Raw genomic sequence first — 72089 nt, forward strand, 5'->3', positions numbered from 1 at the left:
GGTTGAGTCTTGGACTCGAACGGTTTTGTTGTCATTTAAATGGATTGTGACTCAGATTGTTTGAGTCACTCGAGGCTATCCGAGTACACAGACAATGTCCGAGTGTAGCATTAGGGGTTCTGAACGGTGAAAAATTGATTAAATACTCCAAGCACCTACTCTAATATTGCAAGCAAGGTCCTAACTATGATCAACAAGCATCAAATGACACTCAAAACATACTTGTAGGGCTCGAGGATGTGGGAATATGAATCAGTAAGCAAATTTGTGTTACTGCCCTATAGCTCTCTCTCTTAAAAACTGAATACACACAAATGAGCTTTCTCCCCTCTTCTTGGCCTCTTAAATACCCTTGTTTCTTGCCTTTTTACTTCCCTCTTTTCTCTCTTTGCTCCGCTAATGCATTTAAGCCCTTTTTCTCCCTATTTTACCTTGTTTTAGCAATAGTAACCCTATTGTTTCTTCCCTTCTTTTTCTTGTTTCTTCCTACCTTAATGCATCCAAAACACAAAGTAAACATCTAGCTACTTCAACCTACTTACCTAAATCTTTAAAAAAAAAAACTTACTTGCAAAGGAGATCAAATGCCCTTTGACTTCCTCACTTCCTACTTATCTCAAGCACCAGTTCGGGGCAAACCCTACTTCAATGCTCAATTCGGAGTGCGCAAGTATCAAAACTTGAATCTGTTGGTCCCACGGACTGCTTATTGTTTCAAGCATTTCAAGCCAAGTGCAATGTCTACCTCTCACATAGCTGTGTGCACTCTCACACCTACGAGTGTAGTGAGCTTACCTCCATGCTCGATTGAGTTGTCTCCTCCCATAAGCTCTTCGGTAGCTCCACAATCTAAGGTGCAAGCTTAAGCAAGCTCGATCCTTAAAACTCCAAGCTCCAAGCTCCATTGTTGTGTGCAAGACAAGAAAAGATAAGAAGAAGAGAAGAGAAGATGGAGAGCTTCTCCACCATAATCCCTCACCCTCACACATTCACTCCCTCTCTCAAGCACAAGCACAAGCAAGAAGAAGAAGAAGAGAGCAAGTTTTGGCCACACACAAAAATGAGCTTTTTCATTTACTTTTTGCCTTTTATACATGTCGTATCTCCTCCTTGGGCACCCATCCCTTTTTTACATGACTAGCCATTTTAGCTTAGGTCCTCTTTCCTTATTCCCTTCCTATTCACATTGTTTATTTACCCATGCTCGTTTACATTTACAAATTACACAGGATGGAGCTTGGTACTCTTTTACAAAAGTTTAGGGTACGCTTTTATATTTATAATGCACATTTTCTTTTTTGCACTTGCCTTGGACTTTTAAAGTTGCTACCATGCTTTTAGCTATTTTTCTCATATTTTTTTGTTGGGCCGCCTTTTTTCGCTTTGCTCTGTGTCTTTTGATTTTCTTTCACTTTCTTTGCATTAGGGTTAATACTCACCAAGCTACTAATAAAACAAAAGCCAAAGGGTTCCTACAATTTGGTGTACTAGTAACGAAATACATAGAAGATTCTAATGGGGGTTGATAGTAATACATCTCAAAACTAGCAACAATGACACAAAGCTATCCTAATAGTCTTAAATATAAAAATATGGTTGATCGAAGTGGCACATTTTTTCTTGTTTTTCTGTTTGCCCTCATTTGTCACTCTATCCTCTTCCCCCCCCCCCCCGGCCCTGCTTTTTCTTTTGTTGAGACTTACGTTGCTATTTCTATAGATGGTTATTGCTTAGGTATACCAATCTATACTATTAATTACGGAGAGGTGGGGGCGGGTGCCACGTGGCAGCCCCCCACCTCCCCCACAAAAAAGAAAGAGAACGCGGGGGCGGGTGCCACGCATCCAGCACCCGCCCCCCGCAAAAATCGCGCCCGCGATTCTAGGTGCGGAAAGCCTAGTATTGAATTGTTACAAAGGTGTTAGCATATTTTTGGGGACAAGAAGGGTCTCTTAAGAGGGATACACGTCGCGTTAAGGGAAAAAAGCCCACACACCCTTTTTGATTGATTGGCCTACTGGGCTGCTACTATACTTGATACGCTTGCAACAAAATGCAAAAATCATCCAGCGGGCGCGGACTCCGGAGTCCGGAGTGCTTAGATTTTAAAACATTTTCCTCGACCATCAATGTTTTGCCCTCGGAAAGTAGAGAATGATATTCAGCGTAGTCTTTTCTAAAGCATTTTCCTTGAAAAGAATAATATAATAAAATCTGCGATTGTGGCAGCAGATTGAAGAAAGCTGAAATGCGCAGACTCTGCAGGGATTTGCTGTTGCTGGGTCTCTCTGTTGTAAGAAGGAGCAGATTCATTGGTGGGTGACAAGGACATCCGGTGTACTGTGCTGCATACTCTGTTTCTATAAGAGAGAGAGAGAGAGAGAGAGAGGGGCGGGAGGCCGGGTGGAGGTATGGCTGTCCATTTCAAGTTCAGGAGTGCAGTTGAGTATGATTCCGTCAGCATCGAAGGCAACTGCATAAGTATTGCCCATCTCAAAGACAAAATTGTGGAGCAGAAAAACCTCGGCAAAGGCACCGACTTTGATCTTGTCATCACGGATGCTCAAACAGGAGAAGGTTGTTCTACTCTCTTTAACCCTCTGTTACATGAGCATGTGTCACATGTTTGATGTGAGCATATGTTCAGAGTGTTAAACTGGTGAATCTTAGAATAAGTTCGCATATACCACCGAGAGAGAAACAGGCACGTTGGAGCAGGAGACCGAGGACATACATGGATGCCTTGTATGCGCATACCTAGGGACAAATGACATTGGGTGCATCCATTTTTATTGAAGAGCACAATACTTACAACACACACACAGACACGCCATTTGGGTAGCAGTATTATGTCTTATGACATGCTGGGATGAGTTCCAGTCCAAACCTTGCATTGCAAGTTCACAGCACAAAGATGCTGTTGCACTCATTCAGTTTGAAGAGCCCTCTGGGCTTCAATAGTAAGAGCCAGTCAACTCACGTTATGCTAGATTGGTTTCACAACCTTGAGTATCACACACACTGTATACAGATTGACAACTTGAAAATGTCAACTAATCATTTTAATCCCCTTCATTTGCAGAATATGCTGAAGACACGTTTCTTGTCCCCAAAAATACAAGTGTTATTATTAAGAGGGTTCCAGCCAGACGGGCGAAGGCAACATTACTTGTGAACGACCAGTATTGTCTTGAAGACATTTATTTGTTGAGTGTTTTATAACTTGTCCAGTCAAAAATTTCAGTTGTTTGCAATTTGGAGTAAAGATGTTAGCACAGACTAAAATCTGCCGAAAAGTCTTTCTGAAGAAATAATACAGAAGAATCAAATGACGACCATGGTGGCAGACTAAATCAGGCTTTTTTAACATGTGTCTTGTTGTTCTCATTGTACTCAACTTGTACTCAACCTCTTTAGTCCTGAAGTTTAGAGCTTTCATACTATATATTATAGGTAGAATTCTTGTTTTTTGATTTGCATGCATGTATCTTTTAGCATGAACATAATTTATGGTTAGCATATAATATTGGTCTAATCTTGAGTGATAATGCAGAAATGCAGCTGATATGGAAGAGGCTTCATCAAAAAAAGATTGCAATGGTGTTTGTGCCACACTACCACCTCTGCCTGCTACTGTGAGTAGAACAAGAAGGTTCATGACTTTAGATGTATTGCCACAGAAAATTTAGCACAAATGATGAAAAAACTTTGGAATTTTGTGCGCCCATCATGAAGGTCAAATGGGCTATAATAGCCAACTAAGAATTACTAAGCAAACTTTAAAATGTAGCTTTAGAAGTGTTACTGAGGCAGGAATTTTGAATGGGGAGAGATCTCCAGGTCTTCAGTGCAGAACACTTAGCTCTTGCATATTTATAGCTCCTGAGTGAGATTTGCAGTACCAATGGCTGTACTAGAATAACTCAGCTGTAATGCAAGATGGTGGAGTGGGTGACTGGAGTCGTTTTAAATACACATGGTCTACCTTTCTGTACAGACTGCAGTTCAGTTTTGTCAACTATTCAAGTCATGTGCATATCATGATCACGCCAAAAGTACACTGCCACAATACATATGCTGACAAGGGTTGAGCATGGCATTGTGATTTCTAGATGCAACCATGTGTGAAGTTACTGAAGATTCAAGTAATTTTGATCCAGTGATCAATCATGAGTCAGCTATGTCTTGCTTGACATAGGGTTAGCAGGTTTTGTTACTTATCTCTTTTGCACTACATGTTGTTGAGTCTTATTACATGGAGGATCTTCAAAATTTCAATGACTCAGTTAGCAGTAGGATAGTCTCAGTTAGACCTTTGCCACGAAGAAGTTGTTACCACTTCAATGTGGCTGGAGGGTAGATTTTGACAAGTAGTTGCTGGGCATTGGAAACTATTGGCCACATAGTTCAATTCTCTCCGAGAATTATGCACTATTCGCATCATTGATGTATAGTTTATAGCCTCTGCATTGCTGAAATATTATGCCCCATATGCTGATAACTTTGTTTCCTGTTGGATCAGACCAGTATGCCATACAAAGAAGTTTGAACGAACACCAACCCAGTTGCCAAGTCTTTGGAGATATGATATGATGCTACACTTTGTTATTGTTTCAATAGCAGTTTGTCCATAAGTGCATGACACCACCTTTACGAGTCTTATTATAGTAGGTCATTTAATATGCGAAATAATGTTTGATAGCCCTTGTCAGTTGTGTTTAAAGCTTAAACCAAGGATGTTGAGTCTGAAGTCACCTTTTAACAAGCTCTGGATACCTGCCCATTTTTACAAGCTAATCTCTGCTTGTCTGCTCAGTGCTCACACAATTTTTTTTGAAACATGTATATTCCACCACTTTATGAGTTCTTATTTTTTGAGGATGTGTTGTACAGGTAGATGAGCTCTATGACATGGATGACTTCGGTGTTGATCTCTATGCTATTGACGAGTCTGCATTGACTCATGTCGAGGTAGATGAGAACAATGACACTTCAGCATTAGCAGCAAAGACTACGATGGATGGGAAGAGGTTAGCCTCTCTATCAAATTGGTAATTAGCACACCAGCTGAATTTTGGTATTTTTTGCAAGTTAATTTAGATCAAAATCATATTGAAATAGAAGGGGTATGAAAAGTATCCGTTAGTAGGTGGTGTCTCTAAACATGTTTATGAAAGGTAGAACCTGAGTGGAAGCACATAAGCGGAAGCAAGAGCTATGGTGGATGGAGCAAGAGAGCAAGAGAGAGAGACACCATATGTGGGAACTCCAATAGTTGTAATGTGTGACCGGCTTTCTCTTATTCAAATGTCACTAAAAGAATGATGAATAACGTGACAGTGATGGGCATCTGCCACTTGCAGTGTACATGTATGCGGGTACAGTTAGTGTAATGAATACACGAGCAGTTAGGCGTAGGCGCCTTTAACCCCAATAGTTTAGTCCTAGCAACAAGTTTTAAAACTCTGCTATTTAATAGTATCTACAATTCAAAACGGATCTTAAAGATGAAATGAAGACATGCAAAGCGGTGTGATGCATAGATGCAAGGTTGAAGTTGAAATAAGTGTAGTGACGGGGAGTGCGAGGATCAAGACCAGCAGTCCTTGCTAGCAAAAGAGATAGTGAGAGTGAGAGAGAGCAGAGTAGTGGGGAGAGTGAACACGATTTTTGGGTACAATGATGAGTGTACCACTTTAGGTTTTTAGATAGATATATATATAAAAGTACAAGTGCTAAGGGTGTGTTCACACCTGAGCACATTTAAAAGGCACAAGGGCCTTTATTCCTAGCAACCTCCCACCTGAAGGCAATATGCCTTAAGAGGAGAAAAGAATCAGCTAAGTCTAGGTATGTACAAAGCTGAAATACATATATTTATCCAACTCCCATTATCTGTCGGTAATGAGCAAACCGTTCTGCTGGAAGACCCTTCGTGAGAAGGTTTGCAGGATTATCATCTGTATGTACTTTGACAAGCTCAATACTCTTGCTGTCAAGTACATCTCTAATGAAGTAGTACTTCACTTGTATATGCTTCGTCTTTGTATGAAAGACGGGATTCCGTGCTAGCATGATAGCACTCTGACCATCACAATAATGGAAAACATGTAACTCTATAATGCCAAGCTCTCCCACCAGACGTGAAAGCCATAAAGCCTCCTTGCATGCCTTAGTGACAGCTACATACTCTACCTCTGCAGTAGACAATGCAACACACTTTTATAGCATGGAGATCCAAGAGACTGCTCCTCCTATTAAAGTAAACACATACCCAAAAGTGGACTTTTTGTAATCCGCATGACCAGCATAGCCTGCATCTGTAAAGCCAATGACAGATGCCTTGTGCTTCCCAAAGCAGATGCACAACTCCTTTGTGCCTTTGAGATATCTCATAATACCTTTCACTGCTTCCCAATGCTTTTTACCAGGGTTTGCCATGTATCTGCTAACCACTTCCACTGCAAAGGCAAAGTCATGACGTGTAGCAACCATAATAATATCAAACTGCCAACAGTTGAAGCATATGGTATCTTGGCCATTTCGGGCTTCTCATCATCAAATGTAGCGCTGTCCTCTACACTGAGTTTCACATATGGAGGCAATGGAATCCCAATTGTTTTCTCTCCTTCCATATTGAAACGCTGCAAAACCTTGGAGATATACCCTTGTTGAGATAGATAGAGCAATCCTTTTGACCTATCTTTGAGTATTCGTATGCCAAGAATGTGATTTGCATCACCAAGATTCTTCATGTCAAAGTTGCTATGAAGACTTTGCTTCAGTGAGTCCAGGGCATGAGGAACCTTGCCAACAATTAGCATGTTATCAACATACTGAACCAAGATAATCAGGCTGCCATCTGCTGCCTTCTTAGTGTACAAGCAGTGATCCACTTGACTTCTATGGAAACCTTGAGATTGCATAAATGTATCAAACTTATGATACCATTCTCTTGGTGCTTGTTTCAGCCCATACAAACTCCTTTTGAGTTTACATACCATCTTCTCTTTCCCTTATTCCACAAACCCTTCAGGCTGCTGCATATATATGTCTTCATGTAGATCACCATGTAAGAGTGCAGTCTTTACATCCATCTGTATGAGCTCCATATCTTCAGCTGCAACTAATCCCAAAATGGTTCTTAATGTAGTCATCTTGACTACAGGAGAGAAGATCTCATCAAAGTCAATTCCGTGTTCCTACTTGTACCCCTTCACAACCAATCTTGCTTTGTACTTTGGTGAGGAACGAGAAGTGACATTTATATTGTAAACCCATTTGTATGGAAGTGTTTTCTGCCCTTTCGGCAACTGCACTAAGTCCCAAGTGCCATTTTTCTAAAGAGATTCCATTTTTGACAACATGGCTTTATACAATTTCTTGCTGTCCTGTCTGTTCATTACTTCCTTGAAGTAAGACGGTTCACTACAATTTGTCAACATGACATAATCAGTCACATTGTTGGCACTAGGAATGAATCTATTAAGTTGTCTAGTAGCCCTAGATGATCTCCTAACCCAATGATCATTGTTTGTTGGTTGTTGAGCATTTTCAGCTTGTTGTCCTGGCATTTCAGCCTGCAAATCAGCATTAACAGCTTGCTGTCCTGGCTGTCCCTTCACATGCAGTGGCTCATTATCATGGGCAATTATTTTCTGCATTTGTTGTTCATTTACAGCAGGTATTTGTTGCTGTACAGTGGGTACATTTTACTGTCCAAATGGTATTTCTTCCCGGAATACAACCCTACGGACCTCCTCTGTCTTGGCTTTCTCGACCACACTTCTTGGGGAACACATTCCTTCCCAAAGACTTGTTTGGTGACCGATTAATCAAATGTACGGTTGTCATAATAGCCTCTGTCCAAAAACGATGGGGTAATGCAGCATGAGACAACATCGTATGGACCTTATCTTTTATGGTCCGATTCATACGCTCTGCAACTCTATTTTGGGGTGGATTATGGGGAGCAGTGAGCTCCCTCTTGATCCCTTTGTTGTTACAAAATGCCTGAAAGGCCTTAGATACATATTCCCCACCATTGTCAGAGCGAAGATACTTGAGTGTCTTATTAGTCTGATTTTTAACCAATGCCAAGAATTTTTTAAACTTGTCAAGCACTTCATCCTTGCTACGAATAGGGTAAACCCATACCTTTTGTGTAGCATCATCGACAAAGGTGACAAAATATTTCTTTCCCCCTAAAGATAATTTTAGCATCTAACATACATTGGAATGTACTACTCTAGAGAAGATTTCAGCGAAAGAGACTTTTTATGAGACGTTTGTGCATGTTTATCATAAACACAATTATCACAATGCTCAAAATCAGCATACAAGGCAAGTAACCCAAACGAGAAAACACTTTCATTCTAGTTTGACTCATGTGTCCCAATCGGTCATGCCACAAAGAAACACTTGGCTGCTTGGTCACGGTAACAACATGATCACTCGCACTAGATACATGGAGAGGATACAAGGTACCACTTCTACAACCTTTGCCAATTGCTCTAGATCCCTTACTGATATTCCATTTCCCATCACCAACGGTGATATGAAATCCATCGTCATCTAGCTGTCCAGTGCTAATCAAGCTCTTCTTGAGTTGAGGTAAATGCCGTACATGCTGAAGTGTGAAGATAGAACCATGCTAAAATTGCAACTGCACACTGCCAATACCTGCAATGTCACATGCATAGTTGTCCCCAAGATGGACAACACCATGTCGATCCCCTGTATAGGTAGAGAAACACTCACGATGAGGGGTGACATGAAAGGAAGCACCTGAATTGAGAATCCAGGTATGCATGTCATCTGTTGTATTTGCAAGTAAAGCATGTGTACCAAAGTGTGAAGAGACAAAGAGTACGTCATTCCCACTATCACTATCACGAGTGACTACATTCATCTCTTCAATTTTGACACTGCTCTTCTTAGGTTGACTCTCTTTCTTCTCTTCCTTGCTATCATCTCTCTTCTTGCCCTTTCATTTCTCTTTCTTCCATTTGTAGCAGTCACGTTTAAAGTGACCCTTCTTGCCACAATGATGGGATTCAACATCTTTGCCACACGATTTAGTGCGTTCTTTGTTATCAGATTTGTCTTTTCTTGTGCAAGGGAAGGAGGACCATGTTCATTGGTTGCAGAAGGCCCTTTATGGCTTGAAGCAAGCTCCTAGGGCTTGGCTTGGATAATGGCTTCCAGCAATGAGATCATGACCCCAACCTTTATTACAAGTTTGCAGAGGATAGGTGCATCTTGGTCATCTTGTATGTTGATGACCTCATTATTACAAGGAGTGATACACAGGAGGTTGATTGTACTCCGCGTATATTGGCCCAAGAGTTCGACATGATGGATCTTGGGATCCTACACTTCTTCCTTGGATTGGAGATTTATCAATTGGCATAGGGTATTTTTGTTTCCCAACACATGTATATCTCTAAGTTTCTATCGGAGTTTGGTATGGCCGAGTATCAGTCTATTTCTTGCTCCACAGACCTAGAGTCCAAGCTTCTAGTAGCAGGAGATCCCCTTACTGATGTCACCTATTACAGGTGCCTCATTGGCTCTTTGATCTAGCTGATCCACACATGGCCGGATATCTCTTTTGTGGTGGCTTTGTTGTCTTCTTTCAGGAGACTCCTACTCAGGCTCATTGGTGAGCTGCTTTGCATGTTCTGTGCTATCTACAAGGGACTTGATCCTAGGGGATCATGTATTGAGAGAGGGCCACTCTTTCAGGATGGAGTGGCTCCGATTGGGTAGGTGATGTGGACTTGTCGCAGTCCACTATTGGTTATGCCTTCTTTCTTGGATCAGAAGCTATCTCTTCGAGCAGTAAGAAATAGTCTAACGTGGCTCTTTCATCAACGGAGGTTGAGTATCATGCCCTTTGTTCTACAATTATGGAGGCAGTTTGACTTTGTCGTTTGTTGGTGGAGATTGGCCTTCCCCTACAGGACCTATGGAGTTGTGTGTGTATAACTAGAGTGCCCTCGCTCTGGCGAAGAACCCAGTGTTTCATGCTCGCATAAAGCACATTGAGGTTCAATACCACTATGTTCGAGAGAAGATTGCATATTTTGAGTTAGTGGTGGTCCATTGTGTCCAATTGAGAACAATGCAATGGATCTCTTCATATGAAGCCTTTGCCTAAGGCTTCTATGCTTCATCACATGTGGTTGTTGGGCCTACAAACTCTCCTAGGATTTGAGAGGGGCTGTTAATGTGTTAGTTTCAGTGTTGTTTGTGTTGGGATATAAAGGCCTGGTAACCTCCGTGTATAGTACATGCACATTGTAAATGTGAACACACCCTTTATGTGCCCTAAGTATAAATACATTTTATTCTTTGTGTACCAACACATTGTTGGTATACTCTTATTGTCTCGTACTTTCACTCTGGTCATACTCTCTTAAGCCGTCACACTCACTCGTTCACTCTTGCTCGAGTTGCGTCCCTATCGCTTTCAACAACTGGTATCGGAGCTTAAGACTTTGCGCGTTTTTGAGATTGAGGGGCAGTCGAGTGACTGCGGGACAAGGCCGATGTCCAGTGAGTAGGCTCACTGACGAGCTCATGTTTCGAGCAGGCGCACGCGGGGGGATCAAACAGCAGTCGCAAGCGAGTGACAGGTAGACACCCTTCAAATTAGCGAGCGACTTGCTGCAGTTGGCGACCGTGTGACGGCTTTCTTCAGGGAGACGATTGGGCAATAGGCGGGCAACTGGGCGACAGATAGGCAGCGACACGCGGCGTGGGGACCAGGTAGAAGTTGATGGCGGCAAAAGGCTGTGACGTGACCCGTGGCAGACGGGCCACGCGACAGCCACACGATCCGGCCGACGACCCAAGTCATTTTCTTGTAAAATCTAAATTTCCTCCTACATTTTTTTCTGGTCACCACTTACTCCTGGTGGCAATTTACACGCCAGAAGCACAGATCACAGGTCTGTGAGGATTCGAGCCTGAAATTTGGGGCTTTTCCCAGATTTGACATTGTTCATGCCTGTCAGTGACTTTCGAGTCAGAAATTGCAGACATTACGAGCGGTGACCCAAATTAATTTGGGGATTTTGCCAAATTAGTCAAATTTTTGCCCCTTTGAGCAAAATTTCTTGACATTGGATCCCAGAATTTTGGGGCTTTTCATGTATTGGCAAAGTTTTGCTTAGCTGGGTGTGATTGATTGACGTTTATGCAATTTTGGACTTGAAATTTTGGGGATTTGCGCAGATTTTAGTAAATATCTGCATCTTTTGTCCTTGTGGTGGTTGGTTCATGTACAAACAAAAGAGATCTATTTCTGGTTGAGAAAGGACAGTAGTGTATTTTGCTGGTTCAGCTTGTGCCTTTGCAGATTAGTGCATTTACTCTTGTGTTCGTGATAAAATGGCTGCAACTTCTTCCAGTTCAGACATCAAGAGTTTGATGGAGATCAAACAGTTTGATGGTCATGGCTTTGACCTTTGGAAAGACCGTATGCAGGGCATTTTGTTCCTGAAGGATTGTGAGGATGCTTTGCAGGAAGATAAACCCGCACTAATGTCTGATGCAGATTGGGGCAGAGTGAATTAAAAGGCTGTGGCTTACATAAAGATGGGTGTCACTGATGACATTCTGACAGACATTAAGGGTTTAGATACAGGTTATGCAATATGGGAGAAGCTGAAAACTACTTATGAGATCAACACACCTGTTAATCAGGTGCATTTAATGCGCAAGTTGGTGAATATGCGACTGGATGAGTCAAAGCCTGTAGCTGAGCACTTGAGTGCATTTACAAGGACTCTAAATCAGCTCAAAGATGCAAACTTGGACTTCGATGATAAGTTGAGGGCGATCTTTTTGATCATGACACTGTCAGACTCGTGGGAAACCTTGGTGGTTTCACTCAGCAATAACCCCAATCTCTCATATGATGGGGTGAGGGGTTCTATCTTGAATGAAGAAATTAGATGTATGTCTAGTGGAGAAGTCAACAACTCAGCTTATATGAAAGGAATAAAAAATTTTTGATTTTAAGGAAAATGATAGGGGGTGCGTTGACTCACCAGGGCCTTGTGTCACAGGACTAGTGACGCGTGTTTTGTCGCTTGTTGCGTTGCACCCGTGTTGCTTGTAGCCGTCGCGCCCCGTTGCCTGACTGCCATCGCCTGTTGCTGTCCATCTTTGTGCTACGCTTAGTTGCCTGCACTCCACACGCGTGTTGGTCGTCACGTTCTTGCAACGTCGCCTGGTGCTCGAGTACGCTTGTAGATCGTCTTTGCAGTGTCACCTATTCGTGACCCACCGTGAGTCTGTTGACTTATTTGCGACCTGTCGTGAGTCCTTGCTCGATCTGTTCGCAAGTTGAATGTCGCCTGTCAGTCTTGCAACTGGCACCTAATGCCTGTGGTCTCGGGAAGTGTACACAACCTGTGCTTTGATACAAGTTGTTGGAACTCAGCGGGAGGAGTGAGCTACAGTTTGAGAAGTGAGAGTGACTCAGAGAGAGAGTGAAAGTACGATTAGCTTTGGGTGTACCAACAATGTGTTGGTACACAAAGAATGAAATGTATTTATACTTAGGGCACATAAGGGTGCATTCACATGTACAACTAAATAATGTAGGTCTACTATACACGGAGGTGAAAAATGGTCTTTATCCTAACAGTTTTGGTGTCAGTTTTGACCCTAGGGCAAAATAAGTGTTAGTGGTGATACTAGGGACTAGCATTAATTAATTAATTAATGCCAATCTAAGGGTCAACAAAGGTTGGGGACCACTCCATGTTGCAAATGGCTTAGCCAATTTAATTATGGATAGGCACATTTGATCTTGGATAGGATCAGAAGGGCTGAAATTAATTTAAGAATTATTTAATTTTGAAATTGATTTAATGTCTGGGTAATGTTGGAAAATGGGTTTACAAGATTGTCACTCGGCACAATTATCCACGCAATAAAGAAAAAACATTTTTGGGCCTAGTTTGAGCCATTTAATGCATTCAGCTTGCAAGAGAGAGGAAGGAGATGCTATTGGACTGATTTGTAACCATTGGAGGACCTTTTGGAGCAGCCAAGAGCAAGGGAAGACCATTTAGGAGTAGACGACAAGAGTTCCAACCCTCTTAGGTGTGGACAACAGCAACCAAGGCCTAATGACGGCATTTATTGCCCTCTTGGTAGCAGGTGATTGCATTAAATGCAGTTTGGTACATGTAGCAATTAGATTTGAGCCCTTTCCCGTGTGGAAAATCAAGGAATCATCTCTCTCAGGCTTTCTCTCACCTTCTCTCAGAAGATCTTAGCATTTCCCAATCATTCTCAGTAGATCTTAGCCAAATTCGGTGGATTGCAGGGAGAATTCTATTGTAAATCCTAAGTTTCTATAGAAATTAGAGTTTAGCAGTCACTTTGGGACGTGCTAACATGAGAAGGCGTCACACATTGAAATCAGCACTTGAAATTTGTGAATTGTTAGGGATTTTAGATGCCTAACTGTCTATTGCAAATTTGGGGCAGAATTTGGCCAGTTAGGGTCTAATTTAGGGCAAGTCTTGTGTGAAATACAAGGGTCAAATCGCCCAATTTTTTTGCTAATTGTTGGATCAGCAAGAGGCTTTTCGATTAGCCAAGGAGATTGGAGAATCTTGATTTGTAATCAATCCATTGGCAATTGAAGTTAAAGAAATTTCGAAAGGGGCGTCAGTTTGGGGATCAACAGGGTGTCCAATGTCTATGATTATTAAGGTAAATTGTGCATTTCAATTTATATTTATTTGTTGATTGTTGTAATTAGTGCTTATTTAGGTTATTTACCATCCTATCTGAGGAGGAAGGCTGGTTTCATGTGGTATAAGAGTAGGACAAAAGTAATAAGGTGTGATGTGAAACTTTTATTAAATTGAAAGTTTGCATCTTAGATTTGAAACTTGTCCCATAAGTAGCTCACTTAGGGCACCTAAGTTATTAAGTAGGTCTTGAGCTAAAGTTTGGTCTAGTGAGCACCTCACTCATGTTTAATGACTAAGTCATTAATTAGCACTTAATAAAAAAAAGATTTAATTAAGAAGTAGTTGATTACTCATCTAGAAAGCTTATCTCAGCTATTTGGGGCTCCTTCTCTTTTACTTTGGGTAGCCCAAGTTTGGGGATTGCCATTCTTCTCTTTCTTTGTCGCAAAAATTACAGGTTTCAGCCATGGGATATGAGCAAACAACATGGATGGAGTGTGGACAGCAGTCAATCTTCTCCACTTGGCATGGGGACTCCATTGGGTTGTGGGCAGCCTTGTCACTCCATATGCAACAAGATATGCTGTTGTTTTTAACTACATATAAGAAAAACAGGTTATTGTAGCACTATCAGTTGAGATCCTCTCTTTTCCTTAGAGATCTCAAGCCCAATGCACTTTCTGGGCAACTTTCTTTGTGAAGAAAGTGACGTTTTCACAATTTCATTGTGAGAAATCCCTTTGTGAGAGAAACAATGTGGGATTACATATGAACTTTGTAAGATAGTTGTCTATGCAAATGTTTTGCGAAATTTGGTTCAAATGTTGGTCGTAATTTTTAGGCTTTTGCAGGTTAAAGTGTTCATTCGCATTTTTGAACACTCTTACGGTTGGTTGGAGGACAACATTGAAGGTGATAAGGTCATTGTGCACTTGTGTATCAGTTGGTGAAATACAACCATTTGTAATCAATTTCGAGCATACATCAGTAATCTCAAGAAATACCAAAATGGATGCCAAGCTTTGGGATCAATAGGTGTCATGTGTGGTGTAGGAGCACTCTAGCTCTACTTGTGTGCTGTTTTTTCTTGCTAAATTTATTGTTAAGCTGAATTAAGTGTTTGCTAAATGTGGTCTATTTCCCTTTGGGCTTTGGAAGGCTGGTCTCAATTGATGTGGTGTATTGCAAGACTAAGGACAATCTAGTAGATTTATTCACCAAGGCACTTTCTCAAGCCATTCTTCATCTTTGAGCATATGAGATCCCTTGGCCTTATGTTGTGTCTAGGATTTGAGAGGGGGTGTTGGATATTTGGCCACCTCCAAGAGGGGCATATGCACGTATTAGGGCAGTTTAGACAGTCGTACAATGTTTAGGAGCAGGTCTAGTAGCAGTTTTGAAGTTTCCAGCGGTTTGGGCAGGTTTCAAGGAAGTTGGGCAGGCTAGACAGGTCGAGTAGATGTGCCACATGGCAGGCTATATTTCTTGCAGCAGATTTATGCTTATTTTATGATTTTATTTGTTGGCGGCCAGCTATGCAGCAGTCAGCCAGCTTTCTACTACTTGACCTGGTCATTTTTTGTTATTTTATTTAGCCTATTGAGGTTGGCTTGCCTCCAATCACACATACTTCGGTTTTTCGTGCAGGTTGAGAGAGATCTCTAGCTGATTATACTCACAAAGCCCTCTGTACATATCTACCTTCAATATTGAGCATTCATTCTTTGCAGTCTTCAGCTTTCTATTTTCTCTTTTTCGTTCTTCCTCTTCTCCATGTTCACTTCTTATTTTAATCCGGTTACATGTTTCTGCATTTGCTGCACTTTGACACACACCACACCCCACACCCCACACCCCACACATCTACCCGACCCCACCATCCCCACACCACAACCACACACACCACTAGCACCACACCACACCACACCACACCGCTCCGCCACCCCCTCCCACCACCACCACCGCACCACTCACACAATCAACGTACCTTAATGATATGAATAGTTCTTTTGCATCGGATGTAGCATCTTATGTATATTTAGGGTTTTTTAGTTTGATTATACTGTGCGAACATTGGATAGTACTATTGGACACCATTGGATATTACAACCTTGGGATTTTGGAGGCAAAGTTTGATGCATTTACATGTTTTCAACATTTCATTGTCATGGTAATTTTACCTTGTTTTTTGCACAATAGAAGTGTTGGGATAGAGGCCCGTTTGACCTCCGTGTAAAGTACATGCACATTATTTAGTTGTATATGTGAATGCACCCTTACGTGTCCTAAGTATAAATACATTTTATTCTTTCTGTACCAATACATTGTTGGTGCACTCATATCACATCGTACTTTCACTCTACTCTCTCTGACTCACTCTCACCAGCCTCCACACTCTCATACTCACTCCTCATGGAACTTCTGCTGCATCCAGCTGAGTTCCAACAATTGGTATCAGAGCTTAAGGTTCTGTGCACGCTTTCCAACGCCTTCCCAGTTGACATACATAGCTGAGTGGTGATATGTAGTCAACAAGTAAAGAAGACCAGCAGCTTGAGCTGAAGACGAGCAGAAAACTACTTGTGGCAACTAGGCGAGACTAGTCCAACAGGCGACGGTAGCGTAGCAGGCGTGACGGACCTGTGTCCACCAGGGCGCGAACTGGCGACGGGAACTAGCGACAGGCGGTGTAAAGGCGGGCATCTTAACGTGACGGGTCCAGCGGGCAGGTGCAAGGGTCGTGTGACGGGCGACAGGTAGGCGACGCCGACGGGTGAGTGACATGACGTGATGGGGCAAGGTCAACGGAAACCACCCCCCCCCCCCCCCCCCCCCCCCTCCCCCAATTTGATAAATTTTTGCATTTTTGCCGGTGTGGCGGTTGGTTCATGTAAACAAAAGAGATTTATTACTGTTTGAGGAAGAACAATAGTGTGTTTGTTGGTTTAGCTTGTACTTTTGCATTTCAAGGGCATTTACTCTTGTATTCATGATAAAATGGCTGCAACTTCTTCAAGTTCAGACATCAAGAGTTTGATGGAAATCAAACGATTTGATGGTCATGGCTTTGACCTTTGGAAAGACTGTATGTAGGGCATTTTGTTCCTAAAGGATTGTGAGGATGCTTTGTAGGAAGATAAACCTGTACTAATGTCTGATGCAGATTGGGCCAGAGTAAACAAAAAGGCCGTGGCTTACATTAAGATGGGTGTCACTGATGACATCTTGACTGACATTAAGGGTTTAGATATAGGTTATGCAATACAGGAGAAGTTGAAAACTACTTATGAGATCACCACACCTGTTAATCAAGTGCATTTAATGTGCAAGTTGGTGAATATGCGATTGGATGAGTTAAAGCTTGCAGCTGAGCACTTGAGTGCATTTACACGCATTTTAACAAGGATGCAAATTTGGACTTTGATGATACGTTGAGGGCGATCTTTTTGATTATGACACTGCGTGACTCTTAGCAGACCTTGGTGGTTTCTCTGAGCAATAACCCCAATCTCTCATATGATGGCGTGAGGGGTTCAATCTTGAATGAAGAAATTAGATGTGTGTTTGGTGGAGAAGGCAGCAACTCAACTTATAATGTAAGAGGCAAGGCTGAAAAGAAAAATGCAAATGCAGGATAGAGAAATAGGAGCAAGAGCAAAGGAAAGGAAAAGAGTGACATTACTTGCTATCACTGTGGTCAGAAGGGCCACAAGAAACCTGATTTGCAGGTATTACAAGACGGAACAAGAGAGAAAGAAGAATTCATGAGATAAAAAGGAGGATAAGATAGATGCATTTGAGGCAGTCAAAGGCAAGGAAAAGGCCAATGTGGCCTCCAGTGTGGTTATAGAGGAGCTTTCAGATACAAAGGCTGATATATTATGTGTAGTTGATTATGATGCCCTTGTATGTCACATGCAAGATATGCAGATTACCAGGGTTGATGTGATTGATGCACTTTTGTCAGTTGATGTGGTGTCACTTAGACTTGGATTGTAGACTCTGGTGCCTCTTTTCATGTAACTCCTTACTTGGAGTGTTTTGCTATGTTCAATGAAGGCAGTTATGGAAAAGTGTATCTTCAAAATAACCATGCTTGCAACATTGATAATATTGGCACCGTACACTTGTCTTTAGATAATGGGCAAGAGCTTGTGTTGAAACATGTCAAATATGTGCGTGGCATCAAAAAGAGTTTACTATCTGTTGGTCAGCTTGACTTGCATCGTTACACTACACTGTTTGGTGGTGGTTTGTGGAAATTGAAAAAGGGTTCCATGCTGATTGCAAAAGGAACCAACAAGGGCACTTTGTATTGTTTGCACTGTAAAGCCTTGAATGGCAAGTTTCTTGTAGTCGCTGAAATTTGCAGCCACTTGGAGTTATGGCATAAGAGATTAGACCATATGAGCCAAAAAGTACTTGATGTCCTTATCCCTCTGAAGAGGGATGATGGAAAACTCTCTAAACTTGACTTTTGTAATGAGTGTCAGTTTGGAAAGCAAATAAAAAATTCCTTTTACTCTGGTGTCTCTCGTAAGTTCAATGTCTTGGACTTGGTGCATTTTGATGTATGTAGTATGCTCGTGAAATCGTTGGGTGGTGCTGCATATTTTATCTCCTTTATAGATGATTGTTTCAAAAAGATTTGGGTATACCTATTGAAAAAGAAAAGTGAAGTGTTTGCTGTTTTTAAAGCTTTTCATGCATTTGTGACCACTCAGACAGGTAGAAAGTTGAAATGCTTGAGAACTGATAATGGGAGTGAATTCACATCAATTGAATTCAAGTCCTTTTGTGACTTGCATGGAATTAAGAGGGAGCTTACATCCCCTCATAGCCCTTCTTCAAATGGGTTGGCTGAAAGATATAATAGGACTTTATGTGAAAGAGTGTGGTGCATGTTGTCCACTGCTAATCTCCCTCATGAATTTTGGAGAGAGAGACTCAAAATCGCGGTTCACATTTGCAACCGCTCTCCAAATAGGTCCTTAAATAATGGCATCCTCGAGGAGGTTTGTTCTGGCAAATCGGCCTCATATGACCATTTACGTATATTTGGTTGTGATGCTTTTGTGCATGTTAGAGATCAACTAAGGAACAAACTTGACCCAAAATCCACCAAAGACATTTTCATGGGCTATGGTGATGAGGGTGAATTTGGCTATTGAGTGTGGTTACCTTAGTCCAAGAAAATTATTCGCAACCGTAATGTTGTGTTTAATGAGGTAAAATTGCTGAAATGAAAAAGTTCAAATTTCAGAGTTTGCAGCCACCTATTATGGGAAACCCAAGTACAAGGCAAGATTGGTTGCCAAAGGGTATGCACAGAAGGAAGGAATTGACTTTCAAGAGGTTTTCTCACCTGTTGTGAAGATGACCACTCTATGTGTGCTTTTTGCTCTTACTGATGTATTGGACTTAGAGCTGTATCAAATGGATGTAAAAACAACTTTCTTGCATGGTGACATTGATGAGGAAATCTACATGAAACAGCCCGAGGTCTTTGTAGTTCCTGGAAAAGAGCAGATGGTGTGTAAACTAAAACGCAGCATGTATGGGCTGAAGTAAGCACCAAGGCAGTGGTACAAAAAGTTTGACAATTTTATGCTATCTCATGAGTTTATATGCAGCCATGCAAATCATTGCTTCTACATGAAAAAGGATACAGATGGCAACCCCATCATATACTTGTTTTGTATGTGGATGATATGTTGCTACTTGGGAAAAGAAAGACCAGCTTGGATGCTCTCAAAAATAAGCTAAAATTAGCTTTCTCCATGAAAGATTTGGGGAATGCAAAGCATATTTTGGGCATGAGGATTCGTAGAGATAGAATGTAGAAATTGCTGTTTTTATCTCAAGAGAAGTACATTGAAAAGGTACTAGACAGATTTAACATGGCTGAAGCTAAGTCTTTTAGGATACCCTTATCTCCTTGTCTCAAGCTTAAAAAAGCCAACAGCCCGAAAGATGACGTGGAAGTAGATGCTATGAAGGGAGTTCCTTACACATCAGCTTGTGGCTCTCTTATGTATGCTATGGTTGCTAGTCGTCCCGACATTGCTCATGCAGTGGGAGTTGTTAGCAGGTTTATGTCAAATCCTAGTAAAACACATTGGGAGGCTGTTAAGTGTATTTTTCGATATCTAAAGGGTACACATAGGAAGCGTATTTGCAATGGGTAGGGTGCACTTAATTTGCAGGGTTATTGTGATGTAGACATGGCAGGTGATTTGGACATTCGTAGGTCCACTAGCGGGTATGTCTTCACAGTTGCTGGTGGAGTTGTTTCGTGGTGTTGTAGGTTGCAGAACATCGTTGCACTCAGTACCACTGAAGCGGAATACATATAAGCTATTGAAGCTTCTAAGGAAGCTATATGGTTGAGCAGACTTGCAGAGGATCTCGGCATGTCTATGGGTACTGCAGTTTTGGGATGTGATAGCCAGAGTGCTGTGTATTTGGCTAAGAATGGCATGTATTATTCACGTGCAAAGCATATAGATGTGCGATAACACTTTATCAGACAGATTCTGGAAGATGGTCAAATCATATTGACCAAGATCAAAACATAAGACAACCCTGCAGATGTTCTCACTAAAAATCTAAGCAAAGCTCAGCATGAGCATTGCATACGACTAGTGGGTGTTGGTTAGAGGTTCACTTTAGACCTTTAAGTGGGAGGTTGTTGGGATAAAGGCCCATTTGACCTTCGTGTAAAGTACATGCACATTATTTAGCTGTACATGTGAATGCACCCTTACGTGCCTTAAGTATAAATACATTTTATTCTTTGTGTCCCAACACATTGTTGGTACACTCATATCACATCGTACTTTCACTCTGCTCTCTCTGACTCACTCTCACCAGCCGTCACACTCTCACGCTCACTCCTCGAACTTCTGCTGCATCCAGTTGAGCTCCAACAAGAAGGAATTAGCTGCAGGTCTCTCATTTTGGAGGTTTGTACGTCAATGCATCACAGCTTACACCACAACAAAATGGTGTTGCTAAGTGCGAGAGTTGATCACTAATGGAGCTGGCAAAGAGGGTCTTTTCTTGATAGATGTCAGTTAGATTCCATTATGACAACATATTATGTGCTGAATTGCTCATCCACATGGGCATTGAAGACTATGATGCCCCATGAGACATGGGCTGTCTGTCACTTGCAAATGCCTTGGTCATACATATACTATTATATCAGCGACATAAGATTCAAGAAAAGGCAAGCAAATATGCAGTAGTTTTACATGGATCATTAAAAAGCAAAGTGTATCACTTGTATCAACCTGTCTCAAGCAACGTCATTGTGAGAAGGGATGCTGTCTTTTCTGAAAGAGAGGAGATGCCCTTGATGGAACACGAGAAGCAACTGATTGTTGGTTGCAAAGCTGTATTTGACATATTGATGCATTTGTTATGTTCGGCCTCCAAGATTGTTAGCATGTTCAGACTTAGTCTCCTGCTGTAAATCAGTCGATTCTGTAGGATGTCAATACTGGTCTGCAACCTGATTTGTCAATAGTTGATCAGGCCAAACATCATGATGTAGAGAGCAAAGGTAGGGCTGATATCATTGAAATGAGAACAGTGTCTGGATAGCCATTTGATATTTTCCTAGATAGCAGACAACGTTCTCACAGAGCAGCAACTGAATATCTGCTTTGGAAATGGATCCCTGAAAGTAGATTAATTAAGTCCCCAAGATTAAGATCCGGATCTGGAACCCCCCTCTAAATCCCCACAAAATAGCAAAGCATGCACATCCTGTGGTCTTTACTGAATCTTTTGAAGCAGAGTTCAATTTTATATGCGATGATATGTTCTTCAAGAGTCCAATTAAGTTCATGGACTCATGCCCACTATTGCCAATTGTATTTGTTGGGGAATCAAATGACTGGTGATTGACCTAAGACATTTTGCAGACTTCCTCAAGAGATCAATGGAAGCTCCTGGGCATATGGAAGGAGTGCATTTGGGAGAGGCTTTACAAAAGGTAAGAAGGATGTTAGCAGCAAACTTGAGGAAGTCCTGGATTGAGCGAACCCTTTAATTGTTTTGTACAGGATCCAATAATGCTGTTCCACCACCTGGTTATGTTTGTCATCGATGTGGTCAGCCTGGTAAGAACTCCCATGAGGTTATTTTCCTTGTTGAAGGTATTTCCATTGACCTTCCAGGTTTTTTTGTCCACATGAAAAGTGATCTTTGTGTTTTCCGGAGGAAAATCAGGTCATTTCATTCAGCATTGTCCAACAAATGGTGATCCTGCCTTTGATATTAAAAGGGGAATAAGAGGAAGAGAGCAAGAAGTCTCCAGTAATTTGGCAGATGGATCTATGGCTGCTATACATTCTGAGAAGTAAGAGCTACTGTGTTTTATATAGGGGATTAATACTTTGCATTAATTTGACAAACATTTGGTCTTGTTCAGAATTGCATTTGTCAAAGATGCTGAACCAATTCCTCCCGAACTCCGTTGCTCCTTATGCCAGAAGATTTTCAAGGAGGCTGTCATGGTTCCCTGTTGTCATTATAGTTTTTGTGATGCATGTACATGTCTACCTCCAACTTTGCTACAGACAGTTGCATGTGAATGAAGTAGGTCATGGCTTAAAATTAATGCATTCTTGCCAGGTATACGGCAGGCTCTTGTTGACAAAGGAAAATGTCCCCAGTGTGAATCAACAAAGCTCGGCAATGGTGATCTACTTCCCAACATAGCTTTACGGCAAGCCATTGATCGCTTTACAGATTCACAGCTACATGTACCTATGATGGATGAAGGTGCTTCTAAGCGAGCTCTTGGTAAGCCTGGATTGCTTTGAATCCCAACTCTACTGAAGCATAGCATAGATTCTAACTTAGCTATAACAAACAGCAGACGGGGAATCTGCTACAAAAGCAAAAGCTTCTCTGCCTGGAAATGTTGAGTTATGTAAGTCATCAGTGGCCAGAAAAGATGTATCCACCGCTGCAATGGAGAATGAGTCCAACATGCCAATTGTTGCTGATTCTGTTTGTGAGTCTGCTGTGGGATTGAAAGAAAGAAGTGTCGTTGAGGGCAATAGAGTCATTACGCAGGCTGCAGATCCATCAGTTGCAAGTGAGTGCCACTGATTTCCTCAATCCAATTGAGTGTTGCAACTAGCTATATCAGAGTTTTACTCAAAATTCTTATGCTGGTCTTTGAGTTCATAAGTATTTTTACTGCCATGCCATCAAAGTGGCAGAGTTGTAGCTTCAGAGGCTTACCAGAAAGATTGCTCAGATTATACCAGTTTGAAGTCCTCTCCTGTAATCTTTTCACTGTAGAAGTTTAGGTTAAACCTTCTTGTTACCAGCAGGGGTAGGTTACCTGTCTAGGAGAGTGAACTGTAGCTGTATTTTGCTTAATAACACATTCATTTGTTGATGTTTGCTAATTCTATCGTCCATGAGCCTCAGGCAAGAAAAAGAAGAAGCATACTCGTCCAACACCTATAGGTATTTTTTGTCATTTGTGTAGTTTGAATTGAAGCAAAAGGGAAAAGTGAAGGTGGAGCATACTAACTAATTTTGATGTTTTTGTCATTTTGAAATCAGATGTCTTGAGTGAAAATGTCATAGGAAAACCTAGAAAGGTATGATTTGGAGTTGATAAGCAAGTGAAGCATTGTGCACCTGCGTGCTGGAAATTTTTGGAAAATGACTTTTTTCCTTTGATTTTAGATGGACAGATTATGCTACCTGTGTGGTTCCCCAGATCATTTAGCACGCCACTGTAGTGGAAGTAGTGTGGATAATATCACGACTTATCCACAACAGCGAGGCATGTTTCGCCCAGGTGACTATTGTAGATGATGCTGATCTAGAATCCCCATGACTGGTTCCACATTTAGCTGGTGATTTTTTGGGTTATATTGTTTTTAAAACCTGTATCACACTTTTAAAACAGTTGGACCAGTTCCTCCACCAAGTATAGCTCCTTATGGTCAGGATATGTACTGGCATGGACGACCAATTCTCCATGTAAGACCCTTGCCGATGGGTTACGGTGAAGGAGTGTGCCCAGCTATGCCATTTGATCCTCCAGTAATACCAGTTGCTCCTTATGGAGTTGCTTCTTACATGCCTCCCATGTACACAAACCCTCCGATGCATGGGTAAGTAGCTGAGGAGTCACTTTATGACTGTGCAGAGTGCATTCTTTTGGTGGGACATCTTGAAGCCAATAGTTTGCGTAGGGCGATCTCTTTCTTTCGCTTCCACCACACACCTCTCTCTCTCTCTCTCACATACTAGTGAAATTTCTTGTAATCTATGTTTCCACCCATGTTGCCAGAGGTTTCTTCAGTGGCATTGGTCCAGGAGTGATTGTCCCAAGAGAGAGGCCATTAAGTCGTGAAGAGTTCATGGAACTTCAGGAACGTGAGCGGAGGAGGAGAATTACTCAAGAGCGCCAGGAAAGGTAAACCAAACTGGCCTTTTTGACTTCCTTTCTTATGCCTGTCACATGCCAGTACTAATTTGATGTTGCTGGACCTTGGGTTGTGGTTGACTAAATCTCAGAGAGCATGCTGATGACAAAGCTCAATCAACAGATTGGGTTGGTCAATCCAGGTCTTCAGATTCAGAACCCAATGTGCATAAGTTGAGGCCATCAGGTGAAAAACATGCAAGCCTTTCCAAAAAACGTGACATTGATCACAAGGCGGCCCAAAATTACTCTGATGATGATGATGAAGTTCACAGCAAGAGCAAGAACAGACACATGAGAAAGCATGTGCTTGAAAGGTTAAATGAACACATACTGCATCATCGCTCTCACAACGCATCTGATAACCCAGATCTTGATGATTCCAAGGGCCATAGGATATATTCTGACAAGATGCAAAGAATTGCTAAGGCCTGCCCGACAGAGTCCAGGAGATCGAACAAGCAGAATCAGGGGGTTGTATTTGAGAGAGGGTTTTTTGATGAAGAGGATATTAAGCATAAGTACTCTGCTAAGACAAGAGCCTCAAGAGAAGAGGGACTTTTTATGACCACCAAGCAAAGCAGTTCATCCAAGTATGATACTGTGAATTCAGAGAAGCACGAGCAAAGTAGCCCTACAAAGTATGATGGACATAGAATGTCGCTTATTGAACCCTCCAGTGGAGAGGGTAGTCATTCTAGCCGTCATAGAGGCAAGAGGGCTACTTCAGAAAGCCCAAAGCATACTTCTCACGATGAGAGAATAAAGACATTGCATTGTGAGCAGGAAGATGAAGGAACCCCTGATTTAGTAGACAGACACAGATACTGTGCAGATTTTGAATATGATCACGAGGTTACTGAACCAGAGAAAAAACACATCAAGAGAAAACGTCATGGTCACAGTAAGCACAAAAATGAAGATGTACTTGATTATGGATCAGGAGAGGAAATTAAGAAGAAAAAAAAGCATAAGAAACACAAGTCAGAAGGAATAAAGGATGCTGCTACTGACATTCAAGAGAAAGAGTTTGCAGAAACTACAAGGCAGAGGAGGCAGAAGACAAAATCTGGCAAACATAAATTGGTAAGCACACAAAATATTGAAGACACCAGATGGCAAATGGCAGATAGCATTGATGATGACTACTGTTGTATTGATAAGGATTGGTATATGCACAGGTAATGGGATACTGAAACCATCAGGCTTGTGACTCCACAAAGTCTCTGTTGTAACCTAGATGTGTTGTGCAGAATGTGCACCCACATTAATATATCATTCCCTTCAATATTCATTCCTTGATAGTCTGTCTTTGTGTGTGTAGATGAAGTACTTGTTCTTAAACAACAATCTAACTTAGTGGAGCTACTGAACTTGCTTATATTAGGGGAATTTATGATGAGTTGGGTGCGCAAGAAGTATCATAATTTGAGCAGAGTGCATAGCTTTTTTGGCTAAATTTAAAGGAGTCTATTTCATATGCAATGACACACATGGACACATGCACATGCACATGCACTGGACTTGGAAGAGGGTGGTGTTGAACAGCATTTTTTAAAAGCCTTTGTTCACCAGCGAAGTACTCTTCGGACGATGTTTCAAGCAATCCATTGTTTGGCAGACATTAAGCAAGACTAGGTCTTACTGTAAATGATGATTGTGAGCAGATTTTGAAATGAAGGATAATGGTTGCATTCAACATTGCTCATGGTGAGTTGTTGATCTCAACCAGAAACAATTCCAGATGGTAGATCATTGATACAAGAAAAGTTTTGAAAGGAGACCGTGTTTACATGGTGTATAGGATGACAGCCTCTTGAGTTCTTCAGTGGCAATGTGAGTGGATCAGCACAGCATACCTTACCCAACAAATTGATCTGTTCTCATACGTATCTCATGTGTATAGCTTAAGCATTGCAGTCCTCATGTGTATTTCATGTGTAAGCATTACAGTTTTAAGCTTCCCCTAAATTCTGTGGGAGTTCGCAAAGAATTTTAAAAATTATGAAAAAATCATGTTGCATGCTAAAGCAATCATGCAATGATGCAAGTGAGAGAACTTGCCCTGTGATTGTGGCAGATGAAAACCATATCTGTGAAGTCCAATTTATGTCTTCACAATAGTGCATGCTATATATTGGTGAAAGGGCAATTTGGTTTGTGAACTGAAACATAGTTACATGGGATTATATCATATTCTCTAGTCTCAAATTTTACCATCTCTAGGGGTATCCACTGTTGGGGGCACTTTAAGGTAAAAAAATCCACACAATTTTGGCATGGATAGATGGTTTGTACTCATCAATTCCTCATAGGAAATCAGGACAGCGATACAAAGTGGAACATTTTAATGATTCATCAAGTGTGGTACTGTTTGCATGGATAAGAGCAATGTGGCCATTGGCAGATGCTATTGTCTTGTTTGCTTACATTACCTAGTTAGTTTACTCTTTTAATGTTTATCCAAGAAGGGGGCATCTATTTACATTGTAACTTTGGTTTTCGCCTCACCAAGTTTGTCTTGCCCATAACTTGCAAATCTTATTAGCGTGTTATGTTTTTGTTTGGGAATACTACACACGTAAAGATTAACTAGCAAAGGATTAGGCCAAAACGGTAGATGCATTTCTAGAGTCCTTGATCCTACATTGCATGAGGATCATTCGAAACCACTTGGAATGATTCTATTAAGCATTGGATTAAGCACCAAACTTGTCTATCATGTAGATCCGAATTGCATATTGTGCAAGTCTATTTAAAAGAAAAAGTAGCTCGTCCAGAACATCATCAAACATATAGATTACCTTTTACATTAGAAGTTAGCTTGTCAAGACTTCCTATAGAGCAAAGGGAATTCAAAGATTCGTTTACAATGGGCACATGGACACACAAGCCCTAGCATATTTGATGCACAGACCATACATTCTTTTTCTTGATAATAAGTAGATACTCCACTTATTCTAGCTTATCTATTGGAGCCATAGTAATACATGCACAAGAAGCACACAGTTAATCATTGAAGTGTGAGGCCCAATAGCACCACCTTCTCAATTTGTATAGATAAAGCATACACACTATGTACGCCTTTTATTAATTTGTCAGATATGGGCTTATAACATACTAGGAAGTATGTGGGATTGTATAGTTTAATTCATACATTTCTTTGTAGATGTTATAACATAGAAAGGGGTATTTGATTCTTTTAATAGTTCAATTTATACTAGGTGCTACATGCTTAGGCCACATGTCATGTGGTGTTAGAAAAATGGGATGCACTTTGCACCCTAAGCCAGTTAAGTCAGACCTTATAATCAAACACTAGGTAGTTAGCTTATGAGTACCTTGCAAGCAATCCTAGATAGCAATATATTGAATGCCCATTGTCAGACAATGGTAGAACATGCTACAAAATTCATGGCAAGGTTTCGTTATATACAAAGATATTTAGAGAACAAGGATGTTCGATACATCGTATTGCATAACTATTCTTCACTCAATATCAAGATGTGGTTTTATTCATGTCTTGAAATGAGGTTTCAAAGAGTTCACACAACAAAGATGAGGTGTTGAAGCTCAAACTTGTTTGAAGTTAAATTCCATGCATGAAGTTCCAATATGTGTCTAGGTTGGTGCTCCCAATCAGTATTGTGAAACCTAGGGTGCTTCACACCTTAAGCCATACTTTGCATGATAAGAGTGAGAAAAAGTATTTCTTTATTTTTAGAACTCTAATTAACATGAATATTCTCTCTCTCTCTCTCTCTCTCTCTCTCTCTCTCTCTCTCACCTAAACAACATATCAATCTAATTAACATATCAATCTAATTAACATATCAATCTAAACCAAGATCAAAACATACACCCACCTAAACAACAAGAGTTATCTTTAATCCAATCCGTATGAACTATCTAGAAAGCAAACAATGAATTGCCAATTGCATCAACAAAGCCAAGAAAGAAGTTGAGAACACCCTCAACTATGTAAATTGATGACTTATTGAGAAAATGAACAAGTTGGAAATAAAGTGCCTATCATTTCGTGCGAGAGTTGCAATGTAAGGAGATTAGCACTTGTAAAAACAAGTGGAAGATGTTATTATACTAGAAAAGGAGAAACTCAGCCGCATGTCATTGACGAGCTTACTAAAATTAGAGAGGAAGTCCAACATCTATAGGAGGAGGAGAAAATGAAAAGAAGCTACTTTGGATAGGAGTGCTCAAGAAGATGAAAAAATAAGTGGAGGAAACCAAATAGTGAATACATTTGATGGAAAAGGGGAAAATAGTAGATTAAACTCTACTTCCACTACTACCATCATGAATGATAGTTTGGAAAAAGAACAACACAAGAAGATATATACACTACATGTGCAAGTTCGATTAAAAGTTCATGGCACGATGGATGACACCAAGGGCCTCTATGGGAAGATGGTTATTAACAAAACCTTACACCATTAGCTTGGAAGATAGCTAAAAGATTAAACAAGTAGAACAGAATGGGTCAAAAGTCAAAGGAACTAGTTCTGTCATGGATTTTCCCACACTATAGGCTAGGAGAAACTTCTTAGCACAATGCAAGACACTAAAGGGAGCATGTGTCTTTTGGGGACATGTCCTTACCCCTACCTACCTAGCCCTCATAAGGCAGTGTATGCCCAAAATGAGGGTAGCCAGGGAGGAAGATAAGATTGTCTTAGGTGAGGAAGAGTGGTGAACTTGGAGAAATGCACCAAATGATGGTACAATATCTATATGGGACCAACTTGAAACTAGTAGTATGGAACTATAATAGATCAATACAATTGGACATATGTGCATTTATAGAGAGGCTCTGGTCTGACAACTTCCACTACTTGCATTTTGCTTGCGTTGGGGTGTGACCACTTTGTTTATGGGGGGAAGATGACATGCAAAAATTCATTATGTTAACCCTATCGTGACTAGGCCCTTAAAGACACAAAAACACCATAGATCATATAGCATGCTTCCATGCATGATTGGATATAATTGGGAGTTACTAAACATGATGGAAATATGTAATGTGCATAATGATGGAGGCTTATGTGGAGTAGCTATTTTGTTTAGAGAGAAACTTTGCCCATTGATCCATGCAGTCTATTAAGATGAGTAGGTTGAAAGTAGGTTAGATATATGTTAATGAGGGCGCGAGGTGAGGAATGCACGTTATACATTGCCAAATGCTACATACCTTCCATGACATCCGGCTCCCCCTCAAGGGCAATCATCGTACACAGTCTTTCTTGAGGACATTTGGGGAATTATCTAAGTAGAGTGATGTCATCTTACTAGGGGACTTCAATGCCCGGACATCTTGTCTGACTACGTATGCTTTTTGATACACTAGAGATGCTACAAGAGCAGGGCTTGGTAGAGTTTGTGATGGGGTGTGCCTCATAGGACATGGAGAAATGCACAGAATAATGGTGATATCTCATTGAGATGGGTATAACACATGGATTAGCCATATGCAATGGCCTAGCTAGATACGCCTTATCAAGTTGATCCACATACTACCCTCATCGACATGGTGCTAACTCAATGGAGTATGGACTATGCATTCGCCCCCTAATGCTGGCCCCTTGATTCACAATCTCACAATGTCCCCGTTTGAGATCGGAGTTACAATCGACTATGCCTATTTCTCATTTATAATATATATTTGGTTAACACAGGGGAAGGGCTTCCATATAGTTCCCAAGCACTTGAGATACTATTTTTGAGAGAGGTAGTGGGTGTATACTTAGGAGAGATATTCAAACTACTATATGATGCTGATCTCACATTCCACTACTTGAGTCATATAACATTTCAATGAGGCCTTACATGTAGTAGTAGGTACAAATTTCCCCTACTCATGGCCGACATAGTGAGCTCCCTTTGGGATGATGCCCCGAAACAATTGGCATGATGATGAGTGGCACAAGACTCAAGCATGCTTGCATAGGGAGTTAGCACTAGGATCTACTAGCCATAGACACATAAATGCCTCACAATGTAAGAAGAGAAGGCACATGATCATTGTTTTCCCCTATTTTATCACCTTGAAAATTGTAATCCCAATCATCACTATTTTTACGTCAAGCGTAGCAGCCGCCATTTCGGATTGTCCATCACCCTCATAAAAAACGACGTGAATTGATCGAGGCTCGTATTATCATTTTATCTCAGCATCGTCATCACCATCAATGGCAGCTATTTCACCAAACTCCTGCATAGAATCTAGATCGCAGTAGTTCGATGAGCATGAGAGAGAGGCTCAGGAAGGGAAAGCTATTATATAAACCTTAGAGATAAAGGCTTATGAGCCTCTCTTTGAAACAACCTTAGTAATGTTGAGAGAGAGAGAGAGAGAGAGAGAGAGAGAGAGAGAGAGAGAGAGAGAGAGAGAGAGAGAGAGAGAGAGAGAGAGAGAGAGAGAGAGAGAGAGAGAGAGAGAGAGAGAGAGAGAGAGAGAGAGAGAGAGAGAGAGAGAGAGAGAGAGAGAGAGAGAGAGAGAGAGAGAGAGAGAGTTATATTAACGTCTACGAAAGGCCAAGGTGGCCTATGAGACCAAAACGTTATATACAAAATGTCTGGGAAACTTTCCAAGTCCTAGTAAAGCTACCATCTAATGCTATGATAAACTAATTGGGTAGGTACAAGGTGGTATATAGAGTGGGTACAATTCATATGTGTTCCAAGTATGGTGTGGAACTGCTCATGGAGCTTGGTCATCCTAAAATGCCCTGCATGGGTCTATCTAACATCGAGAGGTTGAATCGGTGGGGCAAGGCCCTCTAGGGGCAGCGTAGTATCCCTTGTATCCTCGACATGTGCCTTCTGCGGGGGTGGTTGGGCGTGGGTGCCGGGCTTTGCTTCTTGCCATGGCTATGGCTAGGGTGGTCCCCTGCGGCCACGGGAGGTTAGTGGGGGCTCAAGGGTGGGGATGGTAGTTGGCTCTCGATAGAATTCTGTGAGCAGGCGTTGGGTGGCCCCTTGTCTCTGCTCTGAGGTCTGGAGAAGGTGGTCTTTGTGGCGCTGTATTTCCAGTGGGAAGAACCCAAGGTGTCTCTGGTCCTTGAAATCCATCACTTTTGAGAGTGGCTTGAATCCTTCTTTGAATAGACAGTGGAAGCGTCCCCGAATCTCGTAGTATGTTGGGCACCTGCATATGTAGTGTTCTTCTGTCTCCAACTCGAGTTGGCAGATTTGGCAGACTTGATCTTTTAGGGGGAGGGGGTAGGCCCCATATCTACCTGTCTCGACCCGTAGATAGCGCGAAGATGTATGGATATGTTTGATGGCGCTTCTGACTCCATGGGACAAGTGTGTGTCCATGTAGCTTGGGCGGGTAGTAATGAAGCTGTCCGGAGATATGTGCAAGAAGTGCTCTTGATAGAAAGCCTTCTTTGTCCCTAGATCTTCTATAGGAGTCACCCATGTCTTGGCCATGTGTAGTTGAATGATGTCCATTCCGATAATACCATTCACCTCCTTGGTTGAGCTCCAGGTGGGGGAAATCTAGGCTATATTGTAGTGGGGGGAGGTGGTTCATGTGTAGGCTATGTAGCCGTAGCCAGGTCTCTATTCGGGCATACCAGCATTCAATGTCCCCTTGCAGTGCTAGTTTTTTGCATGAGCGCAAGTCTGGGGTATGGATGCCGCGACAAGTCCCATAGTCGGTGCAAGAAGGCCATTGTTTTGAAGAGGGCCTCAGCTACGATTGGTGGTGCCCCCATCTCTGCTTTGATGATCTCGTGTGGCATAGAGGGCTTGCTCCGGATCATCCATGAGATCATAAGTACAAAGGGTCTCTCCATCTGCTCCCATCCCTCATAGGTGGCCTCCTCCTGAGGCAGTGGCTGGTCCTGTGTAGCCCTCCTCATGTGGTATAGATTGGATACCCATATGGGAGTCCCGTACAAGAGTGCTAGTGTGACTAGAGTGCCAAATAGCCAGAGCTTTGTATGGGGCTCTTGGAATTGTATGCGGGTGCATTGGTTTTCCATGGATCCAAGGGCTGCATAGCCTCGTGTCAATCTATCTGCTGCTTCCTTTCTCAGAGTGAATCTCGGTCATGAAAATGTAATCCCCAAATAGATGTATCTTTGGACCACTTCCAAGGTTTCCCCGCCGTATGTGAAGGGGGGTATTGATCATTGAATCCATTGGGTTGAAGTGTTGAACACCATGACCTTGGTCTTCCCTAGGTTCATGGTGAGGTCTTTATCCTAGCAGAAGGCATGTAGTGCCTTCAATTGGCGCTATAGCCCTTCGGGCGTGCTGGAGATGAGAACTATGTCGGATGCATATAGTAAGATGGGTATCAGTACCCCTCCTAGGTTAGATCCCTCCCCTCCCAATCTATCCATGTACTCTGATATCTCATCAATGTAGAGACCAAATAAAGTAGGTGAGAGTGGGCATCCCTGTTTAACTCCAATGGTGTTGGTTATCTCTTTGACAACCCCTGGTGTTCGAACTCGGCCTATGACCGATTTATATAGTGCTAGTATCCCCCAATACATTTCGGGTGGGACCTCCAGTTCTTGTAGTCTCTGCATGATCCTGGCTTGTGGTATCGTGTCGTAGGCCTTGTGCAAGTCCACGAAGCAGCAATATACCTGCCTCCCATGTGCCCTGCCCTCCTCTATAATGGCTCTAAGTGTGAGGATATGGTCAAGAGTGGAGTACCCCCTCCCAAACCCTGCTTGTCTAGTCGCCTGGTGTTGGTGTTACTCCGCCCACTTGCTCAGCTCAAGGTCTAGGATGGATCCATAGAGCTTGGCTAGTACATGGCCAACCATGATTGTTCGGTAGTTCGTGGGGGCCACGAGATCTCCAGCCTTCAAGATAGGTATTATGGTGTTGGTCGATGAGCTGGCAGGGAAGCCCTCACATAAGGCTCTGTTGAACATGTGGGCTAGAAGGGGTGCAAGTACGTCTCAAGCATGGGTCAAGTGCTCTGCTACTAGGCCTTCATGGTCCTGGGCTCGGCCATTTTGTAGTCTGTCAATGGCGTCCAGAACCCGCTCTGTTCTAAAGAATGTAGATGACTCAGGTCTGCTCCCTAGTACTCGAGGCAGTGGGGGACTGCTCGGGTATTTGGTACAGTGAGGCTGCATATGCATGCCATGTGTCCAGAGAGGTAATGGGTGTCTGAGCACGAGGCTCCTGGAATGCCTTCCATGCCTCCTTGTTGTCCTGTCCCAAGAATAGCTGGTAGAATTCGCGTTTCACTTTGGATAGGTGGGCCCGTTTCTTCCTTTGTACGAGGCAGCAAAAGATCAGGCATGCCTGTTTGTGTGTGTGTACTCTCGGTGCTTCGTTGTGTTGAAGATGGAGCCAGGTTTCCCCACACTCTGCGTCGTACCAGCTATTCTGTGGGACATTCTTGTCCGGAGGGGAGGGATGGGTGGGGGGGGGGATGTGTGAGGGAAGTACTTGGCCATCAAGGTGTGGAGTGTTCCTGCCAGTTGTGTTGTGATCTTATCCAAGGGTGAGTAGGGGTTCATTTCCTGCAGGCTCCAATAGAGGTGGTCAGAATAAGTGCTCGCAGTTAACTTGGTGAAGTGGTATATGGGGAATCTTGGGAGGCTGCTTGTTGGGGGGGTTGGGTCATGTCTACATGCGATGTCAAGCTGTAGATATGCATGATCAGCGGCCACTGCGAGTGGGTGGGGTGATATTCTGAAGGACTAGATGTCAGGGATAAGTGATAGGGGCCCGAGTATGTAATCCACTATGCTTGCTCCCAGTTTCTGTGTAGGTGCTCCTGGTGCCCCCCGTTTGTTTGCAATTAGCCACATGCTTATGTGGAAAGCATGTGAGGGTGTTCGAGCCCTGGCCATCTGTCTAGCCTGTTGAGGATGGCTAATCCGTGTGCGCCCCCTAGCACCAGTAAGTAGTCGCCATACTCGGTGCATTCAGTTGTATCTTGCGATGTACGGTTGAGCTCCATCTCATTCGGTGCTATCTCTTTGTATATGTGGTCTTTGGTCTCGAAGAAGGGAGTCTATCTCTGTGCTATGCGGGCATTGAAGTCTCTGGCCAACATGACATCCCCCAAGTTGGAGTAGTGCATGATGTCCTCGTACAGTGGTAGGTATGGTGACTCCCCCTTTTGTGGCACATATGGGGAGTGTGCTGGGGGGAAGTAGCACAACACCATGTAGATGTCTCAGGGGCGATATGTGTGTATTCGGATCCACATGAACCAATCCTCCTCATCTTTCTGCATGACTTGCACTAGGGCCTCTAACTCCTCCCTATACAACACTGCGACTCCTCTAGACCCTCGGGTCCCTCCTATTGTTCGGGCTCTAGGGTAGCATGCCGTCTCCCATCTGTATCCCCTCACTTTGGGTAGGTGTGTGCCTAGGCTCTGGTGGGTTTCTGTGTATAGGATGATATCCTTGTTGGTGAAGGTCTCTTAGAATAGTCTTGCATCTGTCTTCATAGCTCCGTTGCAGTTCCATACTGCAAACCTCAAGCGGGTCTCATAGGCCACACCCCGTCATTTGGCATTTATCTGTGATGATGACCCGACTGTCTTGGTATACTGCCCATTTCCCCGCTTTGCGTGCTTCCAAGATTTGTGGCATGCATTCCTTATGGTGTGCCACTTGTGCGGGTGTGAGGTCATCCTCTAGATAGACCTTTTCCCCTTTTAGCACTATCCTTTTAGAGAGGAAGACTCGTTGTGGGATTCTAGGTTGGCACATTTGAGGATGAGAGGTCAGATTTTGATGAGGTTTTTCCCTATGCGCCATGTGTTCTCCACTATTGTGGGTTCCTCAACTCCTAGCTTTTCACATATCTTCTTGGCATTTGCCCCCAGGGGGCTGTCTCCCTCCGTCCATCCTACCACCGGATGTGGAGCTCTCTAAGTTTTCTCCCTTTCTCCTCCTCCAATGCTACATTCACAAATTCCTCCTTCTTTGTTGGTACCTTCTTCGCTACTTCAATCCACTTGGAGTTCTCGGCCACCTTGGCTTGTGCTTGTTTCACTATGTTTGCCCATGTGTTGAGCTCCTTTGTCATGTGTGTCTTCAGCTCGTAGATCTCAGCTTGCACCTTCGGTGATTTCCCCTTCCTCCTTCTTGAGGAGGTCAAGCTAGTTTCTGTAGTCATCAAGCTCGTGCCTTAGCTCTTCAATCACCCTATTTCTGTCTTGGAGGGACGTTTCAATGTCCACCTTCCAAGAGGTGAAGTGTGATGTGATCTCTGCGTAGATTTCATTCTTCCATTCTTGCACTTTTGAGCTTATTTCCTCCTTGATTTGGTGTGCGGTTTCCGCGGACATTGCGGCCATGATTTCCTTGATGTTGCCGATGTCCTGGTCGTGCATCTTGCATACATATCAGAGGGCCTCCATGCTTTTCCTTGCATGGTAGTCTGTCACCTTAACGATGCTACTCTAGATTGTCGAGTATTTTTCATTTTTCTCCCCTCTTGTGCGGTTGCTTGGTGATGGTGATGCTTTGCTCGAGCCCATCCTATTCATCCGCTCGTCTTGCCTAGAGAGTTGAGGGCATGGGTTGTTTGGCCCCATTGTGGGTGGGTGGCGGGCTACTGATCAGGTAGTGGTGGGAGATGGTGGAATTGTCGAGGTGTTGGCTAGACTTGGAGATGGTGTGACTAGCCGGGAGGGTGACAGGTCCAGGTGTGGGGGCAGCGGGCCGGCAGGCTTGTGGTGTGGGGGCAGCGGGCCGGCAGGCTTGTGGTTGGGGGTAGGTTTGATGAAGGGGGGGGGGATGTGGGTTGGGGGGGACACCTAGGTGGTCGTAAGTGTCACGATTGTGGGAGAGAAGGAAGGAGTCTCACTTGTAGCTTTCTTGCTTGCACAATGGGGGAATACACACAAGGGTGGAGGCTGAAAACAGTTTTCCTCTTCTTAGTTGTGTAAGCCAAAAAGAAAAGTCTCATACAAAGAAATAGAAGAACCCTATATATGGGTCTCAAAACCAAAGACAACTAACTAAGGTGGCATACTAACTGAGCCACGAACTAGAGTAGATAAGGATAGCTGTCATCTAGCTATTATTCATGGGCGGTGTACCAACCGCATCTACAACTGACAAGTCGGTGACATAAATGCACAACAATCACCTTGGCATATCACGAGTGGAGCTCGATATCTCAACACTCCCCCTCGAGCTCAATCCCAATTCCTGCACATCAAGCAGGTCTTTGAACTTGCGTAGCTTCTCTACGCCCAATGCCTTCGTAAATATGTCAGCTACCCGATCCTCTGTGCTGACATAAAACTAGATCAATAAGACCTAGTAAAACCCTCTCCCGCACATAGTGATAATGCATCTCAATGTGCTTTGTTCTAGCATGATAGATTGGGTTATTTGCCAAGTGTATACTGCTCATGTTGTCACAATAAATGACAACTGGCCCATCTGTAGGTTGATGCATATCATAAAGTAGCTTATGCAACCAAGCTACCTCACATGTAGCCATTGCTGCACCCTTGTACTCGGCCTCTGTGCTCGACAAGGCAACTACAGGCTGTTTCTTACTGCTCCAAGTGACTGCAGCACTCCCAAAAGAGAAGACACATCCATTGATAGATCGTCTATCAGAAATACTACCAGCCCAATCAGCATCAGTGTATCCATGCAGCTGTATCTGAACCCCAGTCTCATAAAATAGTCCATACTGCAATGTGGACTTCACATACATGAGTATGCATCTAGCCGCATCCAAATGCGGTTTCCTTGGAGCCTGCATAAATTGACTTACCAATCCAACAACATAGCTCAAATCTGGCCTGGAAATAGTCATATAAATCAAACTTCCTACTATGCGTCTGTACATAGTAGGGTCTTCCAGAAGCTCACCTACATCTATGCTCAGCTTCACATTCTGCTCCAAAGGAACTGAAATAGGCTTACAGCCTGTCATCCCATATTTGGAGAGCATGTCCAATCCATACTGCCTCTGCAAGAGCTGTATCCCACTTGGTGATCTAATCACCTCAATGCCCAAGAAATAACGCAGCTCTCCCAAATCCTTCATCTCAAACTTTTGCTTCAATAGCATTTTCACATGAAGGATATCTTCATCACTGTCACCTGTCATAATCAAATCATCAACATAAATGACAAGTAGCATAATACCTTTCTCTGTTTTTCTCACATAAAGTGAGAAATCTGCCTTGGAAATCTGAAAGCCAATAGTGACAAGATACTGTCCTATCTTGTCAGACCATGCTCTAGGTGCTTGCTTCAAGCCATACAATGCTTTCTTCAACCTGCAAACAAACTCAGGATGAACAACATGCACATAACCTGGTGGCTGCTCCATATATACCTCTTCTTGCAAATCACCATGCAAGAAGGCATTCTTTACATCCATCTGATGTAAAGACCATTCTTTTGATGCAGCCATAGCAATGACTGGTCTTACGGTTGCCATTCTTGCAACCGGACTGAATGTTTCTTCATAATCAATGTCATATGTTTGTGCATACCCCTTGACTACTAATCTTGCCTTGTATCTATTCACAAAACCATCTGCATTGTGCTTCACCTTATAAACCCACTTACAGCCAATTGCATTCTTACCTTTAGGCAAAGGTACCAATTCCCATGTAGCATTTGCTTCCAAGGCATCCATTTCTTCATCCATGGCTTTCTCCCATTTTTCTTTTCCCATGGCTTGCTCAAAAGAAGTGGGTTCTGGTTCCTGTATCACTTTGACCATATATGCATAGTGAATGGTTGTAAATCCTTTTTATTTTAGCCTATCCACAGGATACCTAGCTCTGGTAGACCTGCACAAAGTAGGTTCACTCCCAGGTGCTCTCAAAACATCCCTGGTCTTCCTTACTCCAGGTGTAACAATAGAAGGAATACCCAACTCATCATCAATGCTCTGTTTTGAGCCACTGGATTCACCATCCACATAAGAGTGACCTGCTTTCACATCAAACATAGGCTGATCTACCTTCTCTTTTCCTTTTCGTGATACCTGAATACCACTATCTGCATTGCTTTGAGAAGATTCTCCTGATCTCAATCTGCCTGTCCATGGTGAAGAATGTGAACCACTGTTAGAGAATGCTCCAGGTCCACTAATATTTTGTGACTGCTGCTGTGAATTCTGTGTAGCATTACCGTTTTGTGCATCTACATCATCAATCACATTTACTGGTTTATACCAGCTACTCATCTCATTAAAAATAACATCTCTGCTCACTGTAAACTTACGAGTAGAAGGGTTATAGCATCTATACCCTTTTTGATGCAGAGAGTAACCAATAAAGATGCACTTCTCAGCTTTTGGATCCAACTTGGATCTCAACTCATCTGGCACATGTACATAGGCAATGCAACAAAAAATTTTCAAATGAGAAATATCTGGTTTCCTACCAGTATACCTCTCCTTTGGAGTCATGCCATGTATTGCTGCAGTGGGAGTCCTGTTCATTATATAGACTGCTGTAGCAACTGCTTCAGCCCAGTAAAAATCTGGCAAGTCTTTTTCATCGAGCATGGCATGAGATACCTCTCCAATATGCCTATTTTTCCTTTCTACAATTCCATTTTGTTGTGGGGTATGACTGCATGAATATTGCTGCTTTATGCCATGCTCCTGCAGGAACCTTGCAAACTCATTTGAGAGGTACTCTCCCCCTCCATCTGACCTTAGGCATTTTATTTGCAGACCTGTTTCTTTTTCAACCATAGCTTTAAGAGTTTTGAAATGCCCAAAAACTTCACTTTTCTTTTTCATGAAATACACCCAAAATTTTCTGCTATAGTCATCAATAAAAGTGACAAAATAATAACAGCCTCCAAGAGATGCAGCTTTAGTAGTCCATACATCTGAGTGGATTAATTCCAATGGCTTCTTACTCTCTTGAACATGTCTAGGAAATGGTTTCCTTGCCTGTTTTCCAAACTGACAGGCTTCACATATCTTATGCATTTCTGCAACCTTGAATTTAGGCAGTCCTGCAAGAATATTTTGGGCCTGCATTGATTTAAGTCGCTGTACATTAACATGACCAATGCGTTTATGCCAGATATCAATATCTGCAACTACACTGGTCCCATGTGCAAACATTGCTGCACTCAATTCAGATATGTCTGCATCCAACGTAAACATTCTGCCCTTCTTCTTTCCTTTTGCTATCAAGCGACCTTTATTTTTCATATCCTCAACAAAGCATCCATGAGGATTAAATCTGACCTGCAAGCCCTGCTCAACCATTTGACCAACAGAAACCAGATTCTTGGTGATATTCGGGACATGAAATACATCGGACAGGTATTTCTTTTTCCCATCTTGCATAGACAAAGGAATTTTTCCAATCTGCACAATAGGATGTGCAGTATCATCACCAGTCTCCACAAATCCTGGTTTTTCCATTTTCCTTGTATCCTCCATCCATTCTGCATGACCTGTCATGTGGTTTGATGCACCTGAGTCAACATACCATACATCATTGCTTTCTTCTGCACTTGTCACAGAATTGTTCATGTGCTGCACCATAAACAAATGCTCATTTCTGTCATCACCCTGTCTACTAGAAGATGCATAATTTCCTTGTTGTAGTTTTCCATTCATGATGTCATTCTGCTTTTTATAGCAGTCTTTAGCCATATGACCCATTTTACCACAGTAGTAGCATTCAACATTGATGTTTGCATTTTGACCTCTTTGCCATCCACCATGACCTCTTTGGCTCCCCCTGCCTCTAGAGTTACCACGTCCTCCTCCATAGGACTGGTTTTCTTGAGTTTGCTGCATATTCTGATTTCTACCACGGCCTCCAAATCGGCCTCCTCTACCTCTGCCTCTACCTCTTCCAGCATTTGAGTAGAAGACAGCTTCTTTTGAAGTTCCTCCTGAAGAAGATGCACCACCATTTCTCTGCTCCTCAGAAATTAGAAGAGCAATCAACTCCTCAAAATCAGGAAATCTTTCACGGATGGAAATGGATGTTCGGAACTATGCATAATCCTTTCCTAGACCATTCAAGGTCATAGAAACTAAATCATCATCTTCCACTGGCGACCCAATGGAAGCAAGTGCATCTGCAATCTTCTTCACCTTCATGTGGTAGTCATTGATGCTCATATTTTCTCTTTGCACATTATGCAACTCTTGCTTGAGCTGCATTTTCCTGGCTTGCGTATTTGTGCTATGCATTTTTGACAAAGTATCCCATGCCTCCTTTGGCGTACTTGCATTCTGAATATGCACAATCATAGAGTCTGAAATACTGATAGACAACCAGTACATAACTTTCCTAGCTCTCTCATGCCATGCTTTGAATGCCTGCATTTGTTGTTGATTGGGAACATCAGGAAGAACTGGTTCTTCTTCATTTCCTGCAACAAATTCCCAATATCCTTTTCCCATAAGGAAATTTGTCATTCGAAACTTCCATGCTTGGAAGTTGTTCTTGTCAAGCTTTTCAGTTACAATCTGTGAAAGAGAATCAGACACCATTACAGAATACTACAAAAAACTCTGTCACTGCAGAGAACACAACTTCAGCCTCACAAGGGCAAATCTGCAAAACTGACGAAAGTGGTATTTAACCACACAGTCACTTCCTAGTGACGATTTTGTATCAACAAGCAACAAGGATGATTCTGTAACTCCCAATGTCTCTGCGCACAGGCATACAATGCAATTTCTACAGTAACTTTTCACCGACCTGTAGAAAAGTGGTCGCACAGCATAAAACTGGGCCTTTTCCTGAGTGCGTGCAGAAAACTTCCGCCTCCAAAACAGGCCCCGAAATGGCCTCATATCAAATAAACAGACCGCGAAGGGCGTCTCAACATAAGACAATGCACTCTTGCAATTTTCGACTGTGCTACCTGCAGAGATCTGCTCCCAAAACAGAAAATGAAAGCAACACTGCTCCTCTTACCAGAACACCGCGAGCTTGGCTTGCTTTCTTAAGCTCCTTACCACGAACAAGGCTCTAATACCATGTCACGATTGTGGGAGAGAAGGAAGGAGTCTCACTTGTAGCTTTCTTGCTTGCACAATGGGGGAATACACACAAGAGTGGAGGCTGAAAACAATTTTCCTCTTCTTAGTTGTGTAAGCCAAAAAGAAAAGTCTCATACAAAGAAATAGAAGAACCCTATATATGGGTCTCAAAACCAAAGACAACTAACTAAGGTGGCATACTAACTGAGCCACGAACTAGAGTAGATAAGGATAGCTGTCATCTAGCTATTATTCATGGGCGGTGTACCAACCACATCTACAACTGACAAGTCGATGACATAAATGCACAACGGTCACCCTGGCATATCACGAGTGGAGCTCGATATCTCAACATTAAGGGCCTGGTAAGTGGGGTGCTAAGGGGAGGGGTGGCGGGCCTCTACTAGATGGGGGTGGGTCTTGTTTGAGTCGCGGGGGGGGGGGGGGGGGGGGAGGGGTGGTCCGAGTCCTCGTGGCAGTTTGATTTACGCGGTTGTTCGAGTGGCGGGGGGATGGTCCAAGTGATGGGCATGAGTGGCGGGTTCTTGGGCGGCTAGTGGTTGGCATTCGACTAGGTCCTCTGGGCATCCGAGTGGTCTCCTCTTCGTCCAAGTGATGACGTGGACTAGACGAGTGGTTCGAATGTCGGGTGTGATGTGGCCCTACTTTTTGTGGGTCGGACGGCGGTGGGCGGCTGGGTGTTGGGTGAACAACAGGCCCGAGGGATGGCGTGACAGCCTCCGAATGGGTGACGCGATGGATGGCTACGCGATGGCAGGGGGAGAGAGAGAGATGTTGCTCCCAAAGCTGATCATGCAGTGGCGGGAGATGGCGTGGATGTGATGGGCTCGCTCGACGACGAGATTGCATGGCTGTGATGGGAGCTGTGACGGGAGTTGTGGCATGGCTGTGACGGAGAGAGAGAGAAAGAGAGAGAGAGAGAGAGAGAGAGAGAGAGAGAGAGAGAGAGAGAGAGAGAGAGAGAGAGAGAGAGAGAGAGAGTATGTGTGTGTGTGTGTGTGTTATAGAATTCGAGATACACGCTCGACTTTCTTATATACTTAAAATATATATGGCGAATATTATGTTGGCACAGAGGGAGAATAGATGAGAGAAAAGAAAGATGCAGAGAGAGAGGTAGAGAAATTGGCAACACACTAGGGACTGGGGAAGATGGGCCAGTCTCCCCCTTGTGGAGTTATATTGTTGACAAACAAGATCACGGTTCCTTGCACGGTATACAACTAGCTAACACTTGCACAACTTGGAAGTTGGTACCTTTTTATCCTTCTTGAGTCTCCTTCTCTCCTACACAATATGTGTAGGGCTCTCCTCTTGGCGCTTGATTTCAGCAGATCTTCCGTAGCACTTGCACATTCTCTTCTCCTCTTGGAACTTGATTTTGACAAAGCTTCCACAGCACTTGCACCTTCTCTTCTCCTCTTGGAACTTGATTTCAACAGAGCTTCTGCAATACTTGATTTCAGCAGGGCTTCCACAGCACTTGCACCTTCTCTTCTCCTCTTGGATGTATGCAAAGTGATGCTTCCTTCACCTCTCCCTTACACCCAAGGAGAGCCTCCTCTTTTATAGGATTTCAAGAGCTTCTCTTCTTGGAGAGAGAGTTGAGTTGATCTTCATGCAAGATGTGGTTGTTCCACTCTGTAGCACTAATTTTGAGATATCTCTTTGTGCATTGTTTGGATGAAAAAAGGTCCAACACGAATGTTGTACATCTCGCTGTTTCCGATAACCCTCATGGCCCATTTTTAGAGATCACTTTTCTATTGCGAGATATTTTAAAAATGGATTTGGCAAAAAATAGCTTGTTAAACTATACTCTTAACTTGTGGTCCATGTAACCACCTTGAGTCATAGACGATGAGAGTTCATTAGATTTCCTAAGGCCTCAACCTTAAGATTGAATTCCACATAAAAGCTTGTGTCAGTTTAGACCTTAGAAAGAGAAAATCACTTCTCTCATCACTTCTAGAGGATCATGTCTCTCGTCTTTCTTAGTGAGAGAATTCCATCTCTTATCTTTCTTAATGAAAGAAAAGACCTTAAACCTTGACTTGTAGGGGAGAGGATGATCCCAAATGAATGCAATGCTTATTACACACAAGTAAACATTCCTAGGTGTCCCTGTATGTACACATAAATACATATACACAATGCTAATGCACTTCCTCTTCTTAGAACTCAATCCATCTTCATTTATGTGTAACTCCTTGGTTCTTGTGTACACTCTTACACTTAGTAGACACTTCTTTCCCCCTTCATAACTTGTAATGCTTGTACCAGATATCCCCGTGATAGTGCTCTGATCACCCCATTAAGTGATGCACTAGGAATACTGGTCTCTAAATGGTCTCATGGCCATGCTAGATAATCATCAATACTTAAAGAAAAGCGAGTCATTAATTTATTGACATGAATTTATTAAATAGAGAATGCGTAATAAGCAATCAATTTAGTGACATCCCTTTGGCTTCTAAATAGTTGACCTCAACTGTAGAGGAGATACGTAGTCCTTAAGAAGATCTGGAAAGTCTTGTAGTTCTCTCTCAGTCATAAACTGAGCGTCCAATGGGGGATAATTCTTAAACCTAACTAGATACTTTCGTAATACCTTACTTGACCTTAGAGTATTGTCTTGATGGTGTAAAATTCTTTCAGGCACAAGGAACTCTTCTGTTTCTTCTATGTTAGGTAAATCTTCCTTGATTGGTTCCATTGGAGGTTCTCCAATATAGGGACATAGCTAACTTATATGGAAAGCATTATGAATATTCCAATGACTTGGTAGATCTAAACAAAAAGTCACATCGTTTATCTTATCTGTGATCTTGAAAGGGCCATAATAGCGATTAGAAAGCTTAACCACTTTACCCTTTTGACCTTTTTGCTTCTTCAAGCGAGCCTTCTCAAACTTAAGAAGAACATACTGTCCCAACTTGAGATCTAACTTACGACGATGCTTATCTGCTTCATGTGTATGCTTCTCTTGTGTCCTCTGAATAACAACTTTTACTTGAGTGAAAGTTGTATCAATGTCTCTAACAAACTCATCTGCTGCAAAGATCTTATCCTTCATAAGAAGAATGGGTTGTAATTGAGGCTTACCATAGATGATCTCAAAGGGTGCCTTACCAGTACCAGAGTGCACTGTATTATTGTATGCAAACTCTACTAAAGGCAAATACTTTTTCCATTCTCTTTGATTATTAGAGACATAGTATTTCAAAAGGTCCAAAACAGTAGAATTAGCACTTTCACTCTTCCCATTTGTTTGAGGATGATAAGAGGATGAAAACTTTAACTTTGTCCCGAGGTTCTCGAAGAGAGCTTGCCAAAAGAGGTTGGTCATGCGGGGATCTCGATCACTTATAATGGACTTAGGCATGCCATGATGCTTGAAAATATGAGAAATGAATAGCTTAGCCATATGATTGGCTTTGATTGTCTTTCACACAGGTATAAAGTGAGCTTGCTTACTGAATCTATCAATGATAGTCCATATTGCATCATTGCCTGCTTGTGTACGAGGAAACTCCATGATAAAGTCCATGGCTATACTTTCCCAAGGCTCATTGGGAATAGGTAATGGCTTCAGTAGACTAGGTGGTTTATGCCTATCATACTTTACTTTTTGGCATAGCTTGCACTCGCAGACATATCTTTCAATGTCAATTCTAAGAGTGGGCCAAAAGAAATATCTTTCCAATGCTTGAGTAGTGGGCAGAATACCCCTATGTCCAGCATATGGAGATGCATGTGCTTCATCCATTACCTTGTGTCGCAATGGTAATGCTACACAAATTGCTTGATGATGATACAAATAACCATCTTCAATTGAGTAAGGTGTAATCGACTGACCCGAGTTAAGTTGATCCCACATGGTTGAGAAGTCAGAATCAATTGCATACATTTTGGGTAAATCCATGAACTCGTTATGGTAAACAATTGTGATTGCATTCACTCGAGGTCGCCGCGATAGAGCATCTGCTACCACATTCTTAGTTCCAGATGATAAGAAATTTGCCTAGCACATCTATTTCTCTGAGAGCTTCTTGTGAGTGACGAAGTATCTTAGACTTTGGTGATCTGTTCTAATAACAAAATTTGCACCAAGTAAATAGTGTTTCCATACTTAAAGATCATGTACCACCACCATAAGCTCTTTCTCATATACTGGAGCATGTAGCTCATGGTCCTTGAGGCATCGGCTCTCAAATGCTACTGCATGATGCTCTTGGTTAAGCACAGCTCCAATGCAATCCCCAGAAGCATCGCAATGAACTTCAAAAGGTTTTTGAAGATCCGGAACTATGAGAATTGGTTCTTGAGTCACAAGAAACTTAATTCTTTCAAAGGCTTGTAGTTGCCTTGATCCCCAGCAAAAAGGCATTCACTTCTTAGTAAGGTCATGTAGAGGAGATGCAACATACGCAAAACCTTGTATGAACCTCCTATAGTATGAACATAGATCCAAGAAACTTCTAACTTCATGTACAAAAGTAGATGTAGGCCATTCAACAATGGCTTAAATCTTCTCAGGATCCATTCTCACCAGATTGTGAGAAACAATATGGCCTAAGTAATGAATTTCTGAAAGGAAAAATTCACTCTTCTTAGCATTGACCTGTAGTATATGCTTGCAAAGCTCTTGAAAAACAATAGATATATGTTTTCTATGCTCTTCTTCAGACCATGAAAATATTAGAATATCATCAAAGAAGACACCTATGAACTTTGAGTGAGGTATGAAAATTCTCTCCATCATTCGATTGAATGTGGCGGGTGCACTAGTCAAACCAAATGGCATGACTATAAGAACTCGTATAATCCAAATGTCCTACGAAAAGCTGTCTTATGAACATCTTTAGGTGCTATCCGTATCTGGTGATAGTCGCTCTTGAGATCAATGCGACTAAAGATACTAGCCCCTTGCAACGTATCCAAGATATCATCTATCCTTGGGATAGGAAAACGATTCTTGATTGTGATCTTGTTCAAAGATCTGTAGTCTATGCACATACGGAAAGAACCATCTTTCTTTTGAACAAGTAAGAATGGAGAGCAGTATGGAGAAGAGCTAGGTTATACTAACCCTTTTTCCAACAATTCGTTTACTTGTGTTAGGATCTTCTCTTGCTGACTTACACTTACTCGGTAAAGCGGTTGGTTAGGTGATGAATTGCCTAGGATAAGATCAATTGTGTGATCTTCCAGGTGCTTAGGAGGTAACTCTCATGGGAGTGAATCACTAAAACAATCTTCATATTGTTTAACAAAGTCATGTCTAGCTTGATCAATTACAGAGAGGGGTTCTTTTAAAGTCTGAGACTTAGAAGCATTAGTTGGTATTGTGTGTTCATTAGAGGCACCAAGTGCCCTTGAATCATTAGTTTCTTTTGACTCTCTCACAAAAATCATGTACGCAGAAATAGATTTCTTCATTTCTTTAGAAATGCTAACATGACTAACCATTGGCACAGGCCAATCTCTAGCATCAGCAATGCATATTATGTTCTGACCCTTGAATTGAAATGCAAGGGTCTTCTTAAAAAAATCAGGAAGAGGTCTAATCTTTTAATGCCAAGGCATGCCTAAGTTAACATCACAGTTACCTATGGGTGCAAGTAGAAAAAATTCTTGGTCACGGTAATCCCCAATTCTAAGATTCAACTTCCCTTGAATAGGAGTAGAATTGGTTGTAAGTCCTTCAAATGCCGAACCTGATCCAATTGGTGTTCCCAATCAATCCGGTGGAATTTGTAGCCTTTCAACAGTATCTGTTATGACACAAAATTATATGTGGAGCATGTATCAAAGAGTATCAAAACTCGTTGATTGTCGAGTGTTCCCCAACCCTTTAAGAGTTGTCTTTTCTTCTCATTTGAATGAGTGTTAGCTTGCACATCCGGAATAGAATTTGAGGATGGTGGAGGAGGATCTTTAACCACATTTGCTTCCTTCCTTTTGTGAGGACAATGAGCTTCATATGCCCTAACTCACCACAAAGAAAGCACCTTCCTTCCTCTTTGTACTTTTGTATCTCAGAGGGTGAGAGATACTTGCACTTCTTCTTGTTACCCTCTGGCTTTGAATATTGGTCATGGGTAAAGGTAGGTATTCTTTGATTAGTTTTGTCTCTTGGTTGATCATAGAGTTGCTCTTGTCTAGCTCTATAAGAACTCATCTCCAACTTTCGATGTACCATGTGTATGCAAACTTTCAGCTATGATGGCATACTCCATCATGGAAGATATTCATGTGGATACACCTTCATGGTTCTGTGTAAATGAGGGAGTAGGCTAGCTTCAAACTTCCTTTTCTTCTCTTCATCGGCTGATCTCCATGAAAGGAGTAACCTTGAGAAGAGTAGACCAAAACTTGTCCACATAACTAGTGACCTTTTCATGCTCTTTCTGGCCTAGCCAATCCCACTCCTTCTTGACATAATTCTCAAAATCAAGAGGCAAGAATTGAGCATAAAACTTCTTCTTGAACTTTTTCCAAGTCGTAGGTTTCCTTCCCTCCAAAATGAGAGTCAACCACCAATTTCTAGTGGTGTCTTTCAAGTGCATGCCTATATGCAATAGCTTGGACTTTTCTGAGAAATTACCATAAGAAAAAGTAACTTCAAATTTCCTGACAAAGGCTAACACCTTATCTCTCTTACTAGAGTGAGAGTCAAACTTTATGTCCTTATCCCCATACTTGAAAGTCTTAGTCTTCTTAAGCTTGGTCCTCTTATGGTCCCTCTTTGTCTGTTTGTGGATTGCATGAGAATTAGAACCAAGAGACTTGAGTAATTAGGGGAGTAGCTGGTTGTGCTGAGGGAGATGACTCCCTCCTTATCCGCCTCACTCGAGGTGAGGTCTTTTTACACTTCTTGACCCGAGAATCCTTCTTCCTTCTAGGAAGATTCTTAGCAATTGGATGCTTTGTATCTTCACCATCAATTGGTACAATGGTGTTTCCTCCAGGATCACCATCTTTTGGAGGATTCGGTCCTTTATAAGTAGCTTCTTCCCCTGCCCTTAAGCTGTCAATCAATTGAGTACTTTAGGAATCTCCAACAAGCTACGATACTATGTCAATTGAGCCTGTAATTGCTCACTTGTAGGTGCTTCATCAGTTTGCCATCTTTACCTTCTTCTTGTAAGGATCGCCTTTACTTTGAAAAAAGCAAAGAGACCTGCTCTGATACAACTATTATAGAATCTGAGATATACGCTCGACTTTCTTATATACTTAAAATATATATGGAAAATATTATGTTGGCATAGAGGGAGAATAGATGAGAGAAAATAAAGATGTAGAGAGAGAGGTAGAGAAATCGGCAACACACTAGGGACTAGAAGATGGGCCAGTCCCCCCTTTTTGGAGTTATATTGTTGACAAGGAGCAAGCTCCTTCATTACACATAAGCCAGTTCTTACTTGTAGATATTGGAAACAAGATCACGGTTCCTTGCACGTTATACAATTGGCTAACACTTGCACAACTTGGAAGTTGGCACCTTTTGATCCTTCTTGAGTCTCCTTCTCTCCTACACAATATGTGTAGGGCTCTCCTCTTGGCGCTTGTATTCAACAGAGCTTCCGTAGCACTTGCACCTTCTCTTCTCCTCTTGAAACTTGATTTTGGTAGAGCTTCCGCAGCACTTGCACCTTCTCTTCTCCTCTTGGAACTTGCTTTCAACAGAGCTTCTGTAGCACTTGATTTCAGTAGGGCTTCCGCAACACTTGCTTCTTCTCTTCTCCTCTTGGATGTATGTAAAGTGATGCTTCCTTCCTCTCCCTTACACCCAAGGAGAGCCTCCTCTTTTATAGGCTTTCAAGAGCTTCTCTTCTTGGAGAGAGAGTTAAGTTGATCTTCATGCAAGATGTGGTTGTTCCACTCTGTAGCACTAATTTTGAGATATCTCTTTGTGTGTTGTTTGGATGAAAAAACGTCAAACACGAAAGTTGTAGATCTCACTATTTCCGATAACCCTCGTGGCCCATTTTTAGAGATCGTTTTTCTATTGCGAGATATTTTAAAGATGGATTTTGCAAAAAACAGCTTGTTAAACTGTACTCTTAACTTGTGGTCCATGCAACCACCTTGAGTCATAGATGAGGAGAGTTCATTAGATTTCCTTGGGCCTCAACCTTAAGATTGAATTCCACACAAAAGCTTGTGTCATTTTAGACCTTAGAAAGAGAAAATCACTTCTCTTCTCACTTCCAAAGGATCATATCTCTCATCTTTCTTAGTGAGAGAATTTCCTCTCTCGTATTTCTTAATGAAAGAAAAGACCTTAAACCTTGACTTGTAGGGGAGAGGATGACCCCAAATGAATGCAATGCTCATTACACACAAGTAAACATTCCCAGGAGTCCCTTGATGCACACATACTCGATATAAGCCATGCAGAAGGACGACATTGCAACAAACTCAGAATCGACGTAGTTTTGGGTATCGTGACGCTTTCAAGCATGGAGTGGGTAAGAGGTGGTGCAATCTCCTTGGCCACCATAGGGCTTTCATAGCCCCCCTAGTGGGCCATCTCCCCCTAAGAGGGCTTGGGGAAATTTCATCTCTGTTGGCTGCTTAAAGCCAAACCCTAACTGTTAGTTTCCTGTCAGCCATAGCTAGGAAGCTTCAAGCTTCTTCAACTTTCAAAATTTTCAATGTTTGGTCATTATCTGGGAACCTTATCTCAGAGGTTATTGCACTTGGAAAGTCATCATCAAGCTCATCGAAGCCAACATCTACCATCTCTAGCAACATGAGCTACAGATGAGTGCTTGTAAGCACAAAGGTACATTGCTTAATCATCATTGCTGCTGGTACTTACACAATCTGAATGTTTTTATTAGGAAATTAAAATAATTGTGCTTTACTTCATGTTGTAAGGCTATGTGTACAATTATAAACACAGACCATCATACACTAAAATTGTATTGCATATATTGTGTGGATTTTTTTCAAGTATCCTAGTCAATGAAATCAGAGGGATGAGTGTCATTATACTCTCCTTGGAATCATCAGCAACAAGCATTGAAATCATTGATCATCCTTGTCCAACACAAGGGTCATCCACTAAGCCATACCACAAGGAGGAGCCCAAAGTCCAATCTAGGTTCACATCATTGAAGCCTAAAAAGGCCATTAAACCTTGGAAGAAGACTGGGCATAAGAAAGGACCACCCAAGTCATATTTTGAAATATTACATATGTATGATTTTCAGCCTTTTTCCTCATTACAACTTTGATATCAATTGTTTGATTTGCTTCCGCATTCAGTGGCAAGGTTGTAAGGGACTAGACATTGCCCTTGTTCTAACAAGTGGTAAGACCTTCCCAATGGCCACAACATATGCTAATGTCCATCCTCAAATTTGAAAATTTAATGGAAAATATTTCCATCCTTGGCATGTTTTGATCAAATATAAAATGATGGAAAGAGGATATTGGCCCTTCATATGAGGAACCAAAGTAATTGGCCCTTTTAATCCCCTTGATGTAGAAGATGATGAATGGACTCAGGCCATCATCATGCTTCATTTAGATGAATCCTTAATTCATCACATTGACTAGCTCTTAACTGCAAAATAAAAATGGGATGAGATCGAAAGGCTCTACGATGCTACAGGAAAGAACTCCAAGATATTTCTAAAGATTGAGTTTTTTAGCTTGGAATACAAACAAGGAGAAGATTTAAGCAAGTTCATTTCACATATGAAGGGGCTTATGGCACAACTTGCCTCCATTTAGGTACCCGTCCATGATGAAGATGCCATTGCCATCCTGCTAAAGTCATGTCTGGATGAAGAGAAGAGAAACCATACTAAAGGGTCTTCAGCATTTACTTCCCGTGAGCAAGTGTTAGTTCATACTTCTACTAAGTGCTCCTTCTGTCACAAAAAGGGGCATATTATGAGCAACTGTTGGAAGAAATATCTTGACAAAATGAAGTGCAATAAATGCAAAAAGACTAGGCATATCACCAGTAAGTGTCCCGGTGTTCCAGAAGTGGGTAAAAGAAAGAATATTGACCAAGAATGTAGAGCCTTGCTCCACGTTTTAGGTAGCTTGATGCAAGGGATACGAAAAGTCATAAGGAATTGATGGATAAAATGCACCAAGCATGCTCTACCCTTGATTAGCTTGTTGCTAATGTTGATATCTCGAATGGAAGTATCCTACTGAAGCAAGGAATGGATTATCATGGCCGTTGGCAATGGCATGATCCATATAATCATTAGTATGCTTTTGGTTATGCTTCATATACCTTGGATCGGCATCAAGTTCATGAATATGAGGGGCAATATGGCTATAGTAGGTACAATGCATATGACGAATACCATGGCTCAAACGGGTAGCATGCTTGCGATTGTGGTTATGAGGGTTCATATACCTTGGACCAGCATCAATGATGGATGCACTTGTTCTTATGGGCAGCCCTATTTGGATGTAGATTATTCTTCTTTCATGGAGCCACATCGACATGAGTTTGGGTAGCACGCTCCAATGGGGTCAGCCCATGTAATGCTGAAAACTTTGCTGAAAGTATAGACAAGAAAGATCTGAAAGAGCAAGAAGATGAGGAAGAAAAATTGACATAATAGATCTTGATGATTTTGAAGAGCATGCTATAGATCAAGATACAAAATCACATGGATCTCTTGAAGCTGAAAGATAATATATTGAGGATGAGTTTAGTGGTTATTTCCAACAACCACACCCTGACCCTATGGATGGTATGCATCATTCCATACCCAACAAAGTCTTACAAAGAGAGGGGCTTAATGCCTATGCATATGATGTGGATATCACCCTTGATGTGGATGCAAATGAAGAAGAAGAAGATAATATCATGCTTCCTTATGACCTGGGAGATTATGGAACTGACCATGAAAATGATTATCCATTTGATTTGGGTGGCTGGGAGTATATGACTGATGATAGTTTGTCCATCCTTGATAGCCATTATGTTGGGATGCATTTTGATCCAGGTGAGAATGGTACTCATGATGACTTTTATGATGGCATTCCCTTTGATCTAGATGGGTACTATGGGTAGTCAGGATGTCACCAAGTAGGGGACATCTCGCATATTTTGGCCCTGTTTGGACTACAAAAACTGCCTTTGGACAGTAAGTTGTTTTGTACCAGTTTTGGTCTTGAAAAAATTTCAGCCCCACCCCACCTATATAAGCTAAAACTACACTTCACAAGCTCTACGTTGACACCTCAACCATCCTATTATTTGGAGCTTCCCATCCAAAGTTATGATGATTTTTCTACTGCAATCTTGTTTTGGACAACATGCTATCTCATTCATCCAAGGCCCTGATTTTCATGAAATGGTGGACCGTCTCTTGATGCGTAGGCCCCCCCTTTATGATGCCCATACTACGTATGCCTCTATATGCCCCATTTCACATGGTACTCAGCCCCCCTCTTATCTTCCTTGTATTACTGCATAGAGTAGTACTTTGCTGCCCCTTTTCCCCCCATTCTTCTTTTTTTTTGGGGAAAAAAACTCTTTGAGTGGGTATGGATTGTAATGAACCAGATACATGGAAAAATAAAGGGAAAATACCAGTCACCCTGACAGTATTTTAAGGTGTAAGAGGGTTAGGTCAATCACTCTTTGATGAGGGCTAAATTGACTTGTTTTTTTGGATTGATTTTTGTTTTTTTGTGAGCTGAATGGTTGATTTTGAGGGTTTATTGAGAGAGAATATGTGAGAGAGATAGAGTATGAGAGATGGGCATTTTTTTGAGAAACATTGTATTTACATGAGAGAGACTATGAAGATGATGAAGATGATGAGAAACATTGTATTTACATGAGAGAGACTATGAAGATGATGAAATATGAATACTATTTGATGAATTCCATTCAAAGTTGATCTTTTCTTTGTGTCATTGTAGTTCTTTGATGGTTTCTATGAAGAATATGTTGAATATTTTTTGTGATAAATCCATGGGAGATTAAAATATGAAGAACATGCTTACTGATGTGAGAAGATATATTTTCTTACAGTAAAATTTTCATTTTTCTTGGTGTTTCTCTTGGGGCTCTAAGTTTTTGGTGCAGAATCGGGGAAAAATGTAATCAATAAGCACCAATTGAGGCTGACAATGGAAGAAGTGGCACTGTTAAAGAATTGGAGATCTTCATTGCCAAAGATACTTTCTACAAGAAGTGCATCCCTCAATGGCGGAAGCATGTCATTATCTTGATGCAGGTTCTATGTGACGAACAGACTGATCCAACTGTCTTCAAAAGCTATAGAAAGTTGTATCACAATAGCCAATTGTTTTTCACAAAACTGAAGAATGAAGCAGAAATAGAGAGAATGACCATCTATCAAAGATCTAGACTTCATTGTAGAATTTCTAGACATCATCAAGTGGGAGATTGTGAAGAAGCTTCAGGAATCGTGCTCATTTGAGATTCATAATAATAAGAAGGAAAAGAGTTAGAATTTGTTCATGGATGCTCAACAGCAAGATACATGGGATACTTGGTGCACTGATAATCCTCTCTTTGTCCAATTGGCAATCCATTGGAAGTTAGTGGATAGAGTGTTCTTCACAACCCATGCTATTGAAACCCTCCAAAGTTGGTATTATCAAGACAATGACAGTATGGAGATCCTCAAAAGAATGAATTTTTATACCTTAAAAATTGAATATCTTCCCCTGTGTAGTAGAATGAAAGCCAAATTCAAAGACACTAAAAAGAAGGAAGTACAAAAAATGTTGGTGACAAGAGAGTCCTTCTTGAGAGACTAAAGCCCTTCTGATTTTGTTCTATTGAGTACAAACTAACTGGGTGGAGCTAACTCCTTGATGAATTACATGATCAAGAGGCAAGTACTAGAACGAATCTAGAGGTACATGAGAAGAGAGAAATAAAAAATCAAAGCCGAGAACAAGCTAGCAACAAAAGACTCCTTTGATGCCCTTGCAGCACTCTTTATAAAAGTCCCAATGGTGAATCAAGGTCCCCTTTCTAGCCAAATCCATCCTAGAAATATTGATGATAGGCCAGTGATATAGTCCTGTTGCTAATCTTTAAGAGAGATTATAATAACGACCCTAATCTTTATGTAGTTGAGTTCATGGTAGCATGTGTAGCCAATAAGGCTAGAACCCCCAAGCATTGGTTGGTGATATTCCCTACTACTTTTAGAGGCATGGCATGTCAGTGGTATGATGAGAGACAAGGAATATGAACTTTTGGCACATGGGATGACCTGAAGGTTGCCCTCCTCACCCAATTTAGGTATGAAGGTTTTGAAGAGTGGATGTGAGAGGAGTTCATGAACAAACCTATGGTGAATGGGTGAAAACATAAGCCTCTAGAATGGAATTCATACTGAATAGATAGATCAACCATCACTTGGATGAAGGCATCCAGAAGGGAGTTTTTCTTAGAGGCCTACAACCAAAACTTCGTAAGTTTGTGGAGCTAAGAAGACCACTTAACTTGCAAGCTACACTAAAAGGTGTAAAATTGTATGATGATGTTGAAGCAAGGCTGTCAATGACCTCAAAAAGAGGACTATTGCCTCCTCCCATGCCACGAATGGTATACCCACTAAATACAGCCCTAGGGACTGTTCCCTATTCCTACCCATAGATACAAACAGTGCCATAGTCCAATGCATTGAATCCATAGTGGCTACAGACATTAGTATCTCAAATGATGGTTCAACCACAATGATAGTGGCCTCAAATAGTTCTCCCAATGGCAGCTCAACAACAACAATGGAAGCCCACCAATTGGAATAAACAACCACCAGTCTCATAGGAGCTTTGAATCAAAATTAGAAGAGAGAACCCTCTAGATCAAATCAACTAGTCTATATAGTGATTATAGAGAATTCCCAAAACCCTACTGCAAGTACTCTAAGAGGAGAAAATTTGAAGGACTATTTGTCCAATTCGATTGCAAGCATCAAGAAAGAGCTGATGGTTGTGATTATAGAACAACTGCTGCAGACACTAAAGATGAATATTGCAAACATATCCAATACTATAAGAGGTGGAAGAGATGTGATGTGGTATAATACATGGTGCAAAAAGTGCCATCAAGTGGGACTTTAGCCCATTGAATGCACCCAAAAACCAACTATCCCTGGGGTCTTTTGCTCATATTGTTTAGGCAAAAATCATAGAGAGGATATTTTCTCTCTAAAGGAGATGCATGAACAAAGGAAAAAGGATGAGGAAGCAAGATTCAACTTATTCGAATCCAAGATGACCACCCAAGATATCAGACCAAAGCCCAGAGAGTTTGGTTCTAATTTCAGTCCAAGAAGGTTTCCCTCTCAAATTTATAGAGGACGATAGTCTGGCAATGGCCAGAGATTAGAACTAGAGCATTATAGATGCAAAGAAAAGGGACATATGTCACCAAATTGTCCAAACCCTAGAAAGTCCATGGATTACAAGCCCTTATGTAGTCTCACTGCAAGGGAGAAGGCCACACTGTAAAAGACTATCGCAATCCAGCTCTTGTGAAAGGCAACACTATTGATAACCAACAAAAGTTCCAAGAACCTGCCTCCAATTTGGTGAAATTGGAAGTTATTGCAATAACGCGTGTCAATAAAAGAGAACACACAGTTCCAAAAGAGAACGTTCCTTGTCTAAAATGGTGAAGTTCAATATTCCAAAAGAGAAACAGAATAGTATAGAATGGAATAGTGCAGTACCGAGCAATCCAATGACACAGAAGGATACAAAGATAGTTACCCCACCGTGCTCTTCTACCCCATTCCTAACGTCTTTTCCTTGTCCTTTTGTCTTTTTTTCATTTAATGGTCTTCCATGTGAATGTGTCCTACGATCATCGACGAAGTTAAAATCTAACTTTAAACTCTTATTTGTCCTTTCGAACTTGATACTTTTTCTTTTACTACGCTATGTTTCGAGCAACGGTTTCTTAGTTATTGATTTTTGAAGAATTTTTTATAAATTTGACGTATTTCCATCTAAATCCACATTTTTTGCATTGGAATTGCAATCTATAAAGAAGCTAATTCCCACAGGAAGCCATTAAATTGAAAATACAAGAAACAGACTATTTAACCAAGAAACCATAGCCAAGGTGGTGCGCAGATCGGACACAGAATGCTCACGTAGTGAATCCCTGAAGGTCCCCAAGAACAATGAACTCTACCTTTTTGCACAAAAAACAATGTAAAAGCATGCACGACAAGAGGCAAGAGACAAATTGGGTTCAATCTCCCCCATGCCTTGTGTGAGCGCTTCACAAAGCATGTATTTTTATGTATATTTCAATCTTCATGCTCAATAATAGCCCAATTTACAAAAATATGACAAGCTTTTAGCTTTTGAGTTTGCTTTCTACAAAAATAGGAAAATAAAGCTAATGGACGGTGCCCATAGAGTCTGGCACGCCCAATCTTAATATCCAAATAGAAATAACATATCCGGGCGCATAGGCGCATACAAAATAATAATCAATAATCGATGTCTCAATAGACATAACAAAATATAGGCGTGGCGCTTATCAAAATATAATCCAAAGGTCGAATACTCGCTAGACTCCAATGCTTTCCTCCGCCATTGCTGCTATCTCTACACATCAATTGAAGCATTCACAATCGTTAGTAAAATAATACAATTAAACCGACAAAAGTGAATACCTAGCAGTCTTCAGCTACATAAATAAATCAATTGGTTAGAAATAAATCCTAACCTTAATTTATTACGAGTGCACACTCTAAACTCATAAACCTTTATTAATTTAATATGCATTTTGCGGAATCACGCGCTATGGAATCACCCACGTACACACTAAATTAATGAAACGCCCGAAAAGGACAGGCGTCCCCATCAACTTCTCGCACAAAGAATCCTCTTTGTGTATGAGCCCCGGTCATCTAAGTTTACGGAATCCACCGTAAAACCTCACGGAATCCACCGTGGAATATGCCTCCTGGCATCATACGGAATAGCAATTGACCTCAATTGCTATTAGCTCAATGTGGAGCTAACAGAGTGGGGAAAGCATTTAAGTCTCTAGCGTGCATCCATTGTGCTTCCTCTACAGGATGGTTCTTAAATTTGACTAGATATCTAGAATACCTTCGGCTAGTTCTAGTGGTCATGTAGTCAGTGTCTATGATGGCTTCTGGTTCAAGTATTTCAGTCTCTTCCTCTAATAAAGGTGGGTTTTCATAAACAGGGTGGATAGGTAATTGGCCTCTAAATGGTCTCAATAAGCTAATCTGAAATGTATTGTGAATTTTCCAATGAGATGGTAATTCTAACTTGAATGCATTATCATTAATCTTATGAATGATTCTAAATGGTCCATAGAATCTAGGAGCTAATTTGACAACTGGATGTCTATCTACACTTTGCAGTCTACGCTTTTCTATTCTAAGCCAAACATAATCATCAACTTTAAAATTCATGGCTTGTCTTTTCTTGTTGGCTTGTTTGGTATATGATTGTTGGGCTTTAGCAATCATATCCTTAACTTCATCAAAAATACTATTATACATAGTAGCAATATCATCAGCACTCTGAATTCTATTAGACAAAGATGCAACAGGTGTAGATAATCTATATCCATAAATAACTTCAAAAGGTGCTTTCTTTGTAGATGTGTGCGGTGTATTGTTATATGCAAACTGTAATAAATGCAAATGAGTATCCCATGTCTGAGGTTTGGAGATAGTATATGCACGTAAAAGATCTAGAATGGTACTATTTGTGGCTTCTGTTTGTCCATTTGTTTCTGGATGAAATGCAGATGAGAAATCAATCTTTGTTCCTAAATTTGCAAACAGTGTAATCCAAAAATTATTACAAAATCTAGAATCACGATCTGAAATAATCACTTTTGGCAATCCATGGTTAGTAAAAACAGTTTTCAAAAATAACTGTGCTGCTTGTGATGCTGTTAAAGTTTTTTTACATGCAATGAAATATGCTTGCTTACTAAATCTATCTACAATTGTCCAAATCATGTCTTGGTTAGATTTAGTATTTGGTAAACCAGTAATGAAATCCATAGAAATATGTTCCCAAGGTTTAGATGGAATAGACAAAGGCATTAGTAATCCATACTGTTTACCATGATGTCTCTTTATTCTTTGACAAATCAAACATTCAGAAACAAAATTAGATACATCTACATCCATATGCGGCCAATAAAAATCTTGAGTTAACATGCGTAATGTAGATATGATACCTCTATGACCTTGATATGGGGGACAATGAATTTCATTCAAAACAAAAGATCGGAATGGAATAGTAATACACAGTCTCTTTTCAAAAAACATAAATCCATCATTATATGACAATGAATCAACAGGAATGAAATTATTTTGAACTAATTTTTGCCAATCAGAATGAAAAGTAATATCCTGGTGATATATATCTTTCATAGCAATCAAAGAATCAAAAGATATGATAGAAATATTATGAATTGCAGGTCTTCTACTCAATGCATCAGCAACTACATTTTCTTTTCTAGGTTGGTATTGAATGATAGGATGAAAACTTTGAATGAAGGAAGCCTATTTGATATGACGGTCAGAAATTTGGGGTTGGCTAAGTAGATGTCTAATGCTTTGCTGGTCGGTCTTTATCATGAATTCTGAACCCATTAAATAATGCTTCCACTGTTTTAATGCTTGTACAACTGCTAATAATTCTTTGTCATAAGTGGAATATTTGAGCTCAGAGGGTTTCAGCTTAGAACTAGAATATGCTATTGGATGATTGTCTTGCATTAGTGCGGCTCCTATTCCTGATCCGCTAGCATCGGTCACAACTAGAAAGAATGGTCTATTAAAGTCAGGTAACTGTAGAACAGGGGCATTGGTTAATGCACGTTTTAGTAAGTCAAAGGATTTCTGCTGAGTTTTAGTCCATTGATGAACAATTCCTTTCTTAAGAAGTTTGGTTAATGGTAAAGCAAGTAATGAAAAATTACGTACAAACTTCCTATAGAAACTAGCAAGACCAAGGAATGAGCGTAATTCATGTACATTCTTAGGAACATGCCAATGCAATATTGCATCAATTTTCTTAGGATCAAATTTAATTCCTTCTTTTGATACAATATGACCTAAATACTCAATTTCTGTCTTAAAGAATTCACTCTTTTCAGGATTTGCAAACAATTGATTTTCTTTCAGTAATTGAAAAACTAATGATAAATGCTCATAATGCTCTTTTTCACTTTGACTGAACACCAAAATATCATCAAAGAAAACAATCACACAATACTGATATTTCAGAAAGATACGGTTCATCATTCTACTGAAAGTAGCAGGTGCATTAGTCAATCCGAATGGCATGACTAAGAATTCGTAATGGCCAAACTGTGTCCTGAATGCAGTCTTAAATATGTCAGATTTATCTAGCCTCACCTGATGATATCCAGACTTAAGGTCAATTTTACTAAATATAGAAGATCCTTGCAGTTTTTCCATAAGGTCATCAACTCTAGGTATAGGATACCTATTCTTTACAGTGATCTTATTTAATGCTCGGTAGTCAATACACATACGATAGGTATTATTCTTTTTCTTGACTAAGAGTACAGGTGCATCGAATGGGGAACTGCTAGGTCGAATTAAGCCTCTATTTAGTAATTCTTCAACTTGACTCTGGATTTCTTTTTGCTCTATTTGATTGTGCCTATATGGTGCTTTGCAAGGTGGTTGTGTACCAGGTATTAAATCAATCTTATGGTCTTCTGGACGTGAAGGTGGTAAACCTGGTGGTAGGTCTTCTGCAAAAAAGTCCTTAAAAAATGCAAGAAATTCCTTATGCCTAGGGTGCATATGATTTTCCTTTGCGTGCAATTCATTCACCCAAATGAGATATGATTTAGTATTCTTGCGTAGTGCACGTTTTGCTTGAGTATGCAAAAGCAGTGGAAAAATATTAGATGCATGCATACCATATAATGTAATAGACTTTCCTTGAAAATTAATATTCATTGTGTGTGTGGAATAATCTATATTTGGATTATGCTGGTGTCTCCAAGGCATTCCTAAAATAATGTCGCTTGACTGTAATGGGACAACTAAGAAATTTCTTCTTTCAATGTATGCACCAATTTGAATTTCTAAATCTTGTACTTCTTGTGTGCCATTGTACCTAGTGCCTAAAAATGCAGCTTTTATGCGATAATGCGTAGGTACTGTATGTAATTTCAATTCCTTTACCAATTTTGCTGAAATAAAGTCATGAGTACTACCGTCATCATGCAAGATAGTTCTTTCCTTTCCATGCACCATACATTTCATAGTCAACAATGAATGTGGAGTAGGCATACCTGGTAAAGTATCGGAAGTAGTAGTAGGATCATCCTCATCTTCAGTGAAATCTGGCATATCCTCATGTTCATCTTCGTCCATGGCTCCAAGATAGTTGATATGTGCTGGTGGCTTCTTTGAATGACAATTTGCTGCGAGATGCCCTGGCTGGTGACACTTATAGCATACTATTGGCTTGTCTTTGGTTACATTATTTGCAATGGCTGGAAGTCTGGGTATATTTGGATTTGCTTGTGGAATAGACTTAGGATTTGGATTGACAGTGGATGGTAATGCAGGTGGTTTAGCCCAATTCTTGCGGAAAGATGGTGATGAGAAATGACCTGGATTAAACCTTCTAAAATTGGAATTGAATTGTTTAGATCCATAATTACCATTGGCTTGGAATTGCTGTGGTCGTCTGTCTCTTCCGCGTAACTTATCTTCAGTGTCGTGAGCTAAGGAGATGGCGTCTTCAAGGGTAGCAGGCTTGAACATGTTCACTTCAGCGTAGTAATGTCCAAGAAGTCCAGACATATACTTCCGCTTATGTGTCATGTCTGGTACGTCTTCAAGCATACGTAGATGTAGGAGTGCATTCCAAAAACGCTATGTATACTGTGGAATAGGCTCACGATCCCGTTGTTGAAGTAAATCCCATTGTTTGATAGCCTTCTCATGAAATTGCGGTGGAAGGAAATTCTGCATGAATTTCTTCTTGAAATCTTCCCAAGTAGCAGGACATTCTATGCTCTTGCGGACTACAGTCCACCAAAGTGATGCTCTGTCTATCAGATGATTAGTAACACACTTGATTTTATCTTTTTCTGAATAAGTTTCTTCATGGAAATAGTCATCAAACTGGCTAATGAATGATAAAACAGTCTTTCCTTCTCGTATGCCATTGAAAGTGCGAAACTTGAAACTTCGTTTACTTATCTTGGATTCCTTGCGAATGGTTTGTGCTTCAAGAGTGGCGTCGATGGTACGTCGAATCAAATCTTCAGCTTGAGGTTCTTCTTTATCGGTGGACGCTCTTTGTAGTTTTGTCAATTGCGCTTGCAATGCTTGCCTAGCCCTTCGCTCTTCTTCCAATTGTAACATGATTAGATCCAGCTTTTGTTCCATGGTAGGCTCAGGTAGGTCGTCTTCAGTCATAGGATCATCCATATGTGGAGTTGTCATCCTGTAAAACTCAATAAACCTTTCTCACTCAAAATCAGGTTAGCAGGATGAGCGTAGCTCAAATTTGGGGTTACAAGGCTATGTATTTTTGGGTATTTCTTTCTCAATTTTCAGAAGATCTGCAATATTTCTGTCTTCGTTTGTTGAAAGTACTTCAACGAACTTGTAGATAGGTAGAACACCTTGCTACGAACAACTTTCTAGTTCAGAGTTTTTGCATAAGAACAAGTCTTCTAGGAGTTTTGAGCACTAGTCAGTTATGACTCCAGTTGACTAGTCTGACTTGCAGAGTTGCAGACTTAGCAGACTTACAAAGTTGCTGACTTGCTGAACTTAGGCCGACTTGCAGAACTTACAGAACTTGATTCCAATTGACTTGCTGAACTTGACTTTTGTAGTGCAGGACCTGGAGTTTGTCAACTTGTTTGCCCTGTATGACTTGATGATAACTTAATGGCTTAAGCTTAAGTGATTAAGCTTAAGCTTAGTAAGCTTAATGATGGCGGCATCTGATTTTCGTGGGGGGGGGCTGTTTTTTCTTCGCGCGAAAAAATCGGAGGCATCTTCTGACATAACGATGAGAATTTATGGAGTTCCAAGCTTGTTTTAAAGCTTTTAAGCTTAAGATTAAGCTTTGATGAAGTAATTAACTTGAATATGAGGAAAGCTTATCTCTGTTTTCAACGACTTGATGAAGGAGATGAATGCGTGGTCCTCCGCCTGCAGAGCCTGGTCCTTCGCGATCTGACAGTAGAAACAGGGGTTCTTGATCGCCAGAAGTCTACCTGTATCGACGGTTCGCGATGAGATTGACTGTAGAGCCCGTTTGTTCCTGGAGCTCTGCCTTCGCCTGAGATTGGTAGCAATTGGAAGCTCTTGATCTCTGCTCCACTCTGATACCACTGGTGCGCAGATCGGACGCAAAATGCTCACGTAGTGAATCCCTGAAGGTCCCCAAGAACAATGAACTCTACCTTTTTGCACAAAAAACAATGTAAAAGCATGCACGACAAGAGGCAAGAGACAAATTGGGTTCAATCTCCCCCATGCCTTGTGTGAGTGCTTCACAAAGCATGTATTTTTATGTATATTTCAATCTTCATGCTCAATAATAGCCCAATTTACAAAAATATGACAAGCTTTTAGCTTTTGAGTTTGCTTGCTACAAAAATAGGAAAATAAAGCTAATGGACGGTGCCCATAGAGTCTGGCACACCCAATCTTAATGTCCAAATAGAAATAACATATCCGGGCGCATAGGCGTATACAAAATAATAATCAATAATCGATGTCTCAATAGACATAACAAAATATAGGCGTGGCGCCTATCAAAATATAATCCAAAGGTCGAATACTCGCTAGACTCCAATGCTTTCCTCTGCCACTGCTGCTATCTCTACACATCAACTGAAGCATTCACAATCGTTAGTAAAATAATACAATTAAACCGATAAAAGTGAATACCTAGCAGTCTTTAGCTACATAAATAAATCAACTGGTTAGAAATAAATCCTAACCTTAATTTATTACGAGTGCGCACTCTAAACTCATAAACCTTTATTAATTTAATATGCATTTTGCGGAATCACGCGCTATGGAATCACCCACGTACACACTAAATTAATGAAACGCCCGAAAAGGACAGGCGTCCCCATCAACTTCTCGCACAAAGAATCCTCTTTGTGTATGAGCCCCGGTCATCTAAGTTTACGGAATCCACCGTAAAACCTCACGGAATCCACTGTGGAATATGCCTCCTGGCATCACAAGGTGGCTAGGCATGAAATGATATTATCAATGTTGGCTAAGAATCAAATGATGAGAGGATTTAGCATGGTGACTTTCGCTCCTTTGCCATTAAATTTTGGCAGCTTTACTTGTTTGAGCAAAAAATTTCTTTCTTTCTCCTCAGCCACCGATTCCATGATTGGGACAACAATTGCCATCAGTGTAGGATTGGAAGGAACCGAAAATTTGATAATTTCTTAGCATTGGGAAATTCACGATTTATAATCCTTAGAGATGATAAGTCTTCTTTATCTTAAACCAATATTTTTTTCAACCATGATAGAAAATTTCAAAAAAAAAGTATATTATATATTTTTAACAAGCACCATAGGCTTTACAATTTTTTTTTGTTTTCACGGGCTTATCCTATGAACCACTAAAGCTCCATACATAATTTTTGGCTTCTTGTATTTAAGAAAATTTACAAATTTATCCATGGATTCTAGATAAAGATAGGAAGTAATAAGTAGGAGGTTCTTTGGACGTATCCAATGCTAAATAGCTACAGGGAAGATTTGGCAGTTTCTCCACCTCATAATTATCTTGATGAGTACGATAGGCTACCATCATCTTATTTGGTTAGATGATGTTGACAATGGAACTGTAGATCCATTGATTTAGTGACATTGTCTTTCCATTGCTATGCAATATCGGATTCATATCACTTCTATGAAATATATAGAGCCTGACCAGTTGGAGTCTTTCTTCCCAATGTAATGCCCATAAGCTATACTCAATACTGCTTGTTCTATTAGCAAAAATTGGCCAGTAAGTAGGTGTCTATGCCCAATTTTCCTCTAGGGTCCACTGCTCAAGATCAGCCTAAATTTCTAGGGGAATAAAAATATTTTTCATAATATGAAAAATTTCCTCTCTCAGTAAAAGAGAACATCAGTTTCCATGTTTATATATTTCCTGAAATATTTTATGGAATAATCATTCTTCATCTTGCACATAATTTCCAGGATGAGCAATGCTATTTAAGAAAAATTCTAGTACGAGATTAGTAATATTTTTCTAACCAATAATCTTTGACCTCAAATTGCATCATTTTACCCATAGATCCATTCGTAAATAACTTCTACGAATTTCCTTTCCAAGATCTTTTCGAGGGATTGTGCTTATGATAGTTTGGCCTAGGTCATCCTCTCTTAATGTGTTATTATTATTTACAATATTTAAAAAAATATTTTTTAAAATTTTGAAAAATAAAATTTCCTTGCTCTGATACCACTTGTGACGTACTGACCACTAAATATAGTCGATAATGTTTGGTGGTCGTCTGGGGTCTTTCCTAGTTGTTGCCGTCCACACTCCATTGGAATGTTTGGACTTTGATCAATCTAGGTGACCTCGCAGGGGAACGTCCTGCCTCATCCCATGAGGATCGACTTGAGTGTTTCCTGTTGACCTAATAGTCTCCTATCTTTAGCTAGCTCACATTTGGAGGTGTCCTTCAAGAGGCTTCTTGTCTGATCGAAGAGGGGTCATTACCCTTAGTTCATGGAGTGCAACACTTTTTTCCCATAACATGCTCGGGTTCGTGGAACCCTAACGCGTTCTGGCACAGCCGCTGCACCTTTCCCCTAAGATAATGATCAGATCGGGTTCTAAGACTTTGAACCTAGGGTAAGTCATTGTGTTGGCTCTTATCCTAATTTTCCCTTTCAAGAAATAATGCGACTCATCGGGTCCACACCTAGCCATTGAACACCTTTTGTCGGGAAAGGTTGCTCGCCCACTTCCCTTTAAATGGTGTTTTCTTTAGTTATCTAAATAGAGCATACTACCACACTGTTGAATACATAAAAATAGCTTCATTAATTACCCTTTAAGCATAGGGTTTGTTTCACGTCTTCGTTAATTCACGATACAAAAATAGTGAAACCAGTCCTTTCAAAACATTGGATAAAAGCATATTTATATATTTTTAGTTCTGCCCTCAAAACTAGAGGTGCATCCTCAAAAACCAGAGAAGTGTTTCTAGCTTCCATCTCCAAGCTCCAATGCAAAACATCATTGATAACAATACAGATTTCTTCTCCGTCTTAGGACGACCGACTACATATTCTAGGAATAAGTTTCGACCACAGCCCCTCATGGTTATGAGTTGCCATACGAGGGAACCTTCCATACTGGACCGTTTGTCCTAGAGATGCTAGTCAGATGCTCTAGGTAGATAAAAAAATATATCCAGCTTGCTCGAGCCCTAGCAGTTGACCCCAGGGAAAAGTCAACCACTAAAATTGCCCTTAATCTGTGCAAGAATATTTCCTTCCATTAGTGAAGAATTTGCAATCATATCCAGGTTTCGAAAATCAGAAACCATCAACCATCTAGTCCTTTTTGCAATCAATATTTCTTGAGCAATTAATGCTACTAAAAATAATAATTTATAAATCCAGTTATAACTTTATCAAAAAGATTTTTTAATGACTTTGATTTTGACAGCCAATAATTTCTAAGGATTTCAATTCCCTGCTTGTTCCTTTTTGCGGCTATTGAATTTTCTATAGGAAAACTTTGCTTGATTTGTTTTTCCAATTTCCAAATTTTTCAAAAATATGGCAACTAATTCTTTTCTTTCTTTGATTACCTTCTTTCCCTATGATATTTTTTCTAAGTTTACTAAATCAACCATTTCCTATACTTTCGTATTTATCTGTTTTGTCATCTAAGAGTTAGGAAATCCATTTCTAAGTAATGATCTATATTTCATATGTCGTCATCATAGTTTATGATTACGAAAGTCTTTCCATGGCCAAATCGATAGACAATACTCTTATTTAAAGGAGTCTTCAATTCTATTAACAATTATCATTATCATAGAAATAAGTCCTATATGTTTAAACGTTCATAGACACCATTAATTTTTAGTCAAGAGAATAACTCAAATTTCAATGATGCATCTAAATAATTATTACTATAACTATACTTAACTTTTAGAGATGGACTTGACTAATTTAACATTAGTTAATATTTAATATTTTTAAGGATTCTACCAATGTCATTCTTATAAGTGTGATTAACTAAAATTTATGGTTAGCTCAATCATGAAAAGAATTCTAATATTCTATATATATTTTTTAATACTAATTCTAATATTCTTATAATGTTAGTTTTCTAATAGATTACTTTGGATAAGCCTTAAACTAGATATGATGCTAAACAAGATTTTTGACTTAATATTTTATGTAAAATTTTCTAGAGCATAATAGTTAGCATAACATTCTAAGTTAGAAAATTTTTAAGCATACTTGTTTATTCTTTAGTATAACATTTTATGTTAGGATTTTTCTAGAGCATAATAATAATTCTTTTTTAAAAAAGTAACTTTATTATCCCATGTATATATACAATTAATTTTCTAATTATTTTCAATAACTAGAACCTAATTTAACTTTAACTATAATTATCACTAATTTTTTCTTTTTAAAAAAGAATTATCATTCGATAAAAAAAGAATCACCAAAATGCTAATATTAAAAATTAATTTTGATAATTAATTTATTGATTTTTCCTACTTTAAAATAATAATCTAATTTATGATTTCAAGAATAAAATAAATTTTATTATTAAAAAAATAAAATAAAATTTTCTTAATTTATTTTAGAACTTGGTTTTGGCTAGGATTATTTGTAGCTAGTGGTCCCACATTAAGTGACGATGTTGGTGGTGTAGTCACATTTGGGGGTTGCCACACCTTGTCTTCTAGGCGGCATGATGAGGATATTTTTGGATTTTAGAGAAAGAAGAAAATTAAGAGAAGATTTTGGTAGTGTAAGGGTGTCGTTGTCACTTCTTTGATCGCCCTTCTTCATAGCAGAGTCTGTTTAGCTCCACACTCATGCTCTTACAATGGAGGGAAGGGGTCTTATTTATATGAGAGGGGGGGATGTGGGATGCTGCCTGCATAAGCGACATCTGAGGTGTCACATGGTGGCACCATGAAAATGATGGGTGATGGGTTGATTAACTGGGTGTCAACTTGTTAAAATTTCCTAAATTCTTTTTAACATGGAAATGCCATGTGTAGGATAATTCTAGTGAGGTGGCAGTTTGAGATCTTTTAGAAAAATTTTGTTTTTTGATTCTAAGAGAAAATTAGAAAGAGGGTATGAGGTGTCCTGATGAGGTTAGAAGTGGCTAAAAATATCCCAATTTTTTTAAATGAAAATTGGAAAAATTGGAGGAGTACTGATGTGGCAACTTAGTAATTTTCAATTAATCATGAAAAATTAGGATATGAGAAATGAGGTGTCTTGTGGAGGTTAAAAAGTACTAGGATTTTTCTAAATTTTTTTATATGATAGTTGAAAAAATAGGGGAATGAGTACTTATGTGGCAAGAGATGGGAGAAAAAGTGCACACTCTTTCTAATCATTGCTTATCTCTCTCTCACCACGTGTCATTATCTTGTGAAGTCCTACTTACAATTGAACTCTTTCTCTATTTGAGTTAACTACTCTTTGGCTTTTAGTTAGAATTAAACTAGCTGGATGATTTTTCTTTTCTTCGCCATTTCTCCTTTTCATGCATGCATAATTTCTTATGTGTTTTGTCGACGACTACGGTGAGTTTTCATGATAAGGAATAAGGCACATACACTATTGAAAATAATTAGCCCACGTTTGTAAAAACTATTCGTTTTGTATATGTTTGTGTGCTTTTAAGTAAATGCACAACCGTATATCAAGAGTGAGTTCACAAGCATAAATTATATCTTTATTTATGAATGCACGTGTTTACGTATATATGTGTACACATATGCCTAAGGAGTTTGTTGAGAAATGCGCAATCACATCCACCATAGCCTCTGTGTAAGGAACAAACAAGGCAAAGAAATACATTGCAAATAAAGCCTTAGACTAGGTCATGTATGCATGGTTTATTAAAACAACAGTTGGTGAATACCACACTGGCCACTTTTCACCTTTCCTCATCTACCAGTACTACCTACTAAAGCCTATAAAAGGCACTCATCCCCACACTCATTCTATTAGTCATTCTCACATTAGTTGTACTTGCATTATGCTTGGATAAGATCAATTGTTCTTCTTCGTCAATGTTTATGTCTCATTATGATTGTCTATTTGCTCATCAGTGATCCTCCTTAGCATGCATTCTCAATATTTTCACATGGTATCAGAGCGGGTTTCAAGTTAATGAGCCATTAGGCCATTGATTGGGTCATTCCAGTTTGAATTTCTGACTCCCTTCACTTTTCCATGAATCTCTCACCTACCTCCATAGCCACCCACCTTCATTGGAGGCCTTGAATCTCTCTTTCCTGGCATTATCAACTCTTGCAATCTCTTGAAGAACTCTTCATGACGCAGGGCGCTCCTGCCCATCGCTTCAAAACTCGACATTGGTGGTTTTACTCTCCAACATTGCGCCTTTTCTCAGTCGCTACCATTTCCTATGTCGTTTTTGGTTGTACTGCTACCGTGAGTGAGACATGCCGCACTACTGACGATCTTCATGGGGATTTTGAAGACCCATACCTAGGCTCTCTCCCTCTCATAGGTTTTTCCAAATAGCCACCTCTATGAGCTGTAATCAGGGAAAAATCAGGCCCTTGTCTACAAACCCTAAAGGGTAGCCATAGCGATTAATCTCAAAGCTCAAATTTTACTTCATTTTCTTACTTTCTTTGGCTCAGTAATGTCACTAACTCTCTGATCTGCTACAACACTGAGTTCTTAGCTAAGCTACCACTTCAAATCAGCAAGAAGAAGATTCAACATCAAGTGCTTGAACTACATAGTATTTCTTGACACTGATCTAGTGACTCTTGTCACTACTGTGTCATCTAACACAAGTAGCTTTGCCTTGATCAAATCTAAGTTTTTTTGTGTGCTACGCCAGCATCAAATCAAGGATGGGAAGATTGGATCTGCAAGACCTTGAAGATCCCAAGTTCAAAGGGCATACTGGTCACCCAGTCACCTAGTATCTCTTGATACTAATCACCTAGTGCTTCTTGGCACTTCTGCTCAACTCTTTTGCTGCTGAAATCTAAAACTTTTGGAGCCGATTTGCTGCTAATCATGAAACTTCAACATGGGCAAGGACTCACCGACATCCCGATTTAATGGTGTTGGATTCTATACATAGCAAACTAGGATCAAACTGATCCTAATGAAGAAAGGCTTGTGGTCAATCACAAGTGATCAAGAGAAGAAAACAAGGGAAGCTGCACTTTTAGTCATATGGGATAAAAATGATGATAAGACTGTAACATGTCTGCTCAACCTCTCCGCCCATAAGGCATAGTCCCATTCCGGTCCCCTAAAACGGCATGAATCTGGTTCTAACTTAACAGTACCTAAAGTCATCCGACGGTAAATCCTTGTGAGAAGCCTCCCAGTTCTCTGGGACCACCCAGCCGTAGGATGGATCCATCGGGGGATTCCATCTACCCGCTTCCCTTGATAGCTTTAGTTGTCTAATTAGGTCCTACCACATTTATGTGCGACATTTAAAATCAGCTTCATTAATTAAACCTTTTAGGGCACAGAGTTCGTTCACGTAATTTAGAACACATACACAAAAACAAAACAAGTAGTCCTTTTATCAAACAAGTTCCTTAACTTATCTTTAAGTTAATCTTTGTCTCTTGCCCATATAGGAGAATTATGTATCCCTTCTGTCCAACAGAAGTACCCGGTCCAAATCTCTTTGCACCGAAATTTCCATCCTTTATCTAGAATAGGATCTTCCAATGTCCTAAAAATTGGGCTCACGGGGATCTCCAACTCCATTCTGGATAGGCAAGGGGTGTCCAGAGCTCCACCTGACCCACAAGCGGTCTAGGAGTGAGATGCCATTTTCATGGTTAGCCTTTTCACCATCTGCCTGTGAATCGAGCAGTGCCCTCTCGGGATAATCTGCGATGTGATCTTGGAGATCATCCACACATGCAAAATATCCTTCCTTATTTAATCCAATTAAAATTCAAGCACAATCAAAGCAATCAGCCCTAATATCATATTCTAGAAAAACATTCCTTTATTCCCATGGCAACTTATCATTACAGGCCCCTGCCATGCATTTGCCATCAACACAAGCCTTGGAATATTTATCCAAATCACAATGCAACAATCTCTTTATTGAAAGAAAAACATTTAGGGTGTTGTTCAATCAACCAACAAAACTAATTGTATTTTTACCAAACAATACAATAATAGATGCGACAATAATTCCATCGCATATTCACTCTCCCCTTGGGGGCCAAAGAGTAGAATTTACTTAATATTCCCTCCTTTAGCCTAAGGCATATGCTAAAGATTCCAATACTATACATGACGTAAGTCCTATCATTCCAATACAAATTAATCAATCTAGCAAGAGCATTTATGCCTCTTCTCTAAGTGACAATTATCTTTTAGCATTTTCCTACTATGCAACATTTTTTCTTGGCTTTATCTTCCTTTCTCCTAAGGCAAGGAGTCACATGTCATCGATGTAAAGTTTACATAATCTCTCCCATGTATGTACCATGTATATGCACTTGCGAATGTTAAACAATATTATCCTCGGTAAAGATTAATCACAGACTCATCAATGCTCAATGCTTTAGTGTCCCATATGTTGCTTATGCTATGCATGGATTCATCACATAGCAACTAGGTGCAATTTAACTCCCTTTGATATAAGCACTTCACAAACTTCATCTTTGAATATTTAAGATGCAATTTATCCTTTTCAATGACCTATTCTAGCACCACAAGGTATGGAGCCTAATGCATCTCTTGCGAGCATTAAAACAAGCATCTATCAATTTGAAAATACATTACTTACGGTCGGTACCGCAATTGGATTGATAGTGATGCCTTCGCCTGAAGCTTTGTTGCTAGTTGTAGGATTGTCATCTGCACGCGACATTCTTCACTTGGAGGCCATCGTTCGCAAGTAGACTCAAGAGATTAAGAAGGTTGAATAGATTCGAGATGGGAGAGCGTAAGAGAAGATGGTTAAATCGAGGATAGAGATAGAGGGAAATTGTACAACCTCTCGGGGTAACTCTTCTCTCTCTCTCTCTCTCTCTCTCTCTCTCTCTCTCTCAAGCTCTCTCTCTCTCAAGCTCTCTCTCACAATCTCTTGGAGGGGTATACTCTCCCTCTCCCTCTCTCTTGCAACCTTTCGGGGTATCCTTATGCTCCCTTGTGCCTCCCCATGCCTCATATTTATAATGAATTAGAGAGGAGGGGATAAGTCTGAGAACAAGAGTGGAGGGGCTCTTAGAAGACTCATTGATCTGATGCTCAGATCATAAATCTGATATTTGCATTGGCTCCAAAAAGGGGGTAAAACCCCAAGACACTTGATTAGAAAGCTCTTAGTTCACTCCTTCTTCTTTTCTCTGTTCGAAGTGATGTCTACTGCCTGTAGACTGCGATCGCGGCGCGCGCGATTTTGCCAGTCACTTTTCTTTATTTCTCTTTTTATAAAATCTCCAAAACTAACTAAAACATCACTTATCTTTTCTTTTAAATGACTTTTAGTTCTATATTTTTAGGATAATATCTAAAATATAATAGTTCCCCCCCCCTCCCCCTCCCCCAAGAATCTAATATTTTTGGACCATTCAAACTATACACATTAATACTAGTGATTAATATGGCT

The 72089-nt window shown here is 40.7% G+C and overlaps 1 protein-coding gene across 5 annotated transcripts; it reads left to right on the top strand.

The window, feature by feature from the left end:
- The first annotated feature begins 2131 nt into the window (after positions 1–2131).
- On the top strand, positions 2132–25508 carry LOC148030639 (uncharacterized). Of its 5 annotated transcripts, none has more exons than XM_087686981.1 (16): positions 2132–2577; positions 3083–3206; positions 3554–3635; positions 4894–5030; positions 21656–21726; positions 21797–21853; positions 21954–22092; positions 22165–22283; positions 22368–22538; positions 22612–22836; positions 23178–23216; positions 23316–23353; positions 23442–23556; positions 23668–23875; positions 24055–24180; positions 24282–25508. In XM_087686981.1, exons 1-16 carry the CDS (start codon positions 2412–2414, stop codon positions 25372–25374), a joined length of 2910 nt encoding a protein of 969 aa, XP_087543107.1. In that variant the 5' UTR covers positions 2132–2411; the 3' UTR covers positions 25375–25508. The 5 variants fall into 5 exon arrangements, with proteins under 5 accessions (XP_087543107.1, XP_087543111.1, XP_087543108.1 ...); XM_087686985.1 differs by having other exon boundaries at positions 3083–3182; XM_087686982.1 differs by having other exon boundaries at positions 2133–2577; positions 22615–22836.
- The last annotated feature ends 46581 nt before the right edge of the window (positions 25509–72089 follow it).

Source organism: Lygodium microphyllum, chromosome 10 (genome assembly GCF_053477565.2).
Source record: "Lygodium microphyllum isolate KBCC chromosome 10, Lygodium_microphyllum_v1.1.10, whole genome shotgun sequence".
Lineage (NCBI taxonomy): Eukaryota > Viridiplantae > Streptophyta > Polypodiopsida > Schizaeales > Lygodiaceae > Lygodium > Lygodium microphyllum.

Excerpts from the sequence above, each read along its gene's own strand:
- LOC148030639 (XM_087686981.1), top strand. The coding sequence starts at position 2,412 with ATGGCTGTCCATTTCAAGTTCAGGAGTGCAGTTGAGTATGATTCCGTC. Across the intron at positions 2,578-3,082 it reads GGATGCTCAAACAGGAGAAG|AATATGCTGAAGACACGTTT; the intron begins GTTGTTCTACTC and ends CTTCATTTGCAG. Across the intron at positions 22,284-22,367 it reads TTATAGTTTTTGTGATGCAT|GTATACGGCAGGCTCTTGTT; the intron begins GTACATGTCTAC and ends CATTCTTGCCAG.